The sequence below is a fragment of the Convolutriloba macropyga genome, chromosome 5 (genome assembly GCF_964194025.1).
Source record: "Convolutriloba macropyga chromosome 5, txConMacr16.3, whole genome shotgun sequence".
Lineage (NCBI taxonomy): Eukaryota > Metazoa > Xenacoelomorpha > Acoela > Convolutidae > Convolutriloba > Convolutriloba macropyga.
Window position 1 is genome coordinate 27,897,600 of NC_134472.1, and position 72,089 is coordinate 27,969,688.

The following is a 72,089-nucleotide window of genomic DNA, read 5'->3' on the forward strand; positions in this document are numbered from 1 at the left end:
TCAGAATCCATATGACAATGAAAACAGTAAAAACAAAATATAAATTTCTGTTTTAAAGGGTAGCCAATGGAATTTGCAGCTAGGAATTGAAAAAATGAATTTTTAGCAAAAACAAGCTTACAAATAACCAAGCATAACTCTTCAAAAAAGTATTCAATTCTCAAAATCAATGAAACAATCAATGAAACTTCCGAGAAAACTTCTCTTTAACTCGTCTATCTTTCATAGGCTATTTAATCTTTTGAAAAGATGACCCAAGCAATTTTTTTACATATACTGAGAGCCAATAGTTCGATATGGCGATCTGGTGCACGGGTCATAAACAATGACGCCAATAAGTGAAATAGACAACGTTATCACACCTATTCCTATTCTGAAACTAATGTCTGCTCGATAAAAATATGAGAGCACTAACGAGAAAAGAGTGGAAGATAGGATTGAATTAAAAATTAAATAGATAAAAATCAATATTGTTGTCTTTGCGATTAACGTACTACCGGTAAAAATTGGGGATTATTTGAAACATGATTAGTTCAGAATTTTATGTGAACAATAGGTTTCTTTCCAACATTACTCGATAATTAGAACATCTTTCCTACTAAACGGTATGTTTGTTCTTTGCAATTTTTTAGCAAACCAACTTTTTAGGGAAGATTTCACACTATCTGACTAAATCTAAATTCTTCAAGGAAGCGTCTACATGCTTCTATATTTCCTCAGTCATGCGTCTTTATTCAAATGTTTGTTGTTTGTAGAACACACGAAGGCTTTCATCTCCGCAGGTGTTATTGGTTACGGTCAAACTTATTTTGGTTTCAGTTCTGTCAGCAATATTTAGACAACGAATTGAGTGTAAAATAGAAAAAAGGTAGTTATGTTTGTTTTGTTTAAGCAAACAAACGAGAATTCTGTTCAGGTACCCAAGAAACAACTTACAAAAGCAACTCAGACCTTGATGTTAAGTTTTCATCCAACTTGAAATGAAAAGTTCCTATAGACTCAGTTTACATGAATATTGGTACTCTATAAATTGTGGTGTGTTTTGTTAGGTTCAAGATAGACTCTAAAATGGAGAATCAATTCGAATTTGTTTCTGAATTGGGTCATGTCAACTTGTCCTAACGCACCAAAACAAAAGAGAATCGTATCGATTTAACTATTCTATGGCTTTTTTGAGAAGCCTGCTTGTAACCAAAAGCACTGAATATTAATGATAATTATAAAAAAATTATAGCAGCAAAAATCAAATTTGAAAAATGCAGGACACATATTTGAATTTCTTTGACTACAACTTCACTTTTGGCTAGACCGTAAGTACTGGTTCGTTTTTGTTGCTCGTTCAAAAGTTCTTGCCTGTGTAATTTTTGAATGCCCGTAATGGTCAGCGTCATAAACGGCGACAAACGAAATCCTTGACCTGGGTTTACTTTAACGAGATATAAATATATATATATATATATATATATATATATATATATATATATATATATGTATGTATGTATATATATGTTTATGTATAATTTTATATATATATACATATATATATATATATATATATATATATGTGTGTGTGTGTGTGTGTGTGTGTGTGTGTGTGTGTGTGTGTGTGTGTGTGTGTGTGTGTGTGTGTGTGTGTGTGTGTGTGTGTGTGTGTGTGTGTGTGTGTGTGTGTGTGTGTGTGTGTGTGTGTGTGTGTGTGTGTGTGTGTGTGTGTGTGTGTGTGTGTGTGTGTGTGTGTGTGTGTGTGTGTGTGTGTGTGTGTGTGTGTGTGTGTGTGTGTGTGTGTGTGTGTGTGTGTGTGTGTGTGTGTGTGTGTGTGTGTGTGTGTGTGTGTGTGTGTGTGTGTGTGTGTGTGTGTGTGTGTGTGTGTGTGTGTGTGTGTGTGTGTGTGTGTGTGTGTGTGTGTGTGTGTGTGTGTGTGTGTGTGTGTGTGTGTGTGTGTGTGTGTGTGTGTGTGTGTGTGTGTGTGTGTGTGTGTGTGTGTGTGTGTGTGTGTGTGTGTGTGTGTGTGTGTGTGTGTGTGTGTGTGTGTGTGTGTGTGTGTGTGTGTGTGTGTGTGTGTGTGTGTGTGTGTGTGTGTGTGTGTGTGTGTGTGTGTGTGTGTGTGTGTGTGTGTGTGTGTGTGTGTGTGTGTGTGTGTGTGTGTGTGTGTGTGTGTGTGTGTGTGTGTGTGTGTGTGTGTGTGTGTGTGTGTGTGTGTGTGTGTGTGTGTGTGTGTGTGTGTGTGTGTGTGTGTGTGTGTGTGTGTGTGTGTGTGTGTGTGTGTGTGTGTGTGTGTGTGTGTGTGTGTGTGTGTGTGTGTGTGTGTGTGTGTGTGTGTGTGTGTGTGTGTGTGTGTGTGTGTGTGTGTGTGTGTGTGTGTGTGTGTGTGTGTGTGTGTGTGTGTGTGTGTGTGTGTGTGTGTGTGTGTGTGTGTGTGTGTGTGTGTGTGTGTGTGTGTGTGTGTGTGTGTGTGTGTGTGTGTGTGTGTGTGTGTGTGTGTGTGTGTGTGTGTGTGTGTGTGTGTGTGTGTGTGTGTGTGTGTGTGTGTGTGTGTGTGTGTGTGTGTGTGTGTGTGTGTGTGTGTGTGTGTGTGTGTGTGTGTGTGTGTGTGTGTGTGTGTGTGTGTGTGTGTGTGTGTGTGTGTGTGTGTGTGTGTGTGTGTGTGTGTGTGTGTGTGTGTGTGTGTGTGTGTGTGTGTGTGTGTGTGTGTGTGTGTGTGTGTGTGTGTGTGTGTGTGTGTGTGTGTGTGTGTGTGTGTGTGTGTGTGTGTGTGTGTGTGTGTGTGTGTGTGTGTGTGTGTGTGTGTGTGTGTGTGTGTGTGTGTGTGTGTGTGTGTGTGTGTGTGTGTGTGTGTGTGTGTGTGTGTGTGTGTGTGTGTGTGTGTGTGTGTGTGTGTGTGTGTGTGTGTGTGTGTGTGTGTGTGTGTGTGTGTGTGTGTGTGTGTGTGTGTGTGTGTGTGTGTGTGTGTGTGTGTGTGTGTGTGTGTGTGTGTGTGTGTGTGTGTGTGTGTGTGTGTGTGTGTGTGTGTGTGTGTGTGTGTGTGTGTGTGTGTGTGTGTGTGTGTGTGTGTGTGTGTGTGTGTGTGTGTGTGTGTGTGTGTGTGTGTGTGTGTGTGTGTGTGTGTGTGTGTGTGTGTGTGTGTGTGTGTGTGTGTGTGTGTGTGTGTGTGTGTGTGTGTGTGTGTGTGTGTGTGTGTGTGTGTGTGTGTGTGTGTGTGTGTGTGTGTGTGTGTGTGTGTGTGTGTGTGTGTGTGTGTGTGTGTGTGTGTGTGTGTGTGTGTGTGTGTGTGTGTGTGTGTGTGTGTGTGTGTGTGTGTGTGTGTGTGTGTGTGTGTGTGTGTGTGTGTGTGTGTGTGTGTGTGTGTGTGTGTGTGTGTGTGTGTGTGTGTGTGTGTGTGTGTGTGTGTGTGTGTGTGTGTGTGTGTGTGTGTGTGTGTGTGTGTGTGTGTGTGTGTGTGTGTGTGTGTGTGTGTGTGTGTGTGTGTGTGTGTGTGTGTGTGTGTGTGTGTGTGTGTGTGTGTGTGTGTGTGTGTGTGTGTGTGTGTGTGTGTGTGTGTGTGTGTGTGTGTGTGTGTGTGTGTGTGTGTGTGTGTGTGTGTGTGTGTGTGTGTGTGTGTGTGTGTGTGTGTGTGTGTGTGTGTGTGTGTGTGTGTGTGTGTGTGTGTGTGTGTGTGTGTGTGTGTGTGTGTGTGTGTGTGTGTGTGTGTGTGTGTGTGTGTGTGTGTGTGTAATATATATATATATATATATATATATATATATATATATATATATGCTTCTGAACATTACCAAAAAAAATGGGTGGAAATGATCGATTATTAGATATATTAGATATTCAAAACTCTTACTCCCCAAAATTTGTAGTGAAGTCCAAAATTTGCTGATGGCAGTTCTAAAATAAAAACAATCAGAGAAGGGGAGTATTAGCCGACATTTTTTTCCTATTTTTCCAATTATTCGATGCGATAATTTCAAGTATTGGCAAGGAGCAAGCTGAATGAAAACAATTGTTAGCTGTTTGCCTTTCCAAGTTGTACTTTCCAAGTGGTTGAATGATTAGAAAGAAAAATTAAGATATCAAATGCAAAATGTTTTTTTCCTGTATTGTTTTGCAATCATTTTAATTTTCATCAGATTTCTTCAGATCGTTTTTGCTTCTTGAGAATCATTTTTGAAGTAACAGTAGCTTTCAAAAGGCAAATTAGTTGAAAGAATTTTTATCTCGTCCAAGTTTTTTGAGAGAAGTTAAAAAACGCATCTCAAAAAATTCTGCAAAAATAAAAATAAAACAGTTACAAAAATACTAATGTCAAAAACAAAGCCAGCACAAAATTCTCCTGCGAAAAACCTAAAAGGACATTTTAAAACGTTGAATATTTCCAATGATGAAATCCATGCCACGCATGGATCAATATGAAATGAATAACAGCAGATTTTAAAACTATTTTGTTCAATCAACTGGAAAAGTCCGATTGAATATTGCAAGCAACCAGACAAATCACTAGTAGGACAGCGGCAAAAACAACCGGATATAGAAAACCCATAGGTTTCCAGCGCCATTTCAACGTAATCAGATCAGTAGCTTCTAATATAAGCCGTGTATTGATAATAAGGTATCTGAACTAAAGTTGGCACGATAACCGAATTCATAGCTCAGCATAAAAAAGTAAGCTCATAACTTTTTAAATTTATAAAACCATCGAGCCCTAAATGTTAGAAAATGAGTAATAATAGCATTAAAAAATTCACGAAACGTTCCTCTAAATTTGACCAGCTTGATAATAATTCCACTTATGTATACTGATACAGAAAGCATACTTTGCAATTTTCAAAGTTCATAAAGTTTTCTGCTCATAGGCACAAAAGATTGTTTCAAGCGGTTTCCATATGTTTACTGTTTCTCAAAGTCTTTCGCTTTGAAACGTCGAATATTCAATTTAAAAACCCAACTTAAAATCAAGGTCCAGTGCCGATCATGCGGACCGCTGTGCGGATCATGGACATGCTTCTCATCCGCTTTTGGTTGGATGTAATGCATACACTGCGGGTCGTTTATCGCTGTGGAGCCACGGAGCGCGTGAAGCGCCCACCGGCCGGCCAGGGGCAACTTAAAATACGGGCAATCCAAATTTTTTTGGCTTACTAAACTTCGTTTTCAAAATTCGAATTGCTTGCTTATCGGCTTGTTTTTCTATTCTACGCTATAAAAGTGGGTGGCGGTCAGGCAAGCCGATAGTCAAGCAAGCCTAGTTCTGAAGATGAGGTTAAATAAGCCGGAAAAATGTTGGAATACCCGTATCTTAAGTTGCCCCTGGGGGCGATGGGCAAGCTTCGCGCGCGTCGTGGCTTCGCAGCGATAACCGCGCTGCGGTTTCTGGATTTTATCCTACAGTTGATGAAGCCCGCACCCACTAGATGTCTAAAAAATTGACGTATTTTTGTTTCTTTGGTGCATTGGAATACATTATGAACTATGTTACTATGCGCAGTGTTGATTTTAACGGTTAACAATGCAAAATTTTTGATAGATTTTTTAACTTATACATAACTTTCGGCTTGCTTTTTTTTGTTGGCTTACTTTTACTTCGGCTTACTTTGCGTTCACCCAGAAAAAAAAACAAGTGTTGGAGAAAGTGTTGGAGATTGTACCAAAATTGACGCAGATGCCAAACGCAAATTAATCAAATCGTTGAATTATGTTAACGTTTAAAATGGTTTTTTGGTGCCAATATACATGCTTACTTAGTGAAAGTTGATCAGCCAAATTTTGATTAACAAAAAACACACTTTGAGTATACATATCCCCAGAGAATACTATTATATGGGGGTAATACAATCATTATGTATAACAAAGATTCAACAGACGTGAATTAAATCTATTCTGCAATAACGTGTCAGAAAATTCTCGGAGAATACATAATTGCAAATGAGTTTCACGCTGTAAATATATTTAACAAATGAGTTATGTTATGAAACCCATCCTGAAATTTTTTTAGAATTTCACGAAAACTTTAATGTTCATGATTTCGGTCTCTCAATGCCTTTCAGCGAAAAGACTGAAGTTTCTTGTTTCAACCTGGTTCTCCTGTGTAGCATCACTGTATGTATTGTTTGGCGCGCAGATCCATGCCTGAAAACGAAGTGTTGGTTTTTTTCTGCTAATAAAAACAACCCACTGCCCGTCATGAAAAACCCAACAAAAATCATCCAATAAAAATCTTTTTGATGGCAATTGATGTACATATAATTTAGCTCTTTTTTGAATGAAATTGATGCAAAAAAATCTGAGAAATTCTACTGCGCGGGATATTTTCTAATTATCATTGGATACTGTTATGATCGATATAAGCAATTTGTGAACATGTTAATTTGACTATCAATTAAAAATAGAAGTGTGGCAGATGTTTTCAGTTGAAAATAAAATCACTACAAGAAAATAATAAAAGATACTGAATTTAAATAAATTAAATTATTTATGGTAGCAAATTCAAGTTAACTATTGCTAGTTGAAAGGCTTATATGAAGAAGAGAAAAAAATGCACTGAATGTACGTGCAGAAAAATCTACTAATTGAAACAAACTAGAGTTTAATGTTTTAATTTCTCTGAAAACAGTTGTTAATAAGTCTTAAATGGTAACAAAAATTGTTAAAAGTTGAATTCAAAGTTAACTAATAGAATGAAAGGCATTTTGTTCTCTTAAAGTCTATTTCAAATAGATACTTTTTGATAGAAGCAGTTGAAGTAAATCAGTGAATATAATCTAAAAAAGCATTTTTAGGACCCCAAATTACTTTTAAAAGATTATTTACAGTCAATGATTCAAACTTTCAACTATTTTTTTTCTTTTCGACCGACTTTAGTGGGGGGGGGGGGGAATTACATACTCAAATGGGTTTTATCTTCAGTTAAATTTAGCTGACCGATAAATTCATAGTAGAGAGTTGAGATTGGTATGATAAGAGAGCCCGTACAGCTTAGAAATTGGGACAGAAAATTTTTTAATCAACATTTGTTGCGATAATAGCAGTTGTAAAAACTGCCAGTGTAGTATACTTTAATGCCGGATTGACACTGGAAAAACACTTCAGCATTAGACTAAGAGTTTATCACACTCTTTTATCACCAATTTTACTAAGTAAACAGTGGTGATAAAAGAGTGGTGATAAGCTCGTAGTCTAATGATGGAAAAGATTTGATATATTTGTAGTCTAAAACAATTGTTTGGTGTGTGTGCTGTGGGTGGGGTAGTTGCGTTGTGTGTGTTCGTGCATGTGTGTGCGTGCGTGTGTGTGTCTGTGTGCATGTGTGTCTGTGTGTACGTGTGTGTGTGTGGGTGCGTCCGTGCTCGCGTGCGTGTGTAGGTGGGTGCGTTTGTGTGTGTAAGTGTGTGTCTGTTGTGTGTATGGTGTGTGTGGTGTGTATGTGGTGTATTTTGTGTTTGTGGTGTGTGTTTTGTGTGTATGTGTTCGTGTGGTATCTGTGTGTGTGTTGGGTGCGTGTTGTGTGTGGTGAGTTTGTAGTGTGCTGTGCGTGCTTGTGTGCGCGTACGGGTGTGTGTGTTAGTGTGTGTGTGTGTGTGTGTGTGCGTGTGTGCGTGTGTGTGTGCCTTTATGTGTGTGAGAGAGTGTTTGTGTATGCGTTCCTGGGTGCTTGTGAGCGTGCGTGCGTGAGTGTGTGTGTTTGTGGGTGTGTGTGTTTGTGTGGGCGTAAGTGTGTGTATGTGTGTCTGTGTGTGTATGTGTGTCTGGGAGGGGAATGAGGACAAAACGAAGAACAGATCCGCACAAGTATCCTTTATCTTTGAAAATGTAATTTTCCACAAAAAATAAGAAGGCTGTTCAAAAAAATAAAACTAATAGAACTGTGTTCAAATTTGAAATGATCGCAACAGGTGTTGATTAAGAAAATTACCACATAGTGGTAATTGCCTTCGAAGTTATCAAAACACCTCGGCTTCGCCTCGGATTTTGATAACTTCTCGGTGGCGATAACAACCGTGTGGTAACATTCATTAATGAACACCTGTTGTGATAATAGCAGTTGAATAAACTGCCAGTGTAATAAATTTTAACGCCCGGCTGACACTGGAAAAACACATCAGCATTAGACTACAAGTTTATCACACCCTTTCATCGCCACTGTTACTACGTAAACAGTGGCCATAAAAGAGTGGTGATAAACTCGTAGTCTAATAATGGAAACAATTCGATAAACTTGTAGTCTAAAAAAAATGTGCAGTCAAGCTTTTGGTTACTGGCTAACTATATGAACAGTACAGTTCTTAAAGACATTAACTTGTTTCGAAGCTTTTGACGGGGAGGTAAGCAAATATCGGGGATCTGGGTCCTTTCATACTCCAAAGTGGAGTTCGAATCAAAATAGTCGACTGGTAGTTGGGACATTTGAAGTTGCGTGGAACTATCGCTTTCAAAACCATTAAAATTAGAAGTACTTGGTCCCACTAATGTAGCACTAGTACATTTCTTTGCTTTAGTGGATCTTTAATACACTCCTATCTGAGAGCAGTATCACTCCTATGGCCCGAGATTTGTTTAACTTCGCTCTCACTGTGGCCAGCATCAAGAACCGCTGTTACTGAAGACGCTCTATAAGAATATTTTGACCAAATCAAACTTCTACCCCAACCAGCAGCTCGTGCATTTTGGGACATAATTTTTGTCAAGAAATTGATTCCAAGTGGATGATTGTTGTAACAGCGGTCAACTCGTTTACCATTTATACGATTATAAAATTTTTGCGAATTTGACGGAATTTTGGACATGTAAAACAATTTGAACAGGACTCTTTTCTTGAAAAGTAGGATATATATAGGCTTGCTTTGGCTGGGAGTCTTCAGGTTTAATTCCACCACTATGGATGCGTTCGTCAGATTGAATGTAACGTACTTGTCCCATTCCAATAACTTTAATTTGTGGGTTATTTCCCCATGCTAAATTATGATGCTCTTTGCCACCACGCAAGCAGAAAAATATGCCAACCAAATAAAACACTGTCCAAAATAGCTGTTGAGGAGAGTTTTTACCTTGAAATTTGGCGCTGCCACAATTCTTTCTCCATATCTTCGATCACAGACAAAAAAACTTTTTTGACAAAACTAGGAAAAAAATTCTTTGGTGAGCTCTAAAAGTTTTTAACGAAATGAAAGAAACTTTTGGCCAAATTAAGCACTAAAACACCAGTTGTTTGTACATAATCCGTCCAGTTACCAAAGTAGAAATCGATCGGACAATCTATATTCTTATACAACAACAGTTGTTTGTGTTTATTTTGTCCAATTTTTTTCAGCTTCTGTAAATGCATATTTATATATCGAGCTCAATTAAAGATGCAAAAAAACTAGTTTGTTTTTTTTGCCAGAAAAACAGTATCCCAATAGCAGCTTGTCGTGGGGTCCGTTAAAAGCCCTAGACGATAAGTTTTTATCCGCCTGTCAAGTGCGAGTTGAAAATCTCTGTAATTTGCATCATGAAGAATATCAACTTCTAGAAAAAGTTCCGATTTATTTGAGGTTTTTCAGAGTAAGAATTGTACCCTTGAAGTTCATTGTGTGTTGATCAGTCATTATTTGAGATTTCACAGTTTTTTTCTCGCCCTCTACTCCGCCCTCTTTCCCCCCCACCCCAGCCATTCCCCGCCCGCCTTAAAAAATAACCATGAGTTCATCAAAAATTTAACAAAAATTAGAAAGAAATGGGAAAACATTTGAATTGTCGCGGCGATGTAGTATAAAGTTTGCGGTGAAAATTCTTCAAGACTGCTGGTTTTGACTTCACTAATGAACTTTTCCAAATAGTTATTTGTGTCTCCTGGTAAAGTATCAAAAACTCTATCCAAAGATACTGTCAAAAGTGTTCCATCAGTTGCAGTTTTGATCCATTTATTCCAGAGTTTACAAACCCATGGAAAACTACGCAGGGAGTTTTTGCTCAAAAAACAGTCACTCAATTTGACTGTGTTCAAGTTTGAAATGATTGCAACACGGCCCAATTAAAAAAATTATCACACAGTTGTTATCGCCCTCGAAGTTATCATAAATCCTCGGCTTCGCCTCGAAGCTTGATAACTTTTCGGTGGCGATAACAGCCGTGTGGTAATTTTCAATTGTTTTGTTTTTTCTAAGCATTTACCGATGTTCAAAGATTTGACAATATTGGAATAATATTCGCTTTTTTTCCTTTTTACGGAATTGTTACCCAATTTTGCGTTAATTTTTTTTACAATTTGTTAATTTTGTTTAGAATAGGGCTATTGGTTTCGGCCTAAAAATCCAGACGTGAGTAGCTGTCTCTTGTCCCTAGCTTCAAAATTGATGATTTTTTTCGAAATTTAGCCTATTTCCGTCAAAAATGGCACCACATCTTTCTTCGGTAAATTTATTTTCAAATTCTAAAGAATTTCAGACCTCAAACTGCTGACTGTCTAAGTAGTTAATATCAGTAAATAAAGATCCAGTTTGGTCCGCAAAATGGTATAGGTGAACCTATCTAACGCTTTCAGTTGACATCTAATGGCTCTTATTTATTTGAACTTTTTTAGAAAAACCTGTTTACTTTTGAATTATGCCGTTTTTTCTAAATTCTTCCAACCTGTAATATAGTCTCAGTATTCGTTTTAATGACTGAAAACTGACTCTTTCTGACAGATGTTTAACATTTTAATGGCCTAGTTATTTATTACAAAATGTTCTATGCATTTTTTTGAATTTTGGAAATTAGTCATTTTGGCATTTTTAGGCATTTTTGGCATTTTTTGGCATTTTTTTGTAGAATTTTGGCATTTTTTTGAGTTCTGGAAGTTGTTTTTGTTGACTTGTTCAATTATAGCTTTATATACAGGTTTGAAAAAATTTGAAAAAAAAACACATTTAATCCCTTCAGTTAATAGCCCATGATTTTAATTGCATCGAAACTGATTTCTTGCAAAACCGAATTGATTTTTTGTTTTGTCTGTACTTATATTCATTTTTTGCAGCGCTATCACGCATTCTTGGAAACGGCAGGTCTCAATCACTTTTTCTGGAGACAAAAGTATTTCATGATTTCTAATGATTGCGAATGGTATGATTGACTGTAGATGTGTGTGTTTTGAAGAATTTGATCGACTTTTCGAACTCTGTCACGTTCTGTTTTCTTGAAAACTTGTATCTTGGTCTTGGTAACATCATCACTCATCAACTTTTTTTGTGGAATCAACAATCATTTTTTTTGCTGCAGCGTTGAGTTTTACGGCTTTGACACTTTGCGTTTTGAGAAAAATTGAAAAAAACTTGATACTATTTATTGCTTGTGGCCCTTTTTGTTGTTTTTTAAAATAAAGACTTCTTGATGTTCCAAAGTATCTCAGGTAGAGGTTATTAATTTGTTCGATATATATTTTTTGGGTTTAAAGGTCTTACAAGATGTTTTTGTAACATGATTTTTGCTATTGTGACTTCTGTCGATACTCGTTGTTAAATTGTTCTATTGAGATTTAGTCTCCTTTATTTTCAGGAACAATAAGCTTCTCGTGAAGCGAAACGTTTTATTATACTCTCCAGTTGAAAACTTAGGTTTCTGAAACATTGGAAATTATTTGGTTTAAAAAATTGGGAAATTTTTCAATTTCGGCGGTTCTTTTCCTATTTTTGAGAGATTGCTGGAATCTCTAACGAAAATACACCTTACATCTTTTTTCTAGAGTGGAAAAAGGTCTGCTAGCTAGTTTTGGTTCATTTATGATGTCGTGGTTCCGTTATTTTGGGTTTACATTTGTATTTTTTATTTGATTGAATTTTAATACTTCTTTTAGTTTTTAAAGACTGCGACACAGTTTTTTTACCATCCTTCCACTGAACAAGAACTAATTTTTGGACTTTTCGGTCATTTTCTATTGTAGTCTCACAACAGTTTCGGGATAATGAGAGATATCAATGACTTCTTGTAAGACACTATTCAATATTCTCATCTGAGAGCTAATCGTTTCGACTTAGGAATTGTATTAAGTTCGACTTTTGTATTAAGCATTTGTAAAAGATAAATATTGATATTCCGTCGTTTTTTACAGTTATTTTGTCAAATAATTATGTTGTTGATCTTGTCTCTTGATCTTATCATGGCAAATACCATTGGTTCTCCAAGGTGGCATCATATATTTCATTGTCACGCTAGCCAATGCTCCCAGGCGCTCTAGCGCTTTTACATAAGACTATCTATTATTTGTAATTGGAAAAGGATGGTTGAATTTTCTTCTGTTCATTCTGATTTGTTTTTCTTGATTTGTTTTAAAGTCTCACTAAACAAAGGTCACATCTGCTTTGAGGAGAATAAAAATTTGAGTTTTTAATATAGATTTTAACTGATATTTTTGCCTGGTCTAGTAGTTTTATTCCTAGTAGGTCTCATCGGCTCTCCAATGCGGCAGTAATTTATTCAATTACTGGTTTGCACTTAAGGCAGGTCACTCAATAAACAAATATTTTCGAACCGTATGTGTGTTTTTGAAAGTTTTATTCTCTCTTTCATTTGGTAGACAATTAGGTGGAAATATGAGCGGGGTCGGTACACTATGTGCGAAAGCATATTACTGAGCCTCCCTATTTACTTTTGGAGTTAGATAAGAGCGTGTACCAGAAGAAACTATTGACAATGAAACTCAATAGCAATCCAACTTAAAATTTGTTACAAATGTGACCGTCATTCTGTATATTTTTGCAAGACAATCATATTTTGCAGAGAACCGGTAAGTTTTTTTATGATTACCATCACGTCTTTACCCGCGTAGTTTTTAGGTATACAAAATCGAGTTCCTTATTTGAAATAGAATAGAGTTGCAAAAAACCCCGAGATGTAAGTTGTGTGGTTCACATGCCAATGATTGAGAATTCAGCCCCCTGCCTCTGTGTGAGGATGAGCTCCTACTCAACCACAGTTTCAGGTTGGTCAAAACCTGACCAATTTTGGCTGCAATGATGGTACTACGTAAAAATTTCAGACGCAAAAAATTGGTTATGGTCATCAAAAAAAGAGCAATTCTGCTCATAATGAGATCACTCTGAAACGTCGGGAATGATAAAAAAACGACAGCTGATAACAGGCCGCTGTGGCCTAATGCTGTTTCGATGCGATTACGCAGGAACCACAATTATGATTAATATAACAATATGTCAATTAAATTCCACTGTATTTCACTTGAAGTTAACCCATCATCGATAACAACGTCAACTCTAATGTGCGGTTAAAAAACGGCATACTCATCTGGTTGTCTTATGATGCATCTTTATCTATAAAAAAAGTACACTATGATCTTCTGCCTGCATGAGCTTTAGTTTAAATTTGGCATAGTTAAGGAAGTCTTAAAACTATAATAGTGATAAATGTAATAATAATTTATTTCCGAACTAGTGTTTAATTATACAACACATTCGAGTAGTCACCAAAAAGGCCTGAGCTTGTCCATAGGATGGTGCCTCTATTAGGCTTGCAGAATAAAGAAGTTACCTTATGCTACTGATCAATTTACCAGAACTGTCCCGTCAGCACTTCGTTTCACTGTATGTAATTGTCTCTTAAGTTATGTAGAATATTAACTAGATCGGATTCGTTTACAACTAAAATTTCTCTTACAATGTTTTTGTCTCGAGTAACTGAAAAATTAAACAATTCTCTTGTTCGGTATATAAGAGTTTTTTTGTTGGCACGGTTTTTAGTCTTTTCTCATCAGACTGAATGTTGCGGACTTCATCATTGCTAAAAATTTGTGATCCATAGCCACAGTCAGAACTTTGTCTTAAACTCTTACTCATCTATTTTAACAACTCGTACAAATGCAATTCTATTGGTGTCAGTAATTTCAATTTCTCTCTGACATCGCGGACGCTGTTGAATTTTTTCAGTCCCAATATTATCCTGATTATGTGATTTTGTGACCAGTTAAGTTGTTTATGCTCCGATTTGCCTGAGCAACCGTAAATTGGCACACCATACTGAAGAACTGGTTGGACATAGAGTTTGTATAACTTAATCATATTATCCCTTGTGAATCTATTTTTGTATTGGTAGAAACAATAGATTGTTTTTTAAGCTTGCTCTTGATTTCTTCTATGTGCGTTTTAAAGCTTAGTTTATTATCAATGTGTACACCCAGGTGTTTTGTACTCTCTTTGTCATACAACGTTAGTCCTTGTAATTGTAATCTTTTCATAGTCTCTCTTTTTGCAAAACACGTCATGTTACACTTTGAGAAATTTACTGTCAACTTATTTCTGTCAAACCAATCAGACAACCTGCCAAGATCGTTTAGCAAGTTACCATTCTTAAGTTTAATAGAAGAGTAATTAGTTGTATTGTCCGCAAAAATTATGATTTTACTTGATTGGCAAACTCTCGTGATATCATTTATATACAGAAGAAAAAGAATTGGTCCTAAAACAGACCCCTGTGGGACACCATATTTAATATCTAAAACGGCAGACTTCTTGTCGCCAATCGGGACAAATTATTTACGATCAGATAGATACGATTTCAAGAGATGATAAACACAACCTCTCAATCCATACCTTTCGCATTTTAAAAAAAGAAGATTGTGGTCAACAGAGTCAAAAACTTTTGTCAAATCTAGGAAAACACTGCACGTTTCATCCAAAGAGTCCTAACCTGATATGTCCAAAAAGTTTTGCAATGGCATGAACTCTACTTCTTTTATTTCTAAATCCAAACTGTCTTTCGCTCAATATATTATGTTGAACCAGGAAATAATTTATTCGGGCATAGATTAATTTTTCAAATACTTTTTCTCTTATTGGGAGTAGCAGTATCGGTCGGTAGTTCTGTGGGATATCTTTCTCTCCTGATTTGAATATTGGTATTACTTTTGCCGTTTTTAAAATTTTGGGATAGTAGGTTTTTTCTACGCATTGGTTGAAAACTGTTGCCAATAGTTCACATATTGCCGCATTAACGGCCTTCAGCAGGCTACTACTTAACTGAAACATATCACAGGAATTGTTATTTTTTAACTGTCTGACTGTTTCAAAAACTTAATCCGCATTTGTTTCCTGCAAAACCATTGTTTGTTTTTGTATTGGAGTATTTGTTAAATCAGCTGATTCGTTTTTTGTCATAGCTAATTTTTCTCCAATTGTAGTAAAACAATAGTTCATGTCATGGCAGTCTACGGTGCACTGTTGTTCATTATTTTTATCAACATTTAAATCCTTGACTATCTTGAATAATGTCTGTGACCCATTTTTACTGCCAATCTGTTGTTCATAAAAATTTGTCTTTGCTAACTTGCAGGCTGGTTTTGTTTTACAACAGATAATTTTACATTTGTTTTTTGATTCGGTTGCATTATCTCTTAGATATAATCTTAAGGTTTTCTTTTTTTATTTGCGAGGTTACGAATTGTTGCTGTGATCCATTGTTTAGTTGATCGTGGTTTAGTTTGTTGAACGGTTGGTATAACTGTTTCCTTGAAAGAAATAATTGTCTGTTGAAGCCACTCAATTGACTGATCAATATCAAGAGACTCTATCATTATACGCTGTTCTTTACTTTCAACGTGGACTAGATATTTTATTTCTTTCCACATTTTCTCCTTTTTGAGTTACTTAAATTGTGAATTTATAAAATCCGAGGCCGCGGTCGTGTCTAGGTTTGCAAAGAAAGTTGCTGAGAAGTAGACTGTATAATGATCAGAAAGAGCGGTTTTGTCCTCATTGCATACACCTTCAAAACTAGAGAAAAATAGATCAATACAATTTTTGCTACATTTGGTTTCTCTGGTAGCCATTCTGTTGTTTTTCAGCTGAAATCCAAAATATGACAACATTTCTGTCAGTTTGCTTAATTTTCGGTCCTCTAGGAAAACGTTTATATTAGAGTCACCGCAAATTACATGTTTCTTAGCTTCTTTTTTTTAAGTTTTGTCATTTGATCAGCTAACAGAGCCAGGAATTCGTCTGTAGGGTAATAAGGAGACTTATAAACTCCTGTTACTATTAGCACTTCAGGACCACTCTGAAGAATAGCACTGAGAATCTGCACATTTTTAACACTGCTAATAACTTTTAGTAGTTTAGTATGGTTGAAATAGAAAATCCCGACCCCCCCCACCTGTATTATCTCTGTTGCAGGTTACCAAGGCAGACAGATTTGGAAATCTATATCGCTCCAAACTGTTTTCATCCAAAAATCTGGTTTCCGTGAGGACCAATGCTAGCGGTTCATCTGGTAATTGATTAAGGTACACTTCAAGTTGATCGTAATTCTGTCTCAGGGATCTATTATTCTGTAGGTATATCGTGCGCTCCATGGCTTTAGTGTCATTTTCTGTGCATGGACGTTCTAATTTGGTTGTTTTTTCAACATTTTTCTGCGTTTTTGTCCGAGTAAAACCAGAAGGATAAATAAACCTTAAAAACGCTGTGATTAGAGCAAAGAGTAAAGATTCAATAGTTATACGTAATTTCCCCAACAATTTTTCTTAATGGTTAGATGCTCAAACAACAAAGTTACAGATATTCCTCTCGCGGAAGTCGCAAGGGGAAAAAATAGACTCCCTAAACTGGCAGAAAATGTCGCGGAAGTCGCAACATAATGCACAAAAAATCTACAAGACAAGACATGCATATCATCATCTCCTTTCGCGGAAGTCGCAAAAGGTGATTAAAGGACATCACTAAAATTTTTAGAAGATTGTTGCGGAAGTCGCAACAATCTACGTTGGTTAAAAAAAATTTTAAAAAATTATTTTCATTTCCAGTACGAGTTATCCTACAATATCCGCCCGTTGGTAACTTCTTTATTCTTTAGCTCTATAAACAAATTTGTTAAACTCAAGTGTTGTGCTTCATAGAGTAATATAACCAAGACTTAATTAATTGTCAGAACCTTGGATAGTCAATAACAGAAAGATTACAGCTTCAAAGCAAATTTGAGCAATTCAAAAACCATTAATAAGAGAACTTTTTTGTCGTTTTTTCTTCAAAGGACATTGCCGCAAATTCCCTCTCCTGATTATCAAGCTGCTTTTTTTGAGCCAAGGCATGGTAAACTTTGAGTTTTACAGCGTTAGCACCAGAAAAGTTAGGAACATCACGAATCACTGGGTTTTTTAGATTATTAACATCTAGAGCATTAGTAACCCTCACAAAGACATTTTCACCCTTATTGTTCTTACACGTAACTGAAATTTTACAATTATTCGTAACTGCAATTATTTTTTTACTGCGAGCCAGTTTCTCGACAAAGGCATCTAGTGGTGGCAAGATTTCTTTCATCAAAAATTTTCTATTGTTAATTGAATTAAACATGTGTTTAAGCATCCTTCCATTTTTGTACACCTCGTCTTTTCTCTCGAAAATGAGTGAACTTAACAATCACCGATGGAGTAATACCAGCAGGCATTTTTTCAGGTCCCGGTAATATGTGAAAAGCAGTTAGACGGCTTTTCGTTATAGTAACATCACAAAGTTTATTTATTTTGTTTAAAAACTCTAGCAGCTTTGTAACCATTCAGTGGTTGATTTGGCCGCATCAAATGGAAGGTTGTCTATTATCACTGAGTTTTAGCGTGTATACCTCTCCTGCTCCCTTAAACTGGAATCCAGTCTCTCGTTAAAATCGGCCAAGTCTGCAAACCTCTCATCTGTTTGTCTTTCATGGTTCACAAGGCGGTCCAGTACTGCCTGCACTGCCTCTTTTGTTCTGGGATGCTCTGCTTGAGTTGCTTGAGGTCAGGGGTATCTTTTTGGTTGGCCATTATAATTGAAGAAATCAATAAGATTCAAGAATGAGCTATGTTAAAACGTAACAAAAAGCGCAATACAGTTTGTATTTAAGAACGCACAGGCAGAGAATTAAGTTCACTCAAAAGAGCAACTGCCTATCATGGCGTCTGTATTGATACACGCGCTTTAGCAATGGTTACTGCGCGGGGTTGAAAACAATGCTTACCTATTCGAGATCTCTGCTTTACTTTTATTAAAGGATTTCAGTTGCATTTTACAAGTGTGAATTACACTGACAGCTTGTCGCTTTTAAATTTGTTTAACGTACATGTATTGTATTAGCGCCCGCCCTTTGGTTGCGATCTCCGTTGCAAAATCGTGTTTTAATTTTTGTAATTCCTTAAGAAAAAGAGTTCTGCGCAACTGATAATTCTTCTTAGCATTTACTCCAATCAGAAATGAAAATTTCGTGTAATATATATTTTTCAATTACATTAAACAAGTACTTGTTGAATGGTTTCAAAATTGGTTTTTTGTTCAAATATTCAATCATTAACGGACAAACAATCGTTGTTGCCAATACGAAAATTTTAATACTTCGCCGATTGAGGTAAACCAGTTTTTAATTAGTTACAACGATGAAGCTTTACAACTTTTTTGTTTTAACTTGTCAGAATGACCGTCTTGCTGAAGCGCTTGAAAACAGGTTATCGGTTCTATAGTGCCCACCGACAGTAAATAACGATAATGGCGATGAGCTTGCAATTTTGACGAAACAATTTTTATAACCGATGAAAACAATTTATCCCTTTCTATTTTTATATAATTAGCTGATTTCAAAACGCTTTTATAGGATGAAGTTTGTAGAGCCAATACCACAACACTAGCCTGTTCCTTGCATATGAAGGTATATTTAAACCACTCGTAGGTTAGCTGTGTTGAGATGAAGTATTTGGAGAAAATGTGCCATGTAGAGTCCGGAGCAGGAGTCAAAATTCCATAGTCAGGTTGGAAGTACAGTCCATCTCTAACCTGCATAACACACCATAAACAAATCATTGGTTCAGTCTCTATTTATCCCAGCAAATTTTAAACCTTTTGCAATTTCACTAGTGTCTGTCTAATTAGTCAAGAACCTGATGAAAATGTATCGCGGTGGCATTTCTCACCCGGAATCAATTTTTATTAGTTTTTTTGACCAATTAGTGGCATTGCAAACTAGGGTACTAAATTAAAATTGTCCAAAAATAATACTTGATTAAATGTCGTTACTTTATATTGTACTGTATAAAGTATTTCATCGATGAAAAATCCCGGCAGAAGTATAAAAAAATTTCCCATCCTCGACATCAATAATTTGCAGGTTCATCTTGACTCTTGTCCCAAGCACCCTAAGTTCACGTAAAGGCGGAAATTTTGCAAAAAGGGTTTCCAAAGGTAGATTTTTTGAGGCAGACTCGCACTATCTTAAATGTCAACAAATGCTCAAAATGCTTAGAATCAGGAAGCTCGTGAGTTGAAAAAAGGATGTGAGTACGAAATAGCTAAAGTTTTGTCGAAACTTAATTTATGCTCACTAAATTCTTTTGAAATAAGAATATAGCGAGATTTGAAAAACCGGTGTCAGGACAATTTACCCAATGCCATTATACCCAATGCCATTATACCCAATGCCAATATACCCAATGTACTTTGATATTTTCGTTGAATAATCCGACAACAAATTAGCAGTCGCTATTACCCGTATGTTTTAACATACTTAATGGCCATGGTCATGCCTCAGCGGCCCTTGGGACTTGATATGAAACTATCACAACCGAACATGGGATTAAATTATCCGCTTGTTAAATCATGCGTGTAAGAGCTATTTTCTGCTAATTAGTGCTCGGATTATGGAACGAAAATATCAATGTGAATTGGGTATAATAGCATTGGGTATTTTGGCATTGGGTATAATGGCATTGGGTAAATTGTCATGTAACCTTGAAAAACCATGTGACATCAAAGCGCACCATTTTAAGTTTATGTTCGAGCGCTTTTTTTAGATTCTACCACGTTTGTCTAGTTCTCGAACGCTTACTTGCATATCAGCAGATGCATGATCACCGAATTGGAAATTTCCGTGCCCAAAGCCAAGATGTGTGATCAAATTCATACAACTGTCAGGGTCGTACACAGACTGAAAACAGAAATTATTTTCCATCATCTTTTGACCAATCGAGACCATCACCAAATGCTATATTTTCCCCATTTTTCTGTGCGTTTTTCGAAAATAGCCAATGAATAATTGAAAACAAATTCCACGAAGTGCAATGTTAGATTATTTAAAAATTAGCTCAGCCGCGACCTCTATTTTAGGTTTCCTAAAAGATGATCACAGATATCCAAACTTTTCAAATTGTTAATGTAAAAATTTAAAAATGAAAAAAAAACAAAGGTTTTTGTGGTAACCATTTTTTTCGTTTGAACACAAAAGATCTTGAAATCATGTTGCAATTTGAGGCTCTAGTTAAGTGGACAGAACAACCGCGACGTAAGAAAACTTCGCTACGTTCGGTTTTCCAAGAAATTGTCGCTATGCTCAATATGTTAAATATTTTTGGCTTCAAACGTAAGAAATGTGTACTTAGCTCTGGGTCATAGCTCTGGGGGTCATAAAAAATTTTTGCTCACTAAGCTGGGGGGGCCGAAACAGAATAGATCCAAGCTTCCATTTGTTTGGTTTCTCAGATTTGATATGTTCGACGTAGAAAAAGCGCAATAGTTCGACGTAGAAAAATTCTATGTTAACTGCAGTTTATAATTTGTTAAACTGATTGATGTAACTTCAACTGTCCCCCAGGCAATTTGTTATCCAAGCTACTATTATTCTGTTTGGTTGATTTTTTTCAAAATTGCATTGGTTTTGAACGCTACATTTAAGCTTCCCCAAGTTCAATTTCCCCATCCATTTTGTTTCCCACTATGATTCACACAATTTTTAAATCCCACGCAGTTTATGTTATCAAAAATCATTATTTAACTTACCGAAAGTACTTAAAATAAATTACATATTTTGGCTAGCTCTGATTAATGATTGAGAGTTTCTACGTATTTTCAGAAATTATTTAGTTCTTATTTAGTTTGTACACTAAACTCCTCTACTTTTTTTGCATTTTTCAAATCGAAAATTGAATAATTTTGCTATTTTAATAGAATTGAATTTGGAAAATCAGTTACCTTTCAAGTGACCAAAAGTAACTTTTGGAGCAATTCTTCTTCAAAACATTTCAATTTTTCGCGCTTTTTCAAATTTGCCTGAGATTTTTGACCAATTTGGACAAATTAATTAAAAATTCGGTCTACTCAACCTTTCAGTTTTTTAAATCAGAAAAAAATTGATTGAAAAAAAATTGAGTGTGAAAATTTTGCGCCAATAATTATCAAACTTCAGTAATTCTGTGTTTAGAAACTGCAATTTTTGCATGTTTCTGCTGTTTTGTGAAAAGTGATTGCTTCTGTTGAATTTATAAATTAGTTTTTTGAACAATTTGCTTTCTAAAACTTTTCACGTCAAGTTTATAATACAGACAAAAAGGATTTAAAAAACTATAGCTTCTTTAATTTTGTTCATTTTAAAAACCAAATTGTTAGGTAGTTTAAAGGAATTGATCATTGATCATGTGATTTTAAGAAAATGTTCATATGTTTGTGCACTGTACAAAACACAAAAACAATTACCCTCATCTAAACAAAAAGACAAAAAGGAGTCTACAACTCTAGAGACTTAATAATACGGATAAGCTGATATTTGTTTCCAATATAGTAACCCCTAGCATTAGAGCAACTAAAGCGGAAAACAAATCTGTGCTCTGTGTGTCTTTTTGACTGATTTCATACAAAAATATTTCTGTTGTGATTACATTTTTGTGAAAAATTTTACGAAAGGAACGCTGAAACCAAGATTTTTTACTTTGGTTAAAAACGTTCTGGAAATGCGATTTTTTCATAAAGTAACGAAACGTCTCTATATCATACTCTATTGAGAAAACTGTTTTATATCATTTTGACGAAAATACAATCTAAACCCAACAGCACCTCATATGACTAAGAGAGATCTCCGAACGGTTTTATCCAATCTTAAAAATGCACAGCGTTGTATCTTTTCAGTTTCGTTTTCTCTATTTCTGTGTTTAATAATTTTTAGTGGCAAAGCTGAAAAGCAACTCCCAAAATCAGCCAACATTGATGTTAAAATTTAATAGAAAAGAAAATCTTCAGAAGAAAAATCTAGGACTAATTAAACAAAACTGAATTTCAAAAAGAATATTGTGAAGTTACAGCTTTACAACGAAATGAGGAACAATTCTTTTCTGTTGCAGAGTAGTTGGTTATATCTCTCACAAGCTGTTTCGGTACTTTTCTCCCGCAATACCAAGGTCCAGAAAATATTTTTCATCAAGAATTTTTTCATGTGTTTCTTTTAATCATCCAGGATATAGAAGACCTTGCCAACCTGTACACTTGGTTACTAAACCCAAAAAGACTCTGATGATGCAAAAATTATTAGTTGATATTGCTTTTTCGCAAAAAAATATGATTGATCTTGCTTTTTTGCAAAAAAATATGATTGATCTTAAACAAGGAGGCTCGGTAATGTGCGTCGGCACATAAAGTTTCGAACCCGTTCATCCACATTTTTGGCCTAAATGTCTACCAAATGAGAAACAGACAGAAAACCCCAAAAATTTAAGTTTTTTACAAAAAAAATGTGTATGAACAAAGATTGTATGAACAACTCTGTACGATGAATATATCGATCGGTCAAAATTGACGGAACAAAAAAAACCCATTTGAGTATGTAGTTCCTCTCCCCTCAAGAGGGTCGGAACAATTAGTTTGATATCAAAGAAACATTGGCTTAGCTGATTAAAAGACTTCTCCAGAGCACTGTAACACAAAACTTCTTTTTGTATTGTTGATTATGTTAAGATTAATGTGTAAGAATATCTTTGTTAACTAAGACTTCCTGTGTTCTGCGTGAAAAAACTTTTGATCAGTTACAAATCTGTAATACTGATATCAAAGTTATTCCATTATTTAACCAATGTTTCTTGGTCAATTGAATCGAATAGCAGATTTGATAGAAAAAGGAGCCCCTCCAAAAGATTGCTGGATCTGTTTTATACCTTTTGCTAAATAGTGTACACAGGAGCGTCTAATTTTGTATTTTTTCCTAACTCCATGTTAAGATCGCCATGGTAAAGAATTCTTTGCCCAAATTAAATTTTTTCCTTGAAAAATAATCCTTGTTGATAGTACCTCAAATTGATAATGATGGCAAACTCGATTAACTTCATTTGAAATATATTTCAGCAAAAGCTCTGGGTCGATGATTAAAGCTGAATATCCATTATAAAGCATAAGAAATTCGTTTAATAAATATAATTCCAATGACATGAGCAAGGAAAAGACTCATGGTTTTATGTTGGGATTTCAACTGAGCTCATTTCTGTCGTCATTCGTTCAAAAGCAATAGAGGGTAAGATCACAATTTCAAACCTCTTAAGTCGTACAGAAAAGTTACCTTGAGATATGTAAGTTGTTTGCCCTCGGAGAAATTGGTCACTCTGCTCCAATACGTCTCCGGAGACATGCCAGTTCTGTAAGCGACGTTCATGAAATTTTGCACTTGAGAAGAACAGCAACCTTCGAATCAGTAATAATATTAATTTCTTTCATTTTAGTTTTCTAGTTTACAATGGAGAAGAAACACTGTTTAAAAAATGCGAGAGTAATCCGCCCGTCGAGTCGAGTCGAGTACAGATGGCTAACTTGTCAGAAATTGCAAGTTTCGTACAAGTTTTCACAAGGCTAACAAGCTTGTCTACCAACAATTGAGACGTTCTAATGATTTAACATTTCAATTTTCGCAAATTTCTCTCAAGATAACTATTTGATTTACAAGACCTGTAAGACATCCATTCGTCCTGCTGATTTATATTTGGATTGCACCCCAGTAGTAATAGGGTGAGCAAGTCACCCCGGGGGGGGGCGTGTAGACCCCATGTATTAAGATAGGGTATAGGAGTAATTTTTGAGAGAGGGTCTACACTAATGTATTAAGATAGGGTATAGGCGGCGTACATGTTATAAGATTAGTAATAGCGGCCGCCACGTATTAAGATTATTAATAGCGGCCGCCACGTATTAAGATTAGTAATAGCGGCCGCCACGTATTAAGATTAGTAATAGCGGCCGCCACGTATTAAGATTAGTAATAGCGGCCGCCACGTATTAAGATTAGGAATATCCTCCGCAATGTATTAAGATTGGGGATAAATCTAGGGGTGTTCCAGGGGGTGAGTAGTAAGGTGGGAGCAGATCAGGGTGATTTTTTGGAGCCACTTGTCACGTGACTTTAGAGGTCATTTAGGGATTAGCAGGGAATTATACATGCAGCGCGCAGGGAATTGCACAGTCAGCGCGTACGTACAGGCGGGGAATTATACATGCAGCGCTCAGGGAATTGTACAGTCAGCGCGTACGTACAGGCGGGGAATTGTACAGGCAGCGCGCATTAACGGATAATTTCCCTCGCAGTAAACTTCAACATTTTTTGGTTTAACCACAGCAATGTATTAAGATTAGGTATAGCCGCCGCAATGTATTAAGATTAGGTATAGCCGCCGCAATGTATTAAGATTAGGTATAGCCGCCGCAATGTATTAAGATTAGGTATAGCCGCCGCAATGTATTAAGATTAGGTATAGCCGCCGCAATGTATTAAGATTAGGTATAGCCGCCGCAATGTATTAAGGTCAGTTATATCCACTAAAAATAAGAAAATTGAAAATTTTTAAAAGAATGAATTATGAAGGTACAAAAAGACAGACACAGTATTAATCAAGTACATTATAAGTAATTTTAAACACAACAGAGAGCGCTCACAATACAAAAATTGATTCAATAAATTACAAGTTCAGGGGTACAGTATGAATTCCATCAGATAACACTTTTCGTTTAGGATAAAAATATGAGAGTCCTTTCTTTGTTTGTTCATAGGTAGCGACGCAGTGGTTGATTCTCCGAAATCCTCTATTTGTAGATGTTAAATTGATGATTTTTTCCATCACTCGCCGATATTTTTCCAATGGTCCATCTCCGGTCTCTTCCAATGTTCGTTTGTTCAGTCCTTTGCTGCTGAATTTGTACTTATCCGATTTGGCATCGTAGCAACAATATGTTTTGCTACAGAGACAAATCATTTCAGTACATCTAAATTCTTCCTTGAACAGACCTGGTTCACGCTTATCGTACTTTTTATGTTTATCACAACAAGTTCTAGGGAAGAAATTTTGTACAGCATCAGCTTTGAAAGAATCATCACAATCGTGTTCCCTCAGAGTTTCCCAATCTGCTTTTTTAGATGGACGAATGCAATCGTACAAATTATCGTGCGCTAGAGCTAAGTATAAGGAGTCAGTGTCCATTTCTAACTCTTCGAACGTGTCGACATCGCAAAATTTATCAAAAAAATTGTAATAAAGCTCCAACATACGTAATTTTGCGTACTGAAGTATAAAAAAGCCGACTATTATCGGTTCACGGTGCTCAATTTTCGATTTTACAAGTTCAACTTCGTATAGTTCTTTTGACACACTGTTAAGTCTCTTAAACAATTTCCCGTTGATAGCTTTGTGTGTCTTTTCATCGTTCAAGTATTTTGTCTCTGTATGTCTGCTTCTGTCCATGATTTGGTAACCATAGGAACTATTCCCTAACAATTTCATTGTTTCTGCTACAACGCTTGATTCAGGATTTTCATCTCCAACTCTTCTAGCATCAACAACCGATTGGACAAAATTGTTGAAGCATTTTTTGGGTGTGTACTGAACGAAGCGATAAATTTTAGTGCATTTTAGCCCAAGACTAAGGTAAAAATTGAGTAATGGTGTTATGACTGTTCCATTCTCCAACTTGAAGCTTGAAATTAACATGCGTTGCGGTTGCTTGAGTAAATCGTTATCAATTGCATAATCCCTCATATAATCACCAATATCTGCTCGACTAACATTATAGTTTTTAAAGATTGGTGGAAAGTTCGAGAATTTGTATTTCAACCCATCTGGAACTTCGAGATCACACTGAACGTAACCAAATAGTTTATCTTCTCTTATCTTTGTAAGTAGAGATTCTTGAGTCAGAGGTAGCTTGAATGGGAAATTGTTTCTCACGTGAATTTTTACAGATTCATCACCTTTGACAGTTTCCCACCAGTTACATTCCCATATCTCAACAACTTTATATCCTTTGTTTCGCAAATAGTCTCGTCTTAGTTCATCGTATTCCCGTTTCTTTAATCTTTTCTAAGTCTCTTCCTCTGACATGCTTGCTCTTGCTTCCTGACATGCACAAAAGTGAAAGTAACAACCCATTGCTTCAAAAATAGTTTTACAGTGAGCACAAAATCCGTCTACATTAAAACAATCAATCTTTTTCTGAGATCCAGTTGTGTAGTAGCTTTCAATAGTGCAGTTAGGACGTTGAGATTGTAGGTACGACATAACCATGTTCTCAAATTTCCTCGATTTATTTTGTCCAGCTTTAAACTTCTGAGAGTCTGAATCAAACTCCCATCTAGTGTAAAGCCCAGTGGGCATTTCTTGACACATTGAGAAGGGGTAAAGTTGACCGGCGTCTATACCCACAATTAATTTGCAAATGTTTTCTGTGTTTCGAATGTAGGTTTGATCCACAATTGCTTTTCTAGTAAACACAATAGAGGGACCACCGGTCATATCTTCGCGTATTTGATCATGTAAATCTTTGTCTGCTTCAACGAAAGGATAGAATTTACTGTTAGTTGATTTGTGTAGACAAATATTTGCTAAATTAGGTAGTGTGCAACCCAGTTTTAACATATCAATCCCTTTGTTATGATAGAATTCCATCATTTTCTGCATCGCTTCTAGTGTCGGGACAACATCTTTGTTATTATACCACCTGACAAAGTCTTGAAAAGTTGTCATTTGTTCGTGCTCCCACACACTTTCCAGGTAATTGTAGTTGTCGAATCCCGAGGGGGGCACTACCTTCAACCTAAGTTTTTTCAGAGCTTCCTGTTGGGAAAGCCCACTATTCAACAATTTTGTGAAATCCGTAAATTCTTTTTCCAAGGGATTGTGATCTCTCAACTTACTAAAGAAACATTCGTAAGGGGGTAGGAAAGTTACATCCAATTTGTTTGGTGAGTCGAACCATTCATAAGGGAAAAACCCTTTGGTCTCATTTGTCTTGTAAGCTTTGAGGAACGAATCTAGTGATGTTGCTCCACCAAGAAAGTTTAGAATATCGAGAAACTGAACATCGCCAAATTTAAAGGATACAAAATGATTAGCTTTTTTAATAACCGTTGGTTGAATATCGCGCTCGTGAATGAGGTAGGGTAGTAAATAAGACTTGATAAGATTCAGATCATATTTCTCGCTGTTGAATCCAAATACAGGTAAAATGCTGACATAACGTTCAAAATGTTGTTGTAGTTCGAGAAGTTGATTTTTCTGAATTTGGAGGAATTGAGTCGACATATCAATTTCTTCTTCTTCGATATATTGAAATTCAAACATTGGAGTACTCTCATCTTTCCTTCCATTTAGCTTCTCGAAAATAGAACTTACTCTGTTTTTAATTGCATTTTCAATTGAGGAAAATTTTTGCAACATTTCTGCTTTACTTCTGCTAGCTAGTTCTTCTAATGTTTCAACAAAAGATACAATCAGTGTCTTGGGGTCTCTGTTGCAAAGGAAAATAGGTTCTTGTAATAAATTAGAGGAAATTGACACAGATATTGGTTCATGTTTTCCTATCCAAGTAGTTGTATTGGTATCTTTTAGTTCATTATATGGAACGCAGATTGATTCGAAGTCAAATACAGCCAAGTTTTTGAACAGTTTTTGTTCTTCCTCATATCCAATTCCAAAACCGTCAAGTTTATCGAACAAAGTTTCTCTCAAAGTGTAAACACTCTTCGGATAAATGTGCTGTATCCTATCTTTACAAGATTTCACGTGACGGTGGAAATTACCAGCACGCTTAATAAAGGTATCACAATTAGGACAGCGGAATCGTTTGAAAAACGTGTTGATATCATCAACATAGCAAATGTGGTTGTTGTAGCGCAGTAGATTAATGTTGTTCTCGTACATCTCAATACTTCTTCTGGCAAGTTCACCTACAAAATCCCCGTCCTCAATGTCAATGTCTTAAATGAAAATGTTGTGTTTTATAGCATTTTCAACAAACACAAGGTGATCCATTGACACTCCTCTAAAGTTAATTGCGTCATGACCAGACTCGTGGAGAAAGTCACTGAACAACTTAGCTGCGTTTGTTTCCAGCTCAGCTGATCCATACAAGTGAACAGCCACAGCTCTAAACAAGCAAAGGTAGTCCTTGTAGGTTTCTCCGTATCCATTCGTAACAAGACAATTTACATCGTTTCTCTTCAACAACTGTTCAGGTATAACAGCATCTAAACATCCCATTGGGATATTGTTGAGAAGAGCACAGAAAACTGTTACATTCGTAGTTAGTGCATACCGCCATTTTGTGTTTGCCCTTTCTTGAGCACAAGTCTCAATCAAATCCAATTTCTCTACCCTATCCTGAAGTGAGACTAAGTCTCCCTTAGAACAAAGTAAATGAGACTTCTCAAAGAAGGTGTTGTTCTCATGAGCATAAAAGTACCGGTATTCGTCTGTGTCAACATTTCGTAAAATAAATCCCAGGGATAAATTTATTTTTGCAGCACAGTTAAGCTTTTCAAACACTTCCTTCAGTTTTTCATTAATTTTGCTGGGATCAAGTCTCGACAATTTGAAATTGAATACTCTATGTCTCCCATTCTCCATCTCAGTATTGTCAAAGAAGTGTTGACAGGCACTAAGTTCCTGCTGTAACTGTTCGTTGTTCCTATCCAATTCTTCCGATTCTAGTACTTCTTTCAAGTTTTCGCTGGATTTGGTTCCAACTTTGGTCGATGTTTCGTGTTTCCGTCTCTTATGTTGTTGAAGATAATAAAAACTTGGAAATTCCTCCAAGCATATAGTGCACACTGTACTAAGCTTCTTTTCTTAAGGAGCGTGATGCTTAGCAAGGTGGTAGTTCAAGTCCTCTTTCCTCTTTGTGTAGAAATGTGGACACTTTGGACATTTTAAAGTCCCACTATCACATGATTTTTTGTGTCGAGCCATTTGCTGCTTGACAACCATTTTCTCGCACTTTGAGCATTTGACAGGTAGATTTCTATCAAGAGAAGGCATTGTATTGTTGTGATCTAAAATAAATTGAATAAATTTTAAGTAAATTGCCGAGCAACTGTATCTGATAACAAAGTGAGAATGAATACAATTTTTGGTTTTTTAGTTACAATAACTTTTATGACTAATTATTTCCATATAAGGAAATGACGTAATTTCTATTTTTAGTAACATTACGCAATACGAAAGTTCAAGAACTTCCTACGAAGCAGTCTCAGTGTTACATTATACATTGTATTTAAATCCATAAAACATCAAAAATGTGTAACCTTATTCCTTGGAGGAAAATCGGAAATCGTAAGTTATATTTATTTGTCATATTGCTGATTTGTGTTACTTTTTTACAAAACAATACTATTCATCCCAAAACAGACTTCTTAACAAAATCTATCTGTCAGATGCTTGCTCACTTAGAGAATACAAATATTATTGTAAACAAACTAATTTTGTAATTTCATCGATAAAACACTAAATGTGTTTTTACAATAATATTAAAACATTAGAGAAGAAAACTCCTACTTCAATTGAAGATAACTTATATACAATTGACGTTAACGTGATTATATTACAAACTACAAACCAATCAAATTTTAGTATTAAGAAACTTGTTGTAAAAGTTAATGATATCGTTTTGCTTATCTCATTCTCTCTTTTAACATTTTTTTTTATTTTAATAGATTAATACGTGAAATTTTACTCATTTGTGAAACATGTTGATCAAAAACCACTTACAAATATTGGAGAAGATTTACAAGAGAAAAGAAGGTATACCTGATTCATACAAAATTGACGAAATTGATGTAGATTCATACTTTTTTTACAATTTTTTGGACATTTTCACAAAATCCAACAGAATAATCCGATTTAGTAAAGGACTTGAGTATGCAACGTTCTCTATTAAAAAATTTGAATATGAGGAGTTTATTGCGAAACAGTCTTTCGATTTATCCTCAGAATTGCATGTAAGCAAATACGAATTGTTGTTCATTTTGAACTCCGTCCCCGATATATTGGAACAGTACAGAAATATTTCACAAACAAACTTTGTTCCTCTCCCAGAACCAATAACAATAACTTCTTCACTACAGAGTGCTTTGTACTTCCATTATTACAACGACTACAATGCAGTGGGAGTACTGATCAGGTTCGGAATTCGTTTACCTAACGTATATATACAGAAATTTGATTCCAAAAATGGAACATTTTCCGAGATTGATCTGAAATTTGACGAATTGGAAAAAAATTTATCAAAGCTTGACTTTTTTGGTAAATTATGTCACTTCATTTTAACTTAAATAGACCATTTTAGGTAAAAGCATAGTCGGAAACCTGTATGTATTCTTCACCTCCTACCTTGTTAGAAAATTTTATCCAAATTGGGATTTGAATTTCAGTTCGTCCAGAAATTTCAAGCTAAACGTCACTTTTTCTCATAAAATCTTCCATCTTTGGTTACTGTTGTCTGATTGGACAGAGCACACTATATATAGAGGTTGTTGATTTTGACATTATCATTTGATCCAACTTCTCTGAAAACATCATCACTACTTTCTCACATTATACTAACTACTCCTCAACATTTTATCCTGCTATCGAGCTCCAACATTCACTTTTTTTTGTTTGAAAATACTTACTTTAGTTCTAACTTTTGTTTAAATCTAATTTATATATCCTGTTCCCTTCCTAAAAAGGAAATTTGCTGCTTTATAACTTTCTCTCCACTGATTGCTTTTCTCACGTTCTCGACAAGAATCTTTTCATCTATTCTCATCACTTTCTAACAAAAACCTCTTCTATCATTTATTCCAAAATGGAGTTCACCGTTCAAAATAATAACCTTCTGTACTCATTTTCTTTTACTGAGGATATTGCTCGGATAGGAGTTCGAGATTTATCAAACGGACTGTATGAGTCTCTGATCACTTTACCCATTACTGTGTGGCACATTATTGAGCACCAGCGACAACAGTTTGATACATATCATCAGGGACAGGTCCCAATCACAGAGAATCAACTCGGAACTCACGCGATGGGACACGAAGTTGCTGTTGTCAGTGGACACCACTATCCTCACGTTAATGGATCTGATTTTCCTGCCAACTACGTAGCTGGAAATATTCAGTACACATTTCCTTGGGAGGAAGGGCAAATTCCAAACAGTTGGTTCACTACACCGGATGTAGGCGAGGTATCAGGCCCAGAGGTGGAAAATAATCTTCTCCAAATAGCTTCAAGAGCTCATAGAAGAGAACATAGCGAGTTGAGTATTGATACTAGTACCACCACGTCATTTAACGATCTGGAAAACTTTGATCCAGCGCAGTACTATGGATCTACTGACATGTCAACTACACCCTCGATGACAACCCCATCGATTGAGGAAGGAACAGCTCACAACCCTATCTTTTTGAGTGATGTACCTAATACCCCAGTCACTGTTCAACCAACTCAACTACCTGGTAGAATTGAGCGACAAAGAAGTTTCGGTAATGAAATTCAGAACTTACCAGAATATGTTATTGAAACTCTTTTTGAATCATTTCTATGTTCAATTTTGTAAACTATTTTGTATTTGTTCGTAAAAATAATAAAGTTTCTGAATACCTTTTGGGTGTTTCGTATTAAATTTACATTTTCAATTTTATAATTTTTTTATAGTTTTCCAGAATAAAAGATTAACACGAAAGGTTACTTGATAATTTATGTACTTGGTTATTATTGAAAATTTGTTTTTCGACGATTAAGAAAAAAACCGAATTTAATTTTGATATTTAAGAAAATTGTCGAATTTATTTTCGATATTTAACAAAAAATGTCGAGAAAAAATTCGATTTTTAAGAAAAAATTACTGTTACAAATCCGATTTTTAAGCTGCAAGAACAGATTCAAAACTTGTCATTTTAAAAATTATTAAAATTTATGTTTTTTGCTTAAAATCATACCGTAAAACTAAGAAAATTGAGAAAAAAGTGCACATTTTGCACGCACAGTTTGGTAACATTTTGATTTTTAATGAAAAATCTGAGGTTCTATTTTTGACTTTTAACAAAAAATGTTGTGTGAAAATTCGACATTTAACAAACAAATCGACTTAAAATTTCGACTTTTAGAATATACACTAATAATAAAACTTTTTAGTACAAACACTTTATTACTTTCTAACTTCAAAGTACAACATGGGGTTATCAATTATTCCATGACCATCTAGTAAACAATCAACAATTTTTATTAATTCACTCTCATACTTTGAGTTCTTAAGAGACTGAATTCGGTCGAAGAAGGATGATCTCAATGTTTGTGTGCTTGCATTTCTTTGCTCAGCTCTCAGTAGATGTCTCTTGAACTTTTTTCTACTCAATCTCTTCTTAGACACGCTGGGTAGTTTTTCAACAAATTTTTTTTCCGAATTATGTTGTACCGCTCTCTTCAATTGGGTGAAAACAAGTCCTGCTTCTTCGTTTGTGTGACCAAAAAACTGATGTTTATATAAGGTGTATAAGCAGTCCACTGTCTGATATTGAAAAGATAAATCATCCAATTTTTGGAGTAATTCATTAATGGAAGATGAAATGAGAATTATGTGATAAGAACAGTTTTTCAGAGGACAAAAAGTGTAATTGTGAGACGCAACAGAGTATTCACTAGTAAGCAAGTAAGGTTTATAATCCTTAACTGATACGCAAATGAACAAGTATTTCTCACAAAATTTTTTATAAAAGTCAGGTAAAACTTGACACATAACTGCTGCCATTCTGTAACCAAAGTGATTTTGGAGTGATTCTTTTAAACTACCGTATAAGGAAACAACGCAATTCAGTTCAAACGCAGCGAAAATTTCATTTGAAAAATGACACAGTTCAAGAGACAGCAACTCAGAAAAATCCGTTGTTTTACTTGTTCTAAATATTTCAAACACTATTACTCGCTAATGCAACACAGACGTGCTAAACATCAAGATAAATATGCTGCTCTAGTTCAAATGTTTGCTCAACTTAAAATTTCTGACTAAGTTTCCTCATAAGGAATTTTTGCAAAATGACGCAATTGAACTTTCCATATTTGGAAATGAAAGAAAGATAATGACATCATTACCAAATAAAGGTGATCGGAAACAATAGAGGAAGTAAAATTGCAAGTCAAATCATTCAATTAATTTCTCTCTGTCACATTAAGATGATAAAATGTCTCTCTCTCAAGTCTCTCCGTTTTACTCGAGTGCTCCGTCTATGTTTACCGATTCTCAACCTAAAACTGGAACTGATTCGGTTCCATTTTATATAGACTTTGGTTCTAACCCAAAAAGATTTGGGAGATTTACTGTGTCCCAGATTTTTAAAAACGGACAAAATTATTCCGAACCAACTTTCCAAGTCTTCAAAAAAGATAATTCTGGAACATTTGAGAAGTACCAACAACTTCGAATAGGAGATTACGAATTCAAGAAATTCTGTTTCCTCAAGAACAATATCCTGGATGGGGAGTTGGAACTGAGTGAGCACCCGACTCAATTTGATAAGAACCCATGTATGTAGGATGTGCTGCAACGATGTCACAAAGTCAGAGAGGTCAGCATAGGACGAAATCGACGAATATATGTGACTTTCATTCAATACGTTCAGGAGAATCCAGCCTCCATTTATGTGCAGATTCGGCTCTTTTGTCGCAAGGAAAACAATGAGTTCAAGCAGGTGACTTATGTCAGCTACACTTTGGACGAGTTCAAGGAACTGATTCAAAATTTGAATGACTTTTCTAACATTGAACAATGTACATTTCAATAATAATTGTTGTGTGATTTTGTAATATGTCTTTGTCTTCTCTACAATAAATTTTTCATTTTAAAAATCTTTGATCTGAGAATGAGTTGGGATATTGGCTGCTCAAAAAACATTTTTTTGAGTCTCAGAGACAAGTCAAAGGTTTTTCACGTTAGACTTCATTACGAACTTAAAAGATATTCCTATACTCTTCTTGAAGCTCAAAATTTTCCCAAATTAGAAAATTTGGACATAGAGTCCCAAATTTCAGAATTTAAGTGGGTTATTCACAACGGATTACGCAGAACAAGTCTTAAATATCGTTCAGATAAACAACAAGTTACCATTTCACAACATCGTTGGAACGGATATCAGTGGAGTTTTCTGACAAATATTGAATTAAAAAAAGAAGAGTACAAGAACTTACTAGAGCATCTCCCTACACTTTTATCTTATATTGAAAAGTTTAAGAAAACTTGCATTGACATGGATGAAGGAACGCAAATTTGATGGATATTGTCATTCTTGTCAACATATTCAATTGCTACGGAAGCATCCTCTCAATGTTTCCCGAAAATGAAAAACGCAAAAACTGTTTTTTAGCGGCCTGTAAAATTTGGGACGAGAATATAAATTCGGAGGAAATTAACCAAAAATTTCCTCATGGAGGACTTATTGGTTATGGAAATTCCTTTTTAGATTTTTTCTTTGCCAGATTGAAAGTTTTTCGATTACATGCTATACTACACGATTCTGCTGGAGCGGTTAAAGCAACTACAAACAAGGGACCAGGATACTGTTACATGTTACCAAATTTTCCGAGCTCATGTTTCTTGGGACATTTAACTGGGTTAATCTTTTGTGTCTTTATTAAATTTTATCATCCTCAAATTTTCAAAATGCTAGACTGCTAATCATTTTTGTAATAATTCAACCTAGAAAAAAAAGAATGTCTCTCGTTGTGTTTGATATTGAGTGCTTGGAAGGGAAAATTGTCAAGGTGTTGGGTGTTTTCAAGGTTGGAATTGTATTGGGATACAGTTTCCTCCCACCCAAAGACTATAAACCTACTTTTCAAGCAAAATGGAACACTAAAAATTTACATGGGATTAATTGGAACAATGGAAAACTGGAATACACTGAGTTGTCATCAATCATTCACCAACATTGTTCACCTACAACAGAATACTTTGCAAAAGGGTTAGAGAAGTGTAATCTTCTCTCAAATTACTTGTGTAAAGATGTGGAGAATCTAGATGATCTTGGTTGTCCAAAAGTTTCCAAACTTCTCAATAACTCGGATTCTGACTGGGATTGTAGCAATTATCCGTATCGACACAAAAAGACATTTCACTGTGCAGAGAAGAAAGCTTATGCTTACGGAACTTGGACTCTGGATTTTTTTGATAACGTATAATATTTGTAATTTCTATTTGTAATTTCTATTTGTATTTGTGATCGTTTTGTAATTTATTATTTTTATTTTACTACTTTTGAAATCAGAGAGAAGTTGCATTCCCAGTTCAAAAAATTGATTTTCCCTTAAAAATAAGGTATAAATGACCGAGCATACAGATAACGGTTTAAATTTAGGTAATTTTGTCTTTGATGATAATAACCAGGAACGACAATCGTGGAAATGTTTTGGACAGACTTGTAATAGATCTCTGGTGGTTTTTTTGTCCCAAATTTTTGTTATTCTGTTAATATTAGCGTGCTGTATAGTAAGAATAACTCTTGCCGAAACCTGTGAAGAAACAACAGTTTGGATTGCTATCTTATCTAGTACAGTCGGTTATATTTTACCTTCTCCTAAACTATGAACAAAATAATCTCTACTAAGGAACGCATTTTTATTTCATTGGTGGGAGCAAGCGGGTCTGGAAAATCTCATCTTATCCATGATTGGCTAATTATTGGAACTTTTCAACCCGATTTTGATAAATTTTACTATTTTTATCAACATTATCAATCACTTTACGGTCTAATGTCCAAAAACATTAAAAACATTCAATTTATTCAAGGAGTTGACTTTGAGTTCATTCAGAGTCTACCCAATAATGGAACAAAGTATTTGCTGATTTTTGATGATTCTTGTGAAGAAATCTCAAGCTCGAAAGAATTTGTTAAAATCGCGACAGCTGGAAGACACAAAGGTCTTAGTACAATATATATAAAGCATAATCTTTTTCATCAGAGTAGGTTGGGAAGAGATATTGAGTTACAAAATACTCATATAGTTTTATTCAAGTCTCCTAGAGATGTTCTCCAGATTAACACTCTTAGTCAACAGCTCGGGTTAGGATCACAATTAAAAGATTGGTATACAAAAGCTACTTCAATCCCGTATGGTCACTTACTCATTGATTTAACTCCGAAAACAGTCGACTCTCTTAGATTTTGCAGAAACAGTGGTTCTATTCCCACTATTTTTTTTCTCCCTAAAACGAAACAAGAGATTACTTTTTTGAACGATGAACACACAACATCTCTCTACGCTGATAACGTTCCAAACGTATTCCCAGAACTTCAAGAAATTGTTCCTAAGAAATTGTCCAAAAGATTTCATTCAGTTTCTAAACGAATGCATAGTAAACCTTCTCGGGGGACAACTACAGGAAATACAAAAACAAGACGTAATAAAGTACAGAGACGAAATTCATCAACTCGTGCTAAAAAGAACCGGAATAAATAAAAGAAGAGCAATTTTAAGTTCACGAAAAGGAATAGAGCTCATATCAATTTTGACACCATCTATCATTAATCGATTGTCTTGAAATGGAACAGTTTGTTTTGATTCCTCAACACCTTTACGAACAAAAATTCAAATTAGAAGTTAAAAAGTTGGACACTTTTGAGCAGAAACCAGTTTCTGTCCCAACACATTTGAACTCTAATTACAAGGAAATCAGCAACAAAACCAGATCGTTAAAGAACGAATCAATTGTAGATCAAATTTTGAATTCACCGCGAGTCAAGCTATCTCTCAACGACACAATTTTATTAGATGGAAGAGATACAGAAGTAGCTTTTGCAGATTTTATTTTTGCATTAAAAAGAAAGAACGTTGATTTTCCCGACATATATTACACAATACTTGATGCTACCGGAAAAAATCCGCAAAAAGTAATAAACAAAGATGCCAAAAGCAAAGACAGAGGGGGCTGGATTCCTTTCAAAATCTGAAAAAGCCAAGCTACAAAGGCTGTATAGAGATGGAAAAGCCGCATATGGATCAATTAAAAATCTACAAAAGGCAAGTGGGTTATCCAAAAAGAAAGTTGCCTACTTTCTACACAGTAAAGATTCCTACACAAAGTATCGTCATGCAACACGACATTTCAAAAGATTACCAGCATTTGCTAAGCGAATCAATGAGATCTGGTGTCTCGATCTAGCTTTTATGGATAAATTATCGGATACTAATAATGGAGTGAAGTATTTATTAGTATGTGTTGACGTCTTTTCTCGCTTTGTTCGTGTGCAACCAATGAAGTCAAAGTACTCTACCGATGCAGTTGTAGCTTTCAAAAAAATGTTGCGTAAAAAAAGTATGCCCGCGAAAGTATGGGTTGACCAGGGAACAGAGTTTAGTGGTGAGTTTCGAAAGTTTTGTATGGACAAGAAAATTAAAATTTACTCTACTAGAAGTGAAACGAATCTGCTGTAGCAGAACGAGCCATTAAATCCCTGAAAAACATTATTTATCGCTATATGGAAGAAAATGGTGACAAATACATGAGAAAAATGGATTCCTTTGTCAAAACTATGAACACAAGAGTTAATCGCTCAACAGGTAAAGCTTCAAAAAATGTAACAAACAAAGACTTTTTGTCAATTTTTTACAGAAACCCAATTAACCAATATAATAGACCACGTTTTAAAGTTGGTGAAAATGTTCGTATATCAAAAAAAGATATTCCATTCAGAAAAGGTTATAAATCACAGTTCACAAATGAAATATTCAAAATTGTTAAAGTTGCTACTTTTAAACCGCCAACCTATAACCTTTGTGGAGAACAAGGTGATGAAATTCTAGGTAAATTTTATGAACAAGAGCTTTCAAAGTGTATCATTTAAAGATGAGTTCTTTCACTGTTGAGTTGGTTTCCAATGCGTCGTTTGATTGTTACCCAAACAATACACTAAGTTCTTTCACGCATTTTCTACCTGAACAAATTAATCTTGATGGAGAATGGGAGGTAGCGATAACAGAACTGTCGTATCCTTCCTTGTACCAAAACATAACAGAGGGTAAATTCTTCTATCTAGATGAAGCAACACCAGATACAAAACCATCGGATTATTACACACTTTATCCAGGTCTATACCCCTCGATCTCTGATATTGTCAATGAAATGAATAGAAAAATCCAGGAACGTGAAAAATATGAAAAAACGCCCATCAAGTTACACGTTAACAAAATTACACAGCGAATTTCTTTGAGTCTTCCAAATCAGAACTCTTTACTTGTCATTTTTAGTGCCGATCTTTGTCATGTCTTTGGATGCGAAGAAGCTGTTTATGGTATGGGTGTTTTCATGAGTGGTGGTGGTCCACATTTTCCCAAGTTTCCTTATGACATTGTACGAATACACACCTTAATGATATATAGTGATATTGTTGAATACAATATTGTGGGTGATACAAAAGCTGCTCTTTTACGATGCATTCCGTTTATATCAAAAGTTAAGAATGGAGATATCATCTCAACGGGACAATACATGAATTATCAAAATTTTCCAAACTTACAATTTAAAAAAATTCTAAAAAACTCATTCCACAGCATAAAACTCGAGCTTCGGGACTCTTATGGTGAAAAAGTTCCTTTCAACTCTGTTGGTGTGACAAGAGCGGTACTAATGTTTAGAAAAACTTCTGACAATCATTTTTAGATTTAAAGTTGTAGAAAATGGTTGCTGATAGTGATTTACCGTATTTTCGTGGTTATTCAAGACAGAGGGGAAGAGGATTCGGAGCGTTAGCACAAACAATTGGGAGGACAGCTATTCCGTTCTTGAGGAGATATATTGTCCCAGCAGCAAAAAGAGTTGGTGCTGATTTGCTTGATATAGCTGCACCAGAAATTGGAAATGTTCTAACTGGAAAGAAAAAATTCAAATCTGTGGCTGCAGATGTTGGAAAGAAAACATTACGTAAACAGCTAGGTAGGGGAAAAATTAGGAAACGGCGCATAACTCGAAGAATTACCCCAAAAACCAGTCGACGTCGTCGAACTAGAAGAGATATTTTTTCTAAGCTAAAATGAATACTAGATCAACAAACGATAGCAACTTTCGTTACGGTCACTTTACGAACTCTTGCTTGGAGATTTTTGACAAAATTCCTGTTTTGGAACCAATTGAATCTTCTCACGTTCAAGAAGTTTATCCCAGTACTTCATTGGATGAAAGCAGCATTGAGTTCGAGTTTGAAACAGATAGAAGCATATATCTTGATATGAGAGATATCCACCTTCAAATCAAAGTTGGATTACAAAAGGGAAGATTGTTTGATGACTTTATGAAAAAAGACGAGCATGGAAAAGCAGATATGGGAATGTCTTTCACAGATGATGATTTACATTATCTAACTCACGCCAACAATTTATTGCACTCGCTCTTTTCCAACTGTGAGGTGTATCTGAAAAATCAACAGGTTTACAACTCAAATGGTCTCTATGGACACAAAGCTATAATTTCCAATGAATTTAACGCTTCCACAAGAAATAATGAAGGTATTTTGGCTTGTCATGGATATGAATTTGAAAAAGAACCCAGCGATTTTGAGAAAAGCCCTTTTATAGATCGAGAGGGAGAACTTTTGCTGAAAAATGGAACTACTTATTACGGTAAATTAGCAATTGATTTGTTCCAATGTGAAAAGTTACTGCTTCCAAATACAAAAGTTAGACTGAAATTGATTCGTGCAAGACCCAATTTTTACATGATCTCCTACAATCCTCACGTCTCCCTTAAAGTTCTTGACTGTTCCCTGTTTACAAGACGTGTTGTTGTTAACGAAGTGTATCACCAGACTATCAAATATCAATTAACTCATCAACCTGCTTGTTACAACTTTATGGAAACAATTGCACGCACATTTATTATTCCTTCAGGACAGAACCAGTTTATTCAGGAAAATGTTTTTAACAATGCTCCAATCAGAAGAGTAGCTATTGCGATGAACACAAATTCAGCATTCACAGGACATTTTCAAGAAAATCCTTTCCATTATCAGAAATTTGGTTTACGAGAACTAAGAATTGTTCGAGGAGGTAGAGCTATAGTATCAGTTGATACAACCAATGACTGTAGGGCATATGTAACAACAATGAAAGCAATGAATTTTAACGAAGAGATTCCCGCGTTACCACATAATCTATTTCAGAACCATTACGTGCTTGTATTTGATCTCACTTCACTTCAAGATGCTGGAGAAAGTATTCATTATCCTGAGCTCAGCGGTGAAAGTATCCGATTAGAAATGTTTTTCGACCGCCCGCTAAGAAGCGTGACAGAATTAATTGTTCCAGGAGAAAGGATGTCCACTGTTAAAATTAATCAGTTCGGAACGGTTGCTAAAAATGTCTGAAGATTTTTGCGTTAACGAAAATTTTTTCATATTTTTTTCAGTTTTTTATGGGTTTTACATCATTGCTTTCTGCATTGGAACATTTTTGGGTTATATATTATCGTCACCCAGTTGCCATTCTCTTCACCAAATAATTTCTTAAAATGGACGTTAACTGGGGGCGAACTAATTCGAACTTTTTTGTTTACGTTCCTCTCCTAATTTTTCTGGTACTTCTTTTTATAATTATTTTATTCTACCCCAAATCCCATAACAATTCTGTTGACAAAATTCAAAAGTCAAGCAACCTTTTATTAGAGCAAGAAAAAAAGTCCAATGATTGTTGCTTTTATGAAGAGAATGAGTCTTTTCAGCTTGACTGTACAGTTAGAAATCCGTGTGTTAATGGTACTTGCGAAATAAAGCAGAGAAAAATTGTTTGTCATGGATAACACTTCCCTGATACAGATTATTGAACGAATCCCAGAACTCAAGTACCGCTATATTGGATCGTTTCCAGCAGATTGTGTTCCAAGGCTACCCACATTCAGTTTTGCTATCATCAACACTTCTCCGAGCAGTGAAGCTGGAGAGCATTGGATAATGATTGCTCGACTCAATCGAACTTATTACTATGCTGATTCTTTGGCTCGTCCAATCACAAAATACAAATTTTTGAATAAAAAGTATCAGAAAATGATACAACAACCAGTTCAGAAAACTGATAATTTGTGTGGATTTTACACAATATTTGCAGCATTTCAACTATTTAAATTTTTTCAAACAAAACTGAACAAGGTTCATGACGTTCATGTTTTAAACTTTATAAGTAATTATATGTGAATTAGATAAATTTAATGTAAAATACGTCGAAGTGTAATAAAGTCGACAGTAATTTTTTTCTAAATTCCTTAATTCTTCGTTAGTTACTCAAATTTTTGTTGTCGACTTTATTAACTACTCGGCTAAATGTACTTTAATACTCTTTTCTTTTGTACTATCATCATGTAAACGTTTGATTAAATTTGTATTTGCATGTGCTTAATTTGTACTGTGTCTGTTATTTTGTACTTATTAATTCAATTTTTTTTCTTTTATTTAACTTTTTTCCATGTTATGAGCGCGTAAAAGTCCACTAGTACTGTGACAATGCCAGATCAGCAAGAGGTAGTTTCGATCTACCGACCTCTGGGTTATGAGCCCAGCACGCTTCCGCTGCGCCATCTTGCTATTTAGGGTCGGCTATACCTAATCTTAATACATTGCGGCGGCTATACCTAATCTTAATACATTGCGGCGGCTATACCTAATCTTAATACATTGCGGCGGCTATACCTAATCTTAATACATTGCGGCGGCTATACCTAATTTTAATACATTGCGGCGGCTATACCTAATCTTAATACATTGCGGCGGCTATACCTAATCTTAATACATTGCGGCGGCTATACCTAATCTTAATACATTGCGGCGGCTATACCTAATCTTAATACATTGCGGCGGCTATACCTAATCTTAATACATTGCGGCGGCTATACCTAATCTTAATACATTGCGGCGGCTATACCTAATCTTAATACATTGCGGCGGCTATACCTAATCTTAATACATTGCTGTGGTTAAACCAAAAAATGTTGAAGTTTACTGCGAGGGAAATTATCCGTTAATGCGCGCTGCCTGTACAATTCCCCGCCTGTACGTACGCGCTGACTGTACAATTCCCTGCGCGCTGCATGTATAATTCCCCGCCTGTACGTACGCGCTGACTGTGCAATTCCCTGCGCGCTGCATGTATAATTCCCTGCTAATCCCTAAATGACCTCTAAAATCACGTGACAAGTGGCTCCGAAAAATCACCCTGATCTGCTCCCACCTTACTACTCACCCCCTGGAACACCCCTAGATTTATCCCCAATCTTAATTCATTGCGGAGGATATTCCTAATCTTAATACGTGGCGGCCGCTAATCTTAATACGTGGCGGCCGCTATTACTAATACGTGGCGGCCGCTAATCTTAATACGTGGCGGCCGCTATTACTAATCTTAAAACATGTACGCCGCCTATACCCTATCTTAATACATTAGTGTAGACCCTCTCTCAAAAATTACTCCTATACCCTATCTTAATACATGGGGTCTACACCCCCCCCCCCCCCCCCCCCCGGGGTGACTTGCTCACCCTATTACTACTCAGCATGCAATAGCTTAAATTGGTGTTTTTCCTGGGCGCCCAATTTTCACGTCACCAAAAAGCATGGGCATAGCGATTGCGATATAAGTTCAAAACAGCTGCCGTATTCTTGTTTGAAACCATAGCCGTTTTGATTATAACACGACGGAAGTTTTTATAGTCCTTTTTTAAATGAATCATTTGCCAAAATTTGATTTCAAAAAATATTAATCACCGAAAGCAAACACTAGTCACAAAGCATGTCATTTTCAAATAATTAAAATTTGTGTTTAATCAAAATTAAATAGAAAGGAGGAGGTAATTCAGCACCAAGATTAAACAAAAGGGAACTGGCCATTTAAGTGCTATAAAACCAACTATAAATTGTAAAGATTACAGAAGAAATTTTCAGGAGCAAACGGGATTTTTTGTTAAAAGCTCTTTCGTGCATTCTCTAGTTCTCTGATATTGATTTAACCCACACAGGCATTTTCAAAATTAGGTCTACCATTTAAAATATTAATAAAAACTGTATGCAAGAGATCAGCTTGTTCGTAAATAGAAACTTCTAGAAAAATTGAACAAAAGTGTAGAATCGTTCACACTATTCATGCTGCTATGGAGAGTAGTGTCAAGATACTTGATTTTCAAGACAATGGAGCTGATTTTCTACACTTTCTGCGTCTCTGTTGATGTTGAAAACATGTCCTTGTCTCCTGGTATTTAAATCTACACTAACTGGAACTAGAAATTCCTATCTACCGCTTAAAACGAAATAGAGAAAGTTGTACAATGAGAATAAAGAATCTATGTTAATTTTCATTTTTTATTAGAAAAATTTTATGTCAGAACCACATTCTGATCGCTCTCCTTAGTTATTTAATCCTATAAATTTGAAATAATTAGTTTGTCCAAATATTTAGATTTGGCATTCAACTAAGTAAAAAAGACAGGGCCAACCAATCAGTTTAAATGAAAAGATTAAAAAAACTGCTCTTGGATTAATTGATTTAAAATCAACCAGCAAAGATTAATTGATATTACAAAGTTAGAGAAAAAATCTAATTCAAAGTTTCTGAAAGTTGAAATTTTGATTTCATGAAGTAAAATGTAATATCGGATACTTCGAACTAAAAAAAAACAGACTAAAATTTTGCTAAAACAATCCTGAAAACAGCTGTAGATAGAAAAATAAAGAAACGCTACCGCTTTTAAGAAACTAAAATTTTTATGAAGCACTTTTTTGAATAACACTCCCAGTGAAAATTTCATTTTTGTAGCAATAGGTTTTCCTTAAGGATCTTGTTTTCATAGGTATAGTGTGGTGATCTTAAATAGTCCAATGAAGCCTAAAAGAAACATTACAGAAGTTTGCATTGATATCAATTACAGGCCAAATTATACAAAGCAAATAAAAACTGAAGAAAAAAATTGAGTACAAAAATTTTGGTACGCTTTCCTTGAATTCTGCAAGCTACCGTTTACAACTGTAGTTCAATGATTATTTCCCGTATCATTGATGGACAGGCTTTGTTTCAAAGATAATTGGTTATTTTAGAAAAGTTAGAAATGTCTGTTTTTTCCTTTATATTTGATTTGTCCCTAGATAAATTTCGAATTGCCCCAATTTAACAATCAGAATACAAAAGTCCGCAATTTAAGTGAAAACTAAGCATTTCATTGTCGAAAGTGTTAGAAAATTTTTTTCTCGTTTTTTACCTTTAATTTCTTTGAAATTTCTGTGAATTTACTATAGTTTAGAAGCATTTTGTAAGTGCATGAAAAATTTAGAACTACTGATCAGCAGATCAAGTGAAAAATTCCATCCGAAAAGACAAACAGTCTCAATAGATGAGAAACAAAAAAAAACAAACTAATTATGCAAAAAATAAACATTCCCAAAGCTCTTGAAGTTCTTACTCTTCAGATTGAATTGATCCATTATCTGTTAACCCACACACAAACCTTGAAATGGGTTCATCCGCTACTAAAGGTCGAAAAAACTCGAAAATTGACAATTACTTTAAAAATTTGAAATTGAAACGTTTATTGAAAGTATTTAACTTTTGCCATATTAATATGCTCTAAAACCATTTTCCGTTTTCTATCCAACGAATTTATCTAAAAACCCCCCTGATAGTCTTAAAAACGTTTCATTAGCCCCTGAAGATCAATAAACCCAGAAAATAGCAAAAATTTGAAAACAACTGCAAATTTTCGTGTGATGTTGCTAAAATTCGTGGTATTAACAACTTCAGAATAATTTCTTTTGCTCTAAAATGACCGAGTAGCCCAATTTCAAGCCTGAAAAATTTCACCGGCCCATAAGATTCTTTAAATAAGAATATGATAATTTCTTTTAGAAAATTTGAAAGAAATTTGAAATTTTTACGCCATTCCATTGTCCTAGCAGCCATGCAGTAACCTATTAAAAACCATATAGTAGATTATTTTGCTCCTAGGGCTGAAAAAACACAAAATGATGAAACCTTTCCATCGCTATTAGAAATATTCAGTAATAGATTATCCAACTCTAGATGAGGTTCGCTGTCCACAAGGGCTGGAAATTTTGCGATATTAAAATGTCGAAAACTATTCCATTGTCCTAGCATCATCGAAGTAACCTATTGTCAAAACCTACAGAAGAATTCCTAGCACCTGGGGCTGGAAAAATTAGAAAAAGGACAAACTTCTTTAAAATACTTTTTAAAAAATTGGCAAATTTTCTTTTAAAGAAATTGGTAAAATTGGTCATATTAAATGTTAAAACTTCTTCTACTGCTCCTAGCATCAATGCAGCAACCTAATATCAAGCCATAGAGGAGATTTTTTGCCCCCTGGGGCCTAAAAATCTAAAAAAAAAATGGACGAAAATTGTTGAAAAAATCGAGAAAAATTCAAGTTTTTTATCTAAAAATTTGGTAAATTTTGTCAAAATTAAATGTTAGAAACAGTTCCATTGGAATAGACTACGATCAAACCCTAGAGGAGTTTCCTTTCTCCCCCTGATGCTGGAATAACTCAAAAAACTACAAGAACATTTTAAAAAACTTTACTAAAAATGGCAAAAATAAGAACAATCTTGCGTGTTTATGTTTGCAGTACCAAAACATATAACTCTTAAAAAGAAGGTCTTAAAAAGTAACTATGTCCTATGGCAGACTTTTGCCAACTTTGACAAACGTCAATTTGAGACTGATCAAACAAAAAAAGCAAAAAATGACAAAAAGACTTCAAAAATTGGGCAATTTTGGGCCCAAGAACTCCTAATAATGATCTATTAACCTTCCATTAAGGCCTTCGAAGCAGCTGCAGCAGTCTAAAAAATGACAGATGACTAAATCCAGCTTAGGTCCTCTATTGCAACTTAGAACCCGCCGAGTTTCACTTGTTTTGTCCCGTTTCAAAAGTTCAAAGTCATGGATAAAGTAGTGAAAACATCTTACAAAAAAGACAGAGCACCAATACAATCCAAATTTTCTTTGGACGCATAAGAATGCACATGTACACCTCAACTTTTTGTCCTAAAGTGAAATTCTAAAAATGGGTCAATTGTGTTCCGTTCTTTAGATCATTTCAGTGATACCAATCTGAATTTCCACGAAATGTATTCAGTGGCTCTACAAAACGTCACGTTGATTAAAAAAATTTCTAATCGCAATTTAATTTTGAAAAATTTAAAAGGTTGAACGAATTTTCTTAATAAATGACGTTTGGCTACCATGGAAAAAAATGGTCGAATTACGTGTCTCTGTTTGTTCAAAACTTTTCTCATCAAAAACTGGCCAGTTGGGCATAAGAACATTGAAAGTTGCCGTCAGAGCAATAGTAAGTATTAACAGATAACTGATTAGAACTAAATGTCGCTCATCCGCCCAAGAAGATTTGTTGGTGTTGATTTCTTTCGTATATCATATTACTGGCTCTCTTTTTAATACACAAAGGGGATTGGCTGTGTTTTGAACAGCAAGTTCTCCAAAATTTAAAAAAATATATTTTAAGGGGTGTGAGAAGAGACATGAATAATGATTAGTAGTTAGAAATACAAGTGTGCCGCAGAAAAAAGTAATAATTTGTCAACTACAACTATAAATATCTAAATTGAAAAATTTGCTTTGATCTCCGTTCACTTAGAAAACAACATTTCCAAAAAACAAGTTAAAATTAAATTGTAGGCGCTAGAAAAAAATTGTAACGGATCAGAGGAGCTCAAAGTAAAATGTGTTCCATAATGTTTCCAAAACGTTTCAGATGAAAGCATTCTCAACAGGATCAAAGAAACGCTAGCAACAGTCTATCACTTATCGAAAATGTTTTTAAGCTACCAATTTCTTGACAGCAAAGCTATTAACTAAGATTAGCTATACTATGGCACAATAAGTTATGGTTTGTTCTTCCTTTCCGTTTTCTTTGGCTCTATCTTTTTTCAAACAGCATTCCTCTTTGATTTTGATCACTTCTTCAGGTTGCTCTTCAGCTGTTTTCATGTGCCTGATCTCAAATGTAACTCTTTAGGATTGAGTTGTTACCTCACACTTTAAAAAACGTTTGGGTTTGATGACTTAGGATAATACTAAAAATCAATCTAGGTCATCTATTTTTGCACATCTATTTTTAATTCAATTTTTATCGCGAAGTACTATTTAAAAATTGAAAGAAAATTTATAGTAAAGTCAATTGTGTATCTGTTTTCGCATATTCTGTGATTTACCTTTGTTTTGCAGTTAATTCTTGAGTCTGCCATCTGCTTTAATTTGAAGCTCAACATCTATTATAGAAAGTATAAGAAATCTAGATCAGCCGAAAACTTTTTCTGTAAGTATTTTTCTAACTGTAAAAACGGCTTCAAACACGTTCCTGCCATCAAAGGAACACTAAATTTCTTCACTCCTGCAAAATTGAAGGAAGTACACAAAACAGAGTGATCGATAGATTGCTAGAACAAAATGTTGGTTAAAACTATTAGGCTGAGTTTCGATAAACATAGCTTCGGTAAAACAAACATAGTCTCAAGTTCCCTTCCTAGAACAAGTATGCAAATGGTTCTCAGTTTTTTGGCAAAGAGATTTGCCCTAACGCTTCATTTTTCGATTACATGCTGTTGTCATATATAATTTCAAAAACAAGTGCTTTATGTTTATTGAAATTATGTTTCAATACCAGTGGAGAGAACGATAAAGAAAATTTTGAAAAAGATTCGAACTATTTTCCAGGGGGCAAATGACAAAACATTGATGTATAGGCCATCTCTGATAAGCTGAAAAACAATTAAGGAAAAAAATTCAGATGAATAAACATAAACCGAATCGTAAAAAGATTTGAACTTTTTTCCTACAAGAACTTTAGCTTAAATGTGGTCCTTATTGAATCATTTCTGCTATTCTTCCGCAATTCTTCTAAATATCATCTGCAAAAACACAATCTTCTATATACGATTTGTAAAAACCACCTGTAACAACTATGTACAATCTGTCACACACCACTCTGAACTATGATGTGTGTATCTAGATGCTTATTTCACAAACTCTTATTTTTTTCTCCAAAAACAGATATTTTATCGGTTCTTGTTTTACGTGATCGGGGTGTTGTAAGCATTGGCAGCTGACTTTCAATAACCTGAGAGAATACATCCCATTCTTTTCCATTTTTGAAGCGGAGATTTGCTGAATAATAGGTTTTATTGTTCTTGAATCGGCCAAAATGCAGAAAACTAGAAAAGATGCAGAGACAAGCGCGCAAGTGGGCTTTGAATAGTAAATTATTTACCGATTGTGATTACAATCAGAGCCTCATTTACCACAATTTGTTGCCACTCAGTTTTCTTTTGGTTCGAAACGATCTTCTTATACTGAACAAACTTTACAACTGTGATACTGCCTTCAAGTTTGATGATTATTGGACAGTTTTAAAGGGCCACACAGTAACCGTTCTGCAGAAAAAAAAACAATTTTTGAGGACAAATTTCAATTGAACGAGATCAGTCAAATTGGAAGAGTGTTTTTTTTTGAGAGTTTTGAAATATGCAAATGTTCCCACCCAGCGAAAGGACATCTCAAATTTTGACTCTTCAAAGTGTTATTTGGGAATCAGTTGAACCCTTGTTTAAAATTAAAGGCGGTGAACTTTAAGAACTATTCGTATCGTGTAAAATGGTCCTGTTTTTGTAACTAATTAACAAAGTGATTTCCGTTTCGCGGGTACCAAGTCAATTTAAAAGTACTAATGATAATGTGGTTTCGTTCAGATGAATCTATTAAAGATATCAGTTAAAAATGTATCCAAATGTATCAGATCAAAACTCTCTTTCTGATGCATACAATATAACAAAGAGAAACATATGCAACTTAAGAAAACTTTTTAATGCAATAAAATTTGTTTACTGATTTGAAAACAAAACTTAATCAAAAAAAAAGTTTTTGGTAGTTTTGCATCTTTTATCTCTAAATTTAAATTGCCATTCAATTTTTTTATTTCGAGTCTGCTTTATTTTATGTAATTTATTAACTTGCATGTAGGATTAGTTTGTCTAAAGCATATTTCAAAGCGTCAGAAATTTAGGAAAACAAAAAGTATTTGAAAACTTCAAACCACTTTTTTTCTGAGAAAATTGGAAATTTTTTAAAAATCTCTACAAAGATTGATTCAATATTTAATAGGATTTTTCAACGGAACCACTTTTTTTATCTCTTCTTAAAAGAGTATCCGTCCATAAGTGACATCAGAAAAGCCAGCGGAGCCATATTTCCGAATAAACATTCACGTTGGAACATTTAACCCAGTAATATTTAACCCTTGAAGAAAAAAATTCTTAATTACATAGGTAACTCATTGTTTCTCAAAAAATTCTTAATGAAAAAAATTGCTTCCTTTCTCCGACTCAAGTGATTAACAACTTGATAGATTTTTGACGCTTTTCTAAGAGATGAAATTGATGATGATGTGCTATAAAATCATTAGTAATGCAGAAAAGTTATCAAATTGTCACATAAACACATGAGATCAAAACAACTTGGTTATAAGGAAAGTGAGGTGAAAAGAAAACAGTTCAAGTCTTTACCTCTTGGTTTATCGAAAGTCTTGAGAGAGTACATGTTGACACTTCTGAAGTTGTTCCAGACTATACTCTGGAAATGGACTGCGTCTTGTCTGACGTCATGTCTGCTGGGCAGTTCAATTGTATCGATGAAGAAGTAAGTGTAACAGAACACCTCACTGAAACAAAATTGTTTTCAAAAAATGAGAACGTTATCCGACAATAAATTGAATATATTTTCCCTGGTTGAAAACGGTTGTCTATGCGACCCAAAATGTTTACGCAGTCTTTAGTGATGGAAGAAAAATTTATTTTTAGTATGTTTGGTTTCTGTGGCATTTATGAAGACCGCTTAATTTTGGTAATCAAATTGCCACATAAAAGGAACTGGTCAAAAATGTGCGAAAACCGAAGAGCGACAATGCCGGAATCTGTCTGACGTTAAAAACAAATATATGATTTCTCATTTAATAGTGTAAATCAATCGCTTCCAGGTGTCTAATATTTTAAACTGAAGTGAAAATAAAGTGACAGCAAAAACACTCAAAATAATTCAATGTAAAAATGGAAAAATTCTCTGTCAGAGTTATGAAATAGGAGTAACATAATTCATTGTAAAAGAATTGGAGAAGAAAGGGTTGAATTCCCGTTTATCAGCTCTTCTACCACAATCCCCAATTATAACATTGGAAGAACTAGACGCTTATTAATCCATAAAAACGTTTTGGTTAAATATGGTTAAAACCTCAATGTGTGCAAAAAAAAAGTTTCAAGAGAGCATATTGAGTAATCACGTCAAAACCACCGAATGAGTAGTGCTCTCAAAAAATGAAGTTTATGCAAATCACACACATAGAATCTTAGAAGATTAGTCCTGGCAAGCGTAAGGCAATTAGAGCTGAGATCCAAGAGTGCCGGTGCCCGAAGCTGAGCTCGACGTGCCGAGAGAGGGGGTTCCCGGGCCATAGAGGGGGTTCCCGGGTTATCTTCCAACTTATAAAGACCCAATTTTGCTGTTTCTGGGGGCAGATAAGGTTAAATAAAGAAAAATTTGGTGAACTGGGGTGCTGAAAACAAAAAAATGATCTTGCTGTTGTTTTCTGTGTGTAATTGAATCTCACCACAAGAGTTGGTCAAATAGGACATTAGAATAGAAACATGAATTGAGTTCAAACTCTTGCAAAAATGTTGCTAATTTGGAACTCGATAATAACTAGGCATGCAAATTTGAGTTCATCGTGAAGCTCGTTACCACGGTCCAACCCAGGTTTAGGTCCAGGCCCAAATTGAGCTATGATCAGACTATGCAGACTGAAATGACCTCTGATCAGACTTTCCAGACCGAAGTTACCTCTGATCAGACCATCCAGACCAAAATGTCCTCTGATCAGACCGAACCCAGACCACTGTCCAGACTATAGTGCGCTTATAATCTCTCTTATACAGCAAAAAATTCTCTGGATAGAAACAATTCTCTTCTCAATTACGTTTGTTATGTGTTGAATTGATGCGATCGAATGAACAAAAAGTTTTCGATTGAACAAAAAAGCTTATTTTAGCGCTTCACAGTTAATTTCGCGCTTCAACTTCAACACCTGGAAGAGAATAATACAAATAGGATTATTTAATCCACGTTTTTTTTGCCACTTTCCAACTGAAAATACAGATTCGACCACTCCAAACAGACGTTTTGCTCTCCACAACTGGTCAATTGTACTTTTGTTGGTTCAAAAATGGCGAATCGTCTATGACTATTTCAAGCCAAATTGTTATTGCAGAAACAATCTTTGAGCACTAAATTTTTTAACAACTTTTTTACCATATCAGAGACGATTATCAAAACTTCAATCTGGATTAAAGAACAATCGCTTAGTTGAACTCAAGAAGCAATATGTTAAAATGGGTTCTACTTCTTTTCACCTCAATTTATTTAACCCCCTATAATTTAACCCCGTATATAATCATCCCAACAGAACCTTATCGAGCTAACAATCTGGGGCAAAGATTTCCAAGGCATCAAATAATCGGTTGTACGTTTTCTTCCGTTTTGTTTGGGAGGAGGGCATATAAACAAGCGGGAGCAATGCCGAAAACATATGCATGAGGGTTGTATATTTTATGAAAGATTTTGGGCGATAACTTAAACGTTCCATCCCCCAGCCAAAACTTTGAAAAAATCACCAAAAAACTAAAATACGCTCATGGCCATCTTTTCCATTGTCATACCGCAAAAACTCTTGAAACGTATCGGGTGTATCAAAATGCCGATCCGGTGTTTCGTAAATTGACATTGTTTGTATATTCTTTCTCAAACGCTGCGAAGTTAATATTAAATTTGGTTTTCACGACAACGCATACTGTGTGGAAAGAATTTCAGTTACTGGTGAAATTGCGGATGCTACGGTTGCTGCGGGCGTTAAGTTTTCACGAAGGGTTTGATCTCTTTCATAACTTTTCGTGTGGCCAGCTTTGTGGTTGTCATCACCGTTTACGCGAATAAGTTGGTCGTCTTGTGTAAAAGCGGAAACGTGGCACTTACAGTTTTGATATTTTGAACAAATTCAGGCAGTGGTAAACTTATTTCTTCCTTTAACATAAAACTCATGCTCTTCTACAGCTAATAATTCTTTGTTTTTGAAAGAAATAGTCAGCTCAAAGTGGGAAGTTATCATCCTGAACTCAATATGCAACGAAACAAGAAATGTTCTTGAGTTGCATCCACTTTTCAATTGCTTTTGATTGTCCCATTAAGGACTAGATGAGATAACTAATTCGCTAATTGTTATAGTTTTGCTTTAAATTGTTGAGTCGTTAGCTCTATGTCCCCGATAGTTATGATCCATGAATTTACGGATTAAAATCGGGGTGAATTGATTGAGGTGTGAAAAGTATGTTCACACCTCAGTCATTTCACCCCGATTTTAATCTCCATTAATTAGAATAAATAGAAATGATTGAGGCCTAATCATCCTCAATTACAGGAAGTTTAAAATCCGGGTGAAATAAAATAGGGGTTAAATAATTGAGTGGTAAAATGATATAGGTGTTAATAAATCGGGGTTAAAATATAGAGGCTTAAAAGAATAGGGGTGAAAAAACAGGACACCGTTGAAATAGTGCCATTGTGATGGCATTAGCTATGATATTCTCCAAGCTACCAGTATATTCCAGATAAATTGAAAAAATATGTTTTTCGAAAAAAACTTCGAGGATTGGGTAAAAGAAAATTATTGACGTAAAAAATTAATGGGAAAAAATGTTGTTTTGATTGGTAAAATCTGATCCATTCGACTTTGAAATTTACTGGTGAAATTCATGATTGTGCCATGATTTGCCTTCATTTGTTTATATTTTTTTATCGTTTATCTGTGATTAATAGGTACAAACTGTAGAAATTTAAAAGGTAAAAGAAACTTATTTCCATGTTTTGCGTAACCATATTTCGTCGCGAAAAATGCAAAACGATACGTGAAAAGTGGGACAAAATATTTTCACGAGTTTCGACAAAAACACAATTTTTTTTTGTAGATTCGCCTTTACGGACATTGGTCAAATGAAGCTTCGAAGTGCAATTACTAAACTTGATTGTATCATTTTGCAGTTTCATAATCTGTCATTTTAAAAAAGGTTGAAAATTTTTTAGAGGTTCTTATCAATACTTCTACTGAGAAATTTAGAATTTAAATTTCAGCAGCTTGCACAGTAAGAAGTCTTTGCCATACTTTTGCGTCTGAAGCACCAACTTTCATATTTTGCGCTAACCAAAACTGCCCAGGTTGATGTCGCGCTCGAAATCGCCTCTGATCAGACCGTCCCAGACAAGTGGGACCTCTGATCAGACCGTCCCAGACCGAAGTGACCTCTGATCAGACGAGAATGCGCTCGAAGATCATTGTGCGCTCGAAAAACGCTCGAAGCCACCTCTGGTCAGCCGAGTTCCAGACCGAAGTGACCCCTGATCAGACAAGTTCGAGACCATTGTCCAGACGGGTTCCAGACCATTGTCCAGACTAAAGTGCGTTCGAAATAGTCTGATCAGAGAATGATTTTAAACATGAACAAGTCTCTCAATATCGTTATAATATATTCATTTCATCTATCATTTTATCAATCTTATATTCAACTAACAAAAAACCAATCCTGAAAGTATTGTTAATGAAAGTAAATCGAAAAAAATGATCAAAAAAAATTACTGAGTATGCCATTTTTTTATGCTTTTAACTGAAAAAATGAACTTAGACAGCTCTGCATAAAAACGTCTTGATCTACATTGATTCAAAATCTTTTCTTGAGGGAACCGGCAGTTGTTATCAGCTGGACCCCTTGGTTCTGATCAAACCCATCAGATTTTCAGATGAAGTTGAGATCAGGATGCTGTTTTATTGTTAGTCAGTAAGAAAACAAAAAAAAACTTGAAAAAAAATGTCGCTCGAATTGGTCTCTGGTCAGACTGTGTGCGCTCGAATCGGCCTCTGATCAGACTTGTGTGCGCTTGAAACTGCCTCTGATCAGACCGTCCCAGACCAAAGTGACCTCTGATCAGACCGTCCCAGACCAAAGTGACCTCTGATCAGACCGTCCCAGACCAAAGTGACCTCTGATCAGACCGTCCCAGAACAAAGTGGCCTCTGATCAGGCAAGTTCCAGACCATTGTCCAGACAAAAGTGCGCTCGAAGCCTTTTCCAGACCATGTAATACGAGCGCACCGGGAACATGTTTGTGCTCAAAACTCGTCTGATCAGGGGTCACTTCGGTCTGGCAACCTCAACCTGGGTGGTCTTTTTAGTAAAATCAGCTGGCTGATCCCTAATATTTAATGGATCACGTAAATGTTTCACGGAAACCTACATAGTAAAATGGTGAAAGGAAGAAATCAAGAAGAATCAAAAACAAAACCATACATAAATATATATATATATATATATATTATATATATATATATACATATATATATATATATATTATATATATATATATATATATTACATATATATAATATATATATATATATATATATATATACATATATATATATATATATATATATATATATATGTGTGTGTGTGTGTGTGTGTGTGTGTGTGTGTGTGTGTGTGTGTTTGCGTGTGTGTGTGTGTGCGTGAGTGTGTGTTTGTGTGTGTGTGTGTGTTTGTGCGTGTGTGCGTGTGTGTGTGTGTGTGTGTGTGTGTGTGTGTGTGTGTGTGTGTGTGTGTGTGTTTTCAGTTGCCTATTTGTGCAGAATGTTATTAAATTATATTATTATTTTTGGGGTCAAAACTTGCGATCGCTGTTTAGACCTCACCTAATGAAAAAGTCGTTTGCGATCTATATTTAGTACAACAAGAATTTGGCTCGACTTTTGCTGGGGTCCTCGTCCATTTGAATGACTTCATATTAATTAATCTAACTGAGAGCTTTTTTCTTAAGCTTTTTTTACAATATCGAGGCCACAGCAGGGGAGCCATTTTGTATTGTAGATCAATCAAACTCACCTGTAGTTGCTGCAAAGACTAGTTGCATTTGAGTAAGGGCCAGCAATGACAAAGATCATGCTTTCCCTCCGAATTTGCGCTGGGCCTATTGTGCCTTCTATCGTGTGGATTGCAACACACGCAAACGCATGGATTGCTAGAACATGACAAACGCATTCGAGCACATTCACAAGACATATCCCCCCCCCCAAAAAAAAGGTTGCATGGCTACCAATATTTAGCCGAAGAAATATAACGCTTTCCATTCACTCACAAATAGTGTTGTTTTTTGTTCAGAAGTTTAAAAGGGAAAAAATTATGATTTCTTTCGTTTTTAGCATTAAAATTTTGAAATGGCTTGATTATTAGTTAAAATGTATCGTATATTAAATAACTTGAGCCTTTGAGCAACTAAAAGTTGGGCAGTCAGCAAATCTACTTTGACGGGGAAAATAAGAAAAATTCAAATGTGCGTTTTGGCATTTTTTACAGTGAATATGGTGCTAATCAACTTCTGAACAGTAGGAATATCAGATAACATAGATTTGTAGAAGAGCTAGCTGGTGAACGCACGATGGTCTGGACATGAACGCACGATGGTCTGGACATGACCGCACGATGGTCTGGACATGAACGCACGAAAGTCTGGAAATGAACGCACGAAAATTTTTCGTGCGTTCATGTCCAGACTTTCGTGCGTTCATGTCCAGACCATCGTGCGTTCACCAGACCATCGTGCGTTCATGTCCAGACCATCGTGCGTTCATGTCCAGACCATCGTGCGTTCATCCGTGTTTCCAGACCGTGTAATTTTGAACGCACGACACCCCCTTCGTGCGTTCATTTCGGTCTGGACATATCTGGTTTCGGTCTGGGACCTCATCCTGGGCTAGGAAAAATCTCTAAAACATATTTCGAATTATTTCGGAAAATAAACATCTGTCAAATAAACGGCATTTTAATGAAAGTAACAATCTTGTTAATGTTACTTTTTTGAAAAATAATGGCCCAAATCAGAAGTTTTAGTTTATCATTTTACCATATTACAGATTTCATTTGGTATTGCAGAAAGATTATTGTCGAGATTAATTTTTCAGAGAGTTTCAAATTTTTGTGTTATTTTCGTCTCAAACCTACGAAATAGTACCTACGAAATTACCTACGAAAAGAGTTTAAATTTTAAAAAAATAATAATAGAGCACTGGACGTGTGTTTCTGCAATAATTGAAGAAAAATAACCGATTAGGTAGGAACATTCAAAGATGAAGGATAATGCGTTTAATTTTTACTACGGTATCTTTGTTTCTATTCTACTCGGCGTGTTTTTTACGCGATAAAACAACCTTCTCATTCTTCTATCGTCTTTAATATTGCTATCACGTTACCAGCGTGTTTTATTAACGCGATAGAAAACTTATTGATTCTGTCAATGACGTTTACTATTCTTTAAATTCAACAAATTCTAAAAAAAAATTGAAAAGAGAAAAACGTCTTTTTCAATTAACTGGCATAAGCTACTCTCTAGCATTTACAGTGGGTTATCTTTTTTTCCAAGAGGAGTCGAGTGGAAGTATTTTTAGACCAACATAAAAAGGTACAAAACTCTACTCATGTTTCGTTCTGAGTGCTGTTTGTTGGGAAATTGCAAAAAGTTTGACGAAAATATAGTTTATTTTCATTATTGTTATTTTGTCTCATATCTAATACCCCGTCGAGTGACAGAACTTTTTGCTCCAACTGGACTTGCCAATCGTCAAAACCCGAAACGTTCACCCAAATTGAAAAAAAAGGCGCCATGATGTGCCCAAAAACTATTTCATTTATTTTCTTTTTGCGTATCTGTATTTTGTGTCTGTTTGTTTGTGTGTTTGTCTTTTTGTGTCGGAAAGCTCCGATTTTATGCCACAACACTGTCTCATTTCAGACCTATAATTTTCTTAAATATTTTTACATACCTTTTTTTAAATTCCAAAATATTTCTTAATTGCTACTTCATGATTTTGTTTTCCCAATATTTGTTTTCTTCTAAACTCCTTTGGTGTCATTTTTGAGCGATTAGATAGGAATAGAGATGATTTGCGCAATTGTAGCAGTGACAACGGTTGGTGTTGAATTGTTTTGTCTAGCAGTGACAAACATTTCACCACAAAGACCGCAATTAATACATATTTTTAGTACTTACCGTGCTGTATTTACCGTGCTGTAGTTTTCAAAAGTAGTTTTCTATAGTTCTTGTTTAAATTTTTTAAAACTAAACTTTTTTAAGATTTGAAATGATCTCATGCAAGAAATTTATTAGAGCGCAATCAGTGTTCTGATTTTTTAGCCTATTCAATGCTTCTGAACTCAATATTTTTGCGCAATGTTTTCTCTCTATTGATATTGAAGACTTTTGATATTGAAGATTTTTAAATCGAAATTTGCTCCTAAATTGACGCACTTGTGCATTACAGGTATATATTTTGGTCATGAAGTTCTTTGGCTGTTTTACTCTTTCTTTTGTTCCATTTGAACATTCGATCACCCTAAAAGTTTGCAGAAAAAATGTTTCAGTTTTCTGATTTTTTTTACAAAACTGATGATAATGCAATTTGTTCAAAATTAATTGATCTACATCCTTTTTAAACTCTAAGGCAGAAACAAATTTCTTCAAGGAACATTTTTTAAATGAAACTTTAATATTTCAAGAAATCTCATCATTGAATCTATTTAATAATAACCAAAACACTCTGCACGTCTGTAGGTCGGAAAACTGATTTTTAGAGAAAAACATTAGAGAAGTGTCACTTTTTATTCAAGGAAAGAATTAATTTAAGCTGGTTTTTCGGCAGATATTTTCTGACAAACTTTGACGCAAAAATTATAAAGATATGCTTCGTAACTGTTTTCGCTGCCAAATTTAACTAAATATCTATATTTCTTGTATTTTTGATAACCTTGCTTGATTGTGAATTTGTTTACGATGGTAATCATGTTCGGATTTTTTTCTTGGCAAAAGCCAGATTTTGAAGATAAATAATTATAAGCAAACTGATTCATTGAATGAGAATCATATTTTGTTTTATTTATTGTTTTTAACTTTCATGTGGAGTAGATTGATCTTCCGGTGATAGTTTCATAAGAAAACAGATATGTTTCTCTTTAAATGCTTTTCAAAGGAAATTGTGACAAGCGAAACCGACGAGGAAAAATATTTAAAGTATGATTGAAAAAGAAGAATATGTAAACTCTAAAAACCAATTTTTTTGGTTAAATACAATCAAACATTCTCAACCAGAAAATAATCACGTCATTTGGCAGATTTTGCTTGACAAACATTGTTCACGCACAATTTTGCAAGATTATCACTTCTCCATCAAAAGAGAAACAATTTTTTTCTGGAGCTGTTATCTTTCTGAAAGATAACCATTTGCTCACTCCTCGAGCTTCCGGTTATGTTTTGTATTTTGGCAAATATATCAACTTTCGTTTAGTTGTTCTACAAATTAAGCTTCAAGTTTTAATGTTAACAATATTTTGAAATCGTGATTACGACAAATTTTATCACTTATGAGCAGCTATAACTAAACGCGTTCCACTCAATAAAACTTAAGTCTTACAAAAAATATTGTCATTTTTGTTTCTCAACTAAAGATATTGATAATGGCGACAATTATTCGATAGCTTCCACAACCTCAAACCAGTAGCCCTTGTCATTATAGACCCATTGTCATAATATTATTTTCGAGATTATATTCCATGTTAAGGATTTCTTTATAATTTGCGGTGAAAAACTATTCAGGATCATAATCTGATAGAGCAGCTTGGTAAAATCAACCAAAAACATATGCTTACCTAAAAACTTGAAGAAACGCATATCCATAAGTGTTGCAATTATTTCTGATGATTGAAAAGCATTGTAGAGATACAACGATGCGTTATTAAATTGACCTCTGATTGACAAGTATGCGATAAACAATCTTTCCAATATACACAACCATACTCAGTTGCCATTCGACTAATTCAAGGTCTCAACTTCAAATGAAACAACCCAGTTTTGTTTGTTATACAGTTAACTAATAACTGATGAGATGAGATTAAAAGTTCTGCGGATTGACCTAGCAATAATAATTCTTTATATGTTGGCCAATATGTTCATCCGTAATCTAACTAAAATCGTTTTGCTCTCATCCACGATAATTTTTGAGTTTTTATTGGGTAGGATCTTACAAGACTTTCCAGAATGTTTAAGGCGTATGATCTTATTTGCTCTTTTATCATACGGAAAATTTTATTGCAAAAAATTTAGAATAGCTTTATGAGCTCACATAAAATATAAGTATAATTTTGTTCCAACCCAATGAAATGGTGGTCAGGAAAGTTACGCCAGCAATACTTTTTCTGTTGAGCCAATTTTGGCCAACCGATATATTTCGTCGCGAGATGTAAAAGAAATCATTGCATTTCTCTTAAACAATTGAATAAATTGCTGCAATTATTTTTTCGAGTATTTCCATTATCGAGAAAAATTGAGTCTCAAATTTTCAATTTTCTTCACTTTTCACGCAATAAGCTCTCCGAGAAGCTTAGTGTCTTGCACATTTTCAAGCACATTATATTAATTCTTTGCATCTTTAACTAATAGCCGTCGTCGTGTTCTCAACGGGCTATCATTGCGTTCCAAATTTTCTCAACCTACAATACAGAAGAAGTGCTGCTGATTATTCTTTGCACGAATTTGAGCTTTCCATAAAGATGAACAGATAAACACAATAAACATTAATTTTTATTTGAGTCCCTAAGCTGCGTTTAGTCTTATTTCGAGTACAGTGTGCTGAGAAAAAAAAACCATTTGAAGTTTTTGACCATAAAATTGAGCTCCTTTTAAGTTTATTTGCCATTTGTATCAATTTTAGTTCCGACATCCACTTTAGTGGGGAGGGAAAACAATATACTCAAAATAGTTTTTATTGTGCAGTCAATTTTTGCCGATCGATATATTCATCGTAGAGAGTTGTGAGTGATGTCATTAGACAGCACGTACATCCTCGAATATGGAATTTAAAAGATTTTTTCGAATTTCGTTTTTTACTCGGAGTTATAGAGGTATAAAGTTTTGTGAATGTTCGACAGTTTTCATTCACATTTTCTGTAATTTTCGCTGAAATTTGGCTCAATGTTGCTAATATAATTTAAAATATGTTTTAAATTTTTCAAAGGTAGAAAGTTATTGTTTTCATTAAAGATAGAAGAGGCTCGCTGAATTGTTTGATTGATTTTTTTTCGCTAAAGTTTTTGACAAAATTTTCGAAATTCGAACTTTTTTTCATAAAGAAATGGAACAAAGTTTGTTTTTTTCCGGTCCACTTTGTGTCAGTTTGCCAGAAAGAAATAGAGACCTAAAAACCGTTAAAAAGTACAATCTCCGTAAACTCGAAAAGAGAGCTAAATGACTTTCGTGACCCTAAGCCAGTTTTCTAGAATTAAATTTTGCCGTTTTTCCGCAAATTCAACTCAGTAATTATACAAAATGCATCATTGTTTTCTGATTTTTGAAAAATTTAACTTAACAAGTGATCTAATTCACGAACACTTGTAACAATTGTTTTGTTGCTTAAATGCGCAGCAACATCAGGGATATGTTTGATCTCATCATGGATTCTTACAATCAGAAAATTTCTTAATTGTGCCCTGCCTTTATTTTTCAAAATAATTTTCAGTGTTAATTACTTACAAATTTCTCAATTCACGACTCAATTAGTTCAGCTCCCAAATACGTAAAATGAGGTCAAAAGTAAATAATAGTTTGTTTTCTGAGAAAACCTACTGGTTTTTATGTCTTTGACGAAGACTTATTAGTAAACTTTAACTGAATTCTAATGGTTTAAATTCTTTTGCCATTTTTTGTTACCTGTTTTTAAACCATCAAAGATGAAAAGGGCTTCGTCAGGAGGTAAAATGAACATATAAAAAACATTCAGGTGTTATCTAATGTCTCTTATGACATTGAATTCAATTGTTTTAAGCAAATTTTTGGTGATTTTTTGAACTTGTCACTTTTTTGGATCTCATATCTGTCAAATTTTTTTTGCTTATTCTCAAAAATACACGTCCAAATTTTTTTCATATAAAGCACATACAATTGTTTCTTAAATAATGGCTTCTTGGTTCTGGTACTACGAGTTTTCAAACGAATTTGGTTATTTTTGTGAATAGTTTCCCATTTTTGCTGTTATTTTTTCGTTTCTGTGGTTAACTTTCAAAGATAATAAATCGGAAAAATGCTCAAAATACGCTATTCAACACAATCGTTGGTTTTATAACTTAAGATTTTCAGGGCTGCTCTCTTGCAGAATATTGTAGTCTTTTTACTTTTGTCCTGTATTTGTTATTTTTTTGTCGTATGTCATATATTTGGTTTTAAAAAATTTCAATTGTAATTTACCGGTATATAAGTGAACTCAGTAACTGATATTTGTATGTAGGTAATGGTTTTTTGGACTTTTTAAAATAATTTTCTTAAAAAAAGTTGAAAGTCAAAAAAGTAAAGTTCGTCAAATCTTGCATTTTTGTTCAAGTTTTGGTCACTTTTTCGATTTTTTCGAATTTTGTATCAATTTTGTAATTTAGCTTCATTTTTGAGAAATCTCTTTTTTCGTTGAACCAGAAAAATAGTTCCTTAGTTCGTTAACTTTTTGTTGAACCAAAAAAAATTGTTTCCTCTCTGTTTTAGATACTTTTCAAAGTTTGTTCTTTTTGTTGTCGTTTTGAAAAAACTGTCTTCTAAAAAACTTTTATGAAGTTTAATCGAGACGACAGTGGAGAGTTAATTTCATTGTGATTAATTCTAATTAACTTATTGGCTTCAACACTGTGGTTTGGTAAAATGTTGTAAAAAGTTTATTAGTTCTGCTTTTTTTATTGTTATAGTGTAGTCTTATGACTTAGTCTCATTAATAGAAAGCGCAATTAGTTTTCTAAGGCATTGCAAGATAAACTGTGTATTCATTTAGTAGAAAGGTTATGTTTGTTATGAATTTTGAAAATATTTTTTCAGAAAAAATTATGGAATTTTGTACTTTGCCAATCTTATTTCTGTTAATTTGTCGCTTAGCTTCTCTATATAAACAATTTACATCCATTAATTAGTGAACTATAATTTGATTTTCAAAAATGTTTTATTTTGCTCAAATTGTCTCTGTTCTTGGTACTACGAGGTTTCATTAGATATTCGTGACTTTTGCATCGTTGCCTATATTTGTTTTTTTTTCTCATTATCACAAAATTTGGTGGTTCTGTTATCTGTCGTATTATGACATATCCTGATACCTTGGATAACGAAAGTTCTCAGTCGCTTCCCATTGAAGTAAAGATGAAACTCCGTGATTTCAGTTGATACATAAGGTTTTTAATTTATGTCAGTTTACTTAAAGTTTACATAAGGATACGTAAGGTTTTTCAATCAATAACTTTCTATTGAGGAATAAATGAATTTCTCAATGATTTCAGTTGCTGATTTACAAATTTAATCAGTTTGACATTATTTCTTTTCAAAAAAGCAACATTTTAAATAAAACTTGCTCTTTTGCTCATTTCTTGTCGACTTGTAATTAAGTCCACTTGAGGAAGAGTGCCATTTTTTCTAATACAGTTTATGATAATCTCTTTTAGTAAAAGTTTTATCTGATGCCATTCTGATTTGGTGATTAATGATTTTAAAAAAATGAACAACGAGTTTTGATTGTAATTAATGTTTGTAATCATTTGATTTTTGTCGCCGTCTTTTTTGGCAGGCACATTAATGACAGGTCTCATGGCCCTCTACGGTATATTGTTTTATCCATTCAGTGGTTTTTTGAACGATGTAGTAATTTTTTATCTCCTCCTGATTTGGTAGACAATTAAGTGAAAAATGTAGATGAGCGGGGTTGGAAAGAGACGAGCGAACGATTACCAAGCGTCCTTGTTTTTTTTCAAAATGATATCATTTTTGTGTCTTCATAACACATAAATATCCTCTGCCATTTTCATTTCCCTTTATTAGAAGATGTGTATTGGTCAAGCAAACTTAACACAAAAAGTTGAAGTAATTTTTAGAAATTTTGCAAAGTTTATCAAATTCAAGTGGCCAGTAGAACTTTATTAATGCTCATGCCTGTGTTAATAATTAGGTTTTAGAACAGAAAAATAGTATTTTTTAAAGAAATAGCGTTGTGTGTTGTACTGGCTAACATTTCTTTTAAAAAAGTTGTTTTGGCAATTTTGATTTTATAACCGTAAAATTTTGATGAGGAAGAAGCCAACACCGAAATAAATGTTAGAGTTATCTTCATGGTGACAGCAAATCTTTGGTATTTTTGAGGTTTACCGAGTTTGAATTGCCAACATTTTGCGTGTTGTCTCTTACATGTGAAGCTAACTCCCATTTTCTCTGAATGTGCAATCTTTTTTTGTACACTCCCTGATCAGTCACCATAGCATTAAACCCACTGATATCATAAATTTTTACAATAACTGAGCTAATGTTTTTTTTCTCCTAAATTGTGAAACTTTTTTGTCATCTCTGATTGTAAGTTATTTTCAAAGTTTGTTTTGTTTTACGCAGCTTCGTCGCATTTTCTATAGTTCACATGAAAAATTTTTGACTTCTCCGGGCTAACTTTGTTCTTCACTCATTCTTCTAAAAGAGCTTCAAATCAACAGTTGATCAGGAAAGAAAGGTTAAAAGAAGATTAGGAAAAAAAACGTGAGAAAACCATAAAAGGTGTTTTAGGCGACCGGCATTTTTTTTCTAGTGAGTCTTAGTAACAAAGTCTAAACCCACATACAAATGCTATTAATCTTGGTTAATTTTTTTAAACAGAAGGCGTACTTTACTGTGGCGACAGAAATTGCGCGAAAAAGCGAAAACTTTTCTCTCCTTTTTAATCAATTTTTTTTTCTGATTTAGTCCCATTGTGGTCATTAGAGACAGGGGCCGCAGTTTTCCAGCAAAAAGACTGTTTTGTTTTATTAGATATTTGTATATAATTTATACCAGGAGAGGGGCAATGAGAAGAGTTTCATAGTTAAAAAAATGCAAACTATTTTGTTTCAAAAAATTGTTTCAGCCTTTTTTCTGGATAGCAATATAAAAAAAGCAAGGTGTTTGACTTCCAATGAAACATATTAACCCTTATAATGCTTTCGAGGACAATGAAATGAGGACACTTTTAAAGTTCCTGAAATAGTTCCGCTATCATTACTTTAAGCACAAAAGTTTGCAAAGAATACAACATATCTCAGATTATCAAGACAGTAAAGATATCAAACCATCAGAACATAACGAAAATCAAGTGTTTGCACCATTGAAATGCAAGAACAAGATATAGCTTTGGTAAGCGCTTGAATTGTTTAGTCAGAGTGCCATTATGTTTTTTTATGTTAATTTAGTTTTTTTCTTTAATCCAAGTTTTTGATTATTCAATGATTGATTACTTGTTTTTACAATTAATACACTATTAAAAGTATTGTCCAAGTTCAACGCGGATGTAAAGTGAGAGCTCGATCAGGAGAACCATGTTGGACTTTGGAAGAAGTTTAGACTATAGATTTTTCAGAAAGCGTGAATTCATTTTGTTTTTAAGTGTCCATACTTAATTATTGCCAAAATTCCAAAACCACTTTGCGTAAGTTTTAGATTATTTATGTGTATTTTGGCGCTCCAATTAGGGAAGAAAATTTTTGCTTTGTAAATGGCAGAAAATCAATGTTTGATTGAATATGCAAAATCTGGGAGAGATGCTTTTTGTTTCTTGAAAACCGGCAGTTACAAACAATCTGGAAGAAATAGAGCGTCAACTTAGTATGCAGCGAATCATCGACAAACCCTTTACCGGGGATTTGCTTTTTCAAATTATTGGCATTTTGTAAAGAACGCGAACGTAAACTTTTCAGGTTAATTTATTTTTTTATTTATTCCAGGTTTTCGAATTTGCAATTGATGAAAATTTTTATTTCACAGTCCGAAACCTATAAAAAGCAGTGTCAAAGTTCAACATGGAAGTAAATTGAAAACTTGATCAGGAAGTAGATGTTTAACTTTGGAAGAAACAAGGAGGCTCGGTAATGTGCGTTCGCACATTAAGTTTTGACCCCGCTCATCTACATTTTTCACTTAATTGTCTACCAAATGAAGAAGAGATAACGAAAAATAACATATCAACATATCGTTCAACAAACTACAAAAAGAATAAAACAATCAACACTAGATGGTCTATGAGACCTGTGGCTACCATAATATGACTACCAGAAAAGACGGCAATAAAAATAAAATAGTTACAAACATTAATTAGGACCAAAACTCCTTTTCCATTTTTTAAAACCACTAATAACCAAATCAAAAGGGCATCAGATAAAATTTATACTAAAAAGATTAACCGGTACTTTTTGGAACAAAATATGGGACTTTTCTTCAATGCGACTTGGCAACAATTTGACTAGAAATGAGCAAAGACGGCAAAAGTTTATTGAAACGTTGCTTTTTTTTAAAAAAAAAGTATTAAATTCGAACTGATTAGAAACATTACGCATCAAATGAAATCTTTGAGAGAGTCGCTTATACCTCAATAGAGAACGATTGAGGCCTTTCAATATCCAGGATATGTCATACGACTTCAAAAAGAACGACAAATACAGGCAAAATTTGCACAAAAAATTATGCAAGAAAACGATGTCCCCCCAATCAATTAAATATTAAGGTGATCACTAAAAACATTAAAAATCTTCGTTTGCATTGTTTGCAGGTAACAACATTTGTAAGTCAAATGACCTCCATTATTGTGATACTGTGAAAAGAATACAAAACCTACAAAAAAGGGGCAAATTTGCAAAAATAATGAAAATTGGATGTATGAAAACTGGTTGTCCCAAGAAGAAGGACCATTTGAGGAAAATAAAGCCGTTATGAAGAGCATAATGTATTTCAAAAGATAAATGATTTGAATTGTATATAGAGATGCTTAGCTACTATTTAACAGAAATAAAATTGGCAGATCTCAAAAATCTATCTCATTTTTATTAAAAACAAATAATTTCAAAATTCATAGCCAATAAAAGATTTTGACTAAGAGAGTAGACAGTTTGTCTTGCAACTACTTGGAAAACCAATTGCGACTGTTATTAATGAGACTAAATCATAAGACTATTAAATAACTTTAAATACAAGCTGAACTAATAAGTTTCAAAAACAGCTTTATAAAAACCACAGGTTTGAAGCCACTAAACATATAAGATATTAATCGCGAGAAAATAACATCTTCATTTGCGTCTCCTTTGATCGTCATAACATCTTTTTGTAAAACGACTATCACAAAATGACAACCAAATGAACCACAAATATTGAAAAGTATCTAAACTTTACAATATTCTTCTGAAACAAATTTTCTAAGCCCTGAAGACATCATTTAAAAAGTTTAATTAACAGAAAAATTATTGTTTGATTCAACAAAACATTATTAAGAGCTCTAAATAATGATGCGAGTTTACGAAAAGGATACAACATTGTAAACTGCGAAAAAAACTCAAACAAGAACAAAAATGGATAAATTGAAGAATACTATTACTCTTTTTAGAAAATTAATTCGAAAGTCAAAACAACCATAAGTTATTTACCGATATCAATTATTTAATTTCAATTGTTTATCTATATTTGGCCACTGAGACCTTTAATTAGATAACATTTTGCATATCACAACAAAAATTAACAACAAATAAAAGGCAAAAAATAAAAAACTCTATAAATTTCAGCAAGAGAACGGTGTCGCAGCCCTTCAAACCGTATGATATGAAATTAAAAAATATTTTTGGTTTCAAATGTTGTAAAGCTTTTTTCAGTTAGATTGTTAAATAAGGTGGCAATTTACAAAAGAAACAAAAACAACAGCAAAAATGGGCAATTATGCACAAAAATCAGTATATTTTGTATAAAAACTCGTAGTACCAAAAGCAAGAAACCTTCTATTAAAACAATTGGCCACACAATTAGTTTGTATTCTTTAGGGAGGAAAGGTTGACCTGTGTTTACTGAGAATAAGCAAAACGTTGATTAAAATAATATGAAAAATTGACATGTTCCAAAAATCACAGAAATTTCCTTAAAACAAATACATTCAATAACATGAGAGATATTAGGTAACAACCGAATGAATAGAAAAGGTTCAGCTGCACCTCTTGAGGAAGAAATGTAGATCTTTGAGTGGTCAAACTTAAAAACCAGACTGCCAAAATAATAACAATTGAAAGCAAAAGACAAGAATTCAGTCAAATTTTATTTAAACTATTCCTCAAAGCCATAAAAACTATTTGTCTTTCTGCAAACAAACCGTATCTAAATTTGGCCTCAAAATTACGTAAATTAGAGCTGTCATTAACGATGCCGTGAATAAAAAATATTGTCAGTAATTAACATTAAAGGAACAAATGCAAAATATTTTGAAAAAAGGCAGCATCAAAATAAGAACCAAAAAGTCTCTGATTCTTAGAGTCCAAGATATTATCGAACCTCTCCCTGATTCTTTTGGGCGCCCAGCAAACCGACCAAGTGCCCCAATTATTTGCAATTTAGACCAATTGTTGACTGGAATTCTGCAAATATTGAAAAAAAGCATTTTGTATAATTATCGAGTTAAATCTGCTAAAAACGGCAAATATTTAATTCCAGAAGACTCTCATACGGCGCCTATTTGCAACTAGCGCTCTTTTTGAGATTGGGGAGTCTGTGTTAAGGTTTCTAGGTCAATAAGTCTGGCGAACTCAACAAAGTGGACCAAAAAAGCATATTTTGTTCCATTTTTGATGAAAAAAGTTTGAATTTTATCAAAAATTTTAGCCAAAAAAAAACTTCAATCAAACAATTCAGCAATGCTCTTCTACCTCTAATGGTAAAAACAACACTGTGCCATTAAAAAGTTTAACTTATTTCGAATTACATTAGCGAAATTGTGCCTTTTTATAGGTAAAATTACTGAAAATGTGAACAGAAACAGTCGAATGTTCACAATATTTTAAACCTCGATAACTCCCTATAATACACGAAAATCGAATAAATCTTTTTAATTCCGTATTCTACGCTGAACGGGCTTTTTAATGATACCACTCACAATTCTGTACGATGAATATGTCGGTCGGCCAAAATTGACTGAACAAAAAAAAACCAGTTGAGTATATAGTTCCTCCCTCCCCACAATTAAGACTATAGATTTTTACAGAAAGCGTAATTTCATTTTGTATCTAAGCGTCCTTACTTAAATTTTGCCAAAATTCCAAAACCAATATACGTAAGTTTTAGATTATTTATCTGTATTTTAATGCTCCAATCAGGAAAAAAAATGCTGTTTAGCTGGCAGAAAACCAAAGTTTGGTTGAAAAAGCAAATTCTTGGAGAAATACTTTTTAATTGTGGAAAACCGGCCGTTGCAATCAGTCTGAAAATAATGGAGTGTCTAATTAGTTTACAGCGAACCGTCAACAAACCAATTACTTGGGATTCTCTCTATGAAAATTTTGGCATTTTGTAAAGAACGCGATGGTAAACATTTGTCTTCAGGTTTATTTAACTTTTTACTTATTTTAAGTCTTTGAATTTTCAATCATTAAACATTTGTTTTGACAAGCCAAAAACTATAAAAGTATTGGCCAAATTTGGCGCGGAAGTAAAATGAGAACCACTTCAGGAATTACATGTTTGACTTTGGAAGAAGTTAAGACTATAGATTTTTTCAGCAAGCGTGATTTTATTTTGTTTCTAAGCGTCTTTACTTATTTATTGCCAAAATTCCAAAACCAATACGCATATGTATTAGATTATTTATCTGTATTTTAACGCTCCAATCAGAAATGAAAAGTTCTGCTGTCAAATTGGCAGAAAACCACATTTTGATTGAAAAAGCAAAATTATGGTGAGATGCTATATGTTTCTGGAAAACCGGCGTTATAATCATTCTAGAAAAAAGGGCGTCGAATTACTATAAAAAACTTTTTTTCTTCATTTATATACACTGCTACCCTTTAAAGAGTCGAAACATTTTCAGCAAATATAATTTGCAGATTCTCCGTGTTACTGCTTTACATTCTCATCCAAATGTTTTACATTCTAATCCAATACGTCTTTTAAAAATTTTTTTCTAACAATTTCACATACACAACGGTTTTCACTTGCAGCATCTAAAAAGTTTTTGATAATTTTGTTATCTTGCGGAAAATTAGCATGTTTTTTATCCTCCGTTATTATCAAACATTAACAAATGAAATAGTATTTGAACAATTCGATATAAAATTTTGAACAAACTGATGAATCTGTTGGTAGCGTTAGAACAAAAAGTTTTGATTCCACTCTTTAACTGCTCTGTTCCAAAAGTTTAAACTAATAAACATCGATCTGAGAAAGAAAGAAACTAGTTTTCGATTGACGAGTCAAAATCAATCTTGAGCGTTTTGGCTTGTACATAATTTTGACTGAGTCTTGCATTCATCTTTGACTGCATTTTGATCGCTTGTTATTGATGCTGAATCTTTTAATGACGTGTCGACCTTGTTTTGTTCGTTATTAAATTACATCCATACAAAGGTAAGTAGTAAGTAAATACTGTCTCAAGAGAGGGGGGTTATCCTACGATACTTAAACATGGGATAATAGGGGGTTATCCTAGACGGAAAGGGATTATGTCAGTACTTGGATCCTGATCTTGATTTGGATATTGCGATGAAAATGAGACCCTATGGTGGACTGATTGGTATTGATAATTCGTCTCTGGACAAGTATTTCAAGTCTTACAAAATTTTGAGGTTGCATGCTCTACTTCACAACGCTTCAGGTTTTGTCTTTGAATATAGTGAAAAAGGGCCGGGCTATTCGTATGTCCTACCGTGTCCAGTGACAAACGAGTATCTTGGTCACGTGACAGGACTTGCCTTCTGTCTATATGTAAAGACTTTTAAAAGCAATTTATTCAGTTTGCTGGAATGTTGAAATCGAGACCAGTTGTTCTGGATTTTGAAGGCTTTCGACATAAAAAGTCTGGCTTTATTATCAAAGAACTAGCTATTTCGACAGAAAATTATTGCGATACTGTGTCATTTTTACCCCCAACTTCATTCAACATACCGTCTTCGAGTGAGAGACGATCATACAGTTGGGTGTCAAAATATCTCCATGGTTTGAATTGGGAGAGTGGAGATTATCCATATTGTTATTTGCAACAAATTTTTGATAGCATAGCACTTCGATTTTCCTTGGCAACTTTTCATGCGAGGGGAACAGAAAAAACTGAAACTATTCAGAAACTTCTCAAAAAGGACGTTATCAATTTAGAGATTTTATTATGTCCAAAAATTGAAAGTTTGAAATTTTTTCACGAGACACCAATTTATACTTTACATTTTTTAAGCTGTCCTAAGCGGCAAAGAAATCAACACTGTGCAAGAAAAAACACTAGACTTTTTTTGCCAGTGGCTAACGAATGAATCGACGGTCCGAGAAAGCAGCATCGTCTCTACTTCAAGTGAACTTGTCCCCAAATTTAGTGGTTTACAGTTGTATAGCGGATGAAAATCAATTAACAGCTATATTTGTCAAAGAGGAAAAAGTTGACAGTCGTGGTCGAACTGTACTGAGGAAACAGCAAATTGTCTGTACTGGAGCTGAAATAGAAGCCTTCAAGAAATACCTTTCACTTTTGGAGTACTTTCAATTGTACCATGTCTTTGGAAGAGAAAATGCGAAAGCTGAAACTAACCCCTTTACCTATGTCCAAGCGTGCAGAACCAGTTCTGATGTCACTGAACGATAAGAGCCTTCCAGCTGAAATAAGACGAAGAATTGAAAAGAACAACGTACAGTCAATTGTTTTCAGAGAAAAAACTGACAGAGTAAATGCAAACTACACCATTACTTTTATCAAGGATAATCAAAACTCACAATTTGTGTCTTATGAAATTTATGTAATGAAATAACCAAATTTACCTCTTTTTTAAAAAAACTTATTTTGAAATGAGTAAAGCAGAGGATCAGTTAGATACAGGCGGGGCAATGACTGACTTAGTGTTTGATGATAATCAACATGAAAGACGATCATGGAGGTTTTGTAATTCAAGGATACCACGATCAGAAGTTGTTTATTTTACACAAGTTTATATTATAATTTTTCTCATAATATTTCCTCTGGTAAAACTTGTGTTTTTCCAGCTTGAATGTGAAGAGTCTACATTTTGGTTTTCTCTTCTTTCTTGTACAGTTGGATACGCTCTTCCCAACCCAAAATTATGAATTAAATCGTTTCAACAACTGACCGGTTGTTTATGGCCGTTTGCGGTCCGTCATGTTGTGGAAAAACAGAGCTTGCTTTCAGAATGTTACTCGAAAACACTTTTTTGAGTCACTAGAGGCAAAATGAAACATACAGTTTACCAAATTTTCAAGCTTCGATTTGATATCGGAGCTCGAAAACTGTCTGTTGGTGTTTGACGATTCATATGAAGAGAGTTTTAATGACAAAGAGTTTTCGAAATTGGCTACAGCAGGTCGTCACAAAAACATTAGTGTAATTTACGTAAAACACAATTTATTTCAACAAAGTAAATCGTCACGAACTATTGATCTTAATACAACACACATCATTTTATTTAAATCACCCCGTGACAATCAACAGATTGGTTTAATTGGTCGACAGCTTAATAACACGCAATTTTTGAAAGATAGCTACGAGCTAGCAACCAAACAACCCTTTGGTCATTTACTGATCGATCTGGATCCAAAAACATCGGACGTTTTACGTTACTGCTCCAATATTGTTCCACCAGGACCATCCGTTTTTTACCTTCCCCCAGCTAAAGCTGTTATAACCAATTTGAGTAGTGAGAGAGAAAGAGCTTTGTATGCTGCGGCGAATGTTAGAGACATCGGACATAAAGTCAAAAGAACTAATCAAGTCGGCACCAAATACTTTTATTAACTTTCTTTGCGAGTGTTTGCTTAATGTTGTCAACGGTAACGTTCCCGTCAAGAAAACATTAATAAAAGGTCATGAAAATTCATTTAAAAAACTTTTATCTAAACA

At 34.5% G+C, this 72,089-nt stretch overlaps 1 protein-coding gene across 1 annotated transcript; it reads right to left on the reverse strand.

The window, feature by feature from the left end:
• Nucleotides 1-6,007: 6,007 nt before the first annotated feature.
• On the reverse strand, nt 6,008-58,984 carry LOC142339922 (uncharacterized). Its single transcript, XM_075390282.1, has 7 exons — nt 58,852-58,984; nt 55,039-55,174; nt 49,570-49,724; nt 23,278-23,399; nt 19,792-19,890; nt 18,600-18,743; nt 6,008-6,111 (listed from the first exon to the last, which is right to left on the reverse strand). The coding sequence occupies exons 1-7, from the start codon at nt 58,877-58,879 to the stop codon at nt 6,016-6,018; spliced, it is 780 nt and encodes a 259-aa protein (XP_075246397.1). The 5' UTR covers nt 58,880-58,984; the 3' UTR covers nt 6,008-6,015.
• Nucleotides 58,985-72,089: the final 13,105 nt, after the last annotated feature.

Bases quoted from the DNA above. Each gene is read 5' to 3' on its own strand.
- LOC142339922 (XM_075390282.1), bottom strand. From the start codon at position 58,879: ATGGATATGCGTTTCTTCAAGTTTTTAG. The intron at 49,725-55,038 runs GTGAGTTTGATT...ATTTTGTTTCAG, and splicing joins AGTCTTTGCAGCAACTACAG to TGAGGTGTTCTGTTACACTT. The intron at 18,744-19,791 runs GTAAGCGTTCGA...TGTGTTATGCAG, and splicing joins ATGCATCTGCTGATATGCAA to GTTAGAGATGGACTGTACTT.